The sequence below is a fragment of the Panicum virgatum genome, chromosome 9K (genome assembly GCF_016808335.1).
Source record: "Panicum virgatum strain AP13 chromosome 9K, P.virgatum_v5, whole genome shotgun sequence".
Taxonomy (NCBI): domain Eukaryota; kingdom Viridiplantae; phylum Streptophyta; class Magnoliopsida; order Poales; family Poaceae; genus Panicum; species Panicum virgatum.
Window position 1 is genome coordinate 42,497,698 of NC_053144.1, and position 72,089 is coordinate 42,569,786.

At 46.9% G+C, this 72,089-nt stretch overlaps 3 protein-coding genes and 1 pseudogene across 6 annotated transcripts; 1 reads left to right on the top strand and 3 right to left on the bottom strand.

Annotated features, from left to right (window-relative positions):
* Window positions 1-17,959: 17,959 nt before the first annotated feature.
* LOC120651480 (cationic amino acid transporter 5-like) lies at window positions 17,960-25,358 on the top strand. Its single transcript, XM_039928958.1, has 2 exons — window positions 17,960-19,254; window positions 24,489-25,358. The coding sequence occupies exons 1-2, from the start codon at window positions 18,065-18,067 to the stop codon at window positions 25,096-25,098; spliced, it is 1,800 nt and encodes a 599-aa protein (XP_039784892.1). The 5' UTR covers window positions 17,960-18,064; the 3' UTR covers window positions 25,099-25,358.
* Window positions 25,359-26,087: 729 nt separating this feature from the next.
* Window positions 26,088-32,455, bottom strand: LOC120648014 (atherin-like). The gene is made up of 2 exons (XM_039924798.1): window positions 32,408-32,455; window positions 26,088-26,606 (listed from the first exon to the last, which is right to left on the bottom strand). Exons 1-2 carry the CDS (start codon window positions 32,453-32,455, stop codon window positions 26,088-26,090), a joined length of 567 nt encoding a protein of 188 aa, XP_039780732.1.
* A 5,641-nt stretch (window positions 32,456-38,096) lies between these two features.
* On the bottom strand, window positions 38,097-38,975 carry LOC120648015 (annotated as a pseudogene).
* Window positions 38,976-39,839: 864 nt separating this feature from the next.
* Window positions 39,840-43,981, bottom strand: LOC120651481 (sialyltransferase-like protein 4). Of its 4 annotated transcripts, none has more exons than XM_039928959.1 (13): window positions 43,723-43,981; window positions 43,416-43,634; window positions 43,239-43,312; window positions 42,484-42,597; window positions 42,183-42,260; window positions 41,832-41,932; window positions 41,548-41,740; window positions 41,382-41,472; window positions 41,233-41,297; window positions 40,982-41,142; window positions 40,817-40,898; window positions 40,576-40,685; window positions 39,840-40,437 (listed from the first exon to the last, which is right to left on the bottom strand). In XM_039928959.1, the coding sequence occupies exons 2-13, from the start codon at window positions 43,522-43,524 to the stop codon at window positions 40,242-40,244; spliced, it is 1,374 nt and encodes a 457-aa protein (XP_039784893.1). In that variant the 5' UTR covers window positions 43,525-43,634; window positions 43,723-43,981; the 3' UTR covers window positions 39,840-40,241. The 4 variants fall into 4 exon arrangements, with proteins under 4 accessions (XP_039784893.1, XP_039784894.1, XP_039784896.1 ...); XM_039928960.1 differs by having other exon boundaries at window positions 42,508-42,597; window positions 43,723-43,979; XM_039928962.1 differs by lacking the exon at window positions 43,723-43,981 and having other exon boundaries at window positions 42,508-42,597; window positions 43,184-43,312; window positions 43,416-43,564.
* Between the last annotated feature and the right edge of the window lie 28,108 nt (window positions 43,982-72,089).

Below are 72,089 nucleotides of genomic sequence, written 5' to 3' on the forward strand. Positions count from 1 at the left end.
CAGCAGCAATGGCGCATGCTGGAACTCTCTCTTCCTCGCGCTGCTTTGACTCACGCACGCTGTAGCAGAACCGCCCAAATTAAACCGACTTAAGTGCGCTAACTATCATCTTAAGGGTTAATCAAGTTACTGTGCACTTAAAACGGTGTAATCCGGACGTCTGTCGGTTTAAGGATCGAAAAACACTGGAAGTCTCGCACGAAGACGAGCACAGATGATTACAAGCAAACAAAAGTTCTCAAAGTTAAATTTACAAGCAGAACTTACAAACAAGTTTATGCAAAATATCAGAGTTCAAAATGCAGCGGAAATTAAAGAGAAGTTTAGTTTAGAAAAACAACGATAACTACGCTGACGTGAGGACGTCACATCGAGCCCACCGATGTGAACCCTGGTTAGCTCCAAACCCTGAGTATACTAATACTCAGTAAGGCTTACCCGACTATGGTATATACTTAGCCGACTCCTAGACATGCAGGTTTTTGGCTCTGGGTTTATTTTGCTGAAAAGCTACTAATAGTGGATCCTTACTTTCAATATTTTAGCTCAAATTTATCATACAAATACCAGCTAGGTTTGTCTGAATATCTAGAGCACGCATGTTTGATCATATTATCTTTTTAGAGTACCACAGTCATATCTCACAATCTCAACTTTCCAATCTCATTTCAATCTTTTACTACGATGTGACGTAGTGACCAAGGTTCTCTTAACCGAGAGAGACAGCGAATCGATCCGATTTAACCTTGCAAGGTGGACCTAACTCACACGACACATGCAAACCACACTGGGCCACACGCGTCAACTGTTCCCATCATTACCCCGACGTCCGAACCACGCCTGCCAAAACCCGGGTGAAGGGTCCCTCACAGCGAACTCCCAGAGAACTAGGAGGCGACATACACTCCAACACCCGCCATCATCCCACTCCCAGAGTAGCAGGTCGCGATTCAAAGTATCGTTGCAAATCAGGTAATTAGCTTACCGGTTTCGACTACCTCCTACTTCCGGCATGTGGTTAGTAGTGTTCAAACTCGGTCAGCAGGGCCAACAACGGTATGGTCCTCAATCGACACAGGCGGAGGCTTACTTTTCATCCATTCCATATCCGTAATTCAATTCCTCTCCGCAAGGTCTCCATTTTTCTTTCCTCACAGATTCATTCTCAAGCCATTTTTCCATAAGTAACAAAAACCTATAGCTCGCGAGTGACAGCAATCACTCGACTTCTACCGGATCCTAGTTAAGCATGGCAATACTAACGACACCTGTATACTAGTATAGACTCATAGGTACCTAGGGAGAAACATGCATACTAGGGTTCCATACACTCCGAAAAACATAAATGCACAAATACTTAAATAAACATTGAATACTCAAATTAGGGGTTATGCTCCGGGGCTTGTCTGGGTTTGACACAAAGTCAGTTAGTTAACTTGTAGTCTTGCACCGGCTTGACATCATCCCAGTCCAAGCATGCACTCCAGTCGGTCCTTCCGTCTTCTGGATTGGTCCACCCGTGCACCATCTTCTGGCTCGGCTTCAACATTGCCCTCCGGTTCCACGTGTCGCACATCTAGTGTACCTAAATGAGATGGAATAATGTTGAGGTATGAATGCATTGAAGTGTCACAAATAATGCATCAGAAAGGGCAGGCAAGGCAGGCACAATTCCATGGTTGCATGGGCATGAGCATGGTGCAATGAAATGCAAATGAAAAGGTAATATGACTGCACAATCATTTATTGAGCAAACACAACTAATAAGTTCAAGGAAAACGGTTTGGAACTACCACATGAGAGTTCATTCAACTTATTTAGCTTTAAGTGTTTCCTTCCGAAAGCATTACTAAATTCATTTAGAAAAGCCAAGCAACATGTAAAGCAAGAAGGGTTAGATTAGAACTTTATTTAACTAGCAAGTAAAAATAAGCATGAGAGCACACCAAGACCATTTAAATTAACAAGCCAACATAAGCAAGCTAACAAAATTAACCAATAAACTGGTTCTCAAATGTTAACAAGATCTACACAGGAGTAACACAATAGCAAGATAAACTAACCAATTAAAGATCTACAACATGTACACCTCTTCTGATCATGAAACTTTTATGGTGGATTACACATGCAAAGACTAGGATACTGAAACAGTTTTAGCTCATGAAACAAAGTTAAGCAGCATGTACAAACAAAACTGATTAACGAGGCATAAAGCAAGTTTTAATGAAACTGATAGCTAGGCATGTCAAATGTCCATGAAACTTTTACGCAAGCCTAATAATCTAGCGTGCAACACACTGACCAAAAATGGCAGCCATGCAGTGTATAGAACTAGAGATCTAATTAAAGCTCTAATAAACTTGCATATAAAATAGAACAAAAACTAATGCTCAAATAAGAAAGTGCATGTAATGAAACTTGTAGATTTTGTTACAAGGAATCCAAAACAATTGAGTTTGCATTTTTCTGATTTTTCTATGAATTATTACGAATTTTCAAAGTTCACATGAAATATAACAAATTCACATCACAAAACCACAGTAGCAGCACGGGCAGCACAGCCACGCCATGGCCACCAGGGCCATGGCCGACGGCGTGGCGTGCCTGGTTCACCGGCGATGGGCCAAGGCGGCGGCGGGGCAGGGCAGCACGGCAGCCAGGGGAGCCTTGCGGCCCCGAGGCGCGCGGCGGGGGGCGCCTGGGCCCGCGCGGGAGCAGCCCTCGGCGTCCAGCAGCTTGGCGGTGGCGACGGCGCGACAAACAAGCGCGGAAACTCGTGGAACGCGATGGAACGAGGGAAGCACGAGCATCAGTGCAACTCCTACCTTCGATTTGAGCTGCTGGACGAAGAAGATGATGGCCGGAGCTAGGAGTTCGACGGTGAGGGCAGAGGTGCTATCCATGGTGGTCTGATGGTCGGGGAATCCTCGATTCCCGGCCGTGCGACGGCCGGAGCTCGGTTCTGAGGGGCGGGGAAGGGAACTAGGGAGGTGGTGAATGGGCCTGGGGTTTTGGTGGAGCTCGGGGAGAGCTCGGACGGCGGCTCGGCGTGGGGCGTCGAGCGGCAGCCATGGCTCAGCCCTGCTTGCTCACGCTCGAGCTGGAGGAGGAAGAAGGGGAACGGGGCGCCGGGAACTCGAGGAGGATTAGGCACACGGGTTGTGCTTGGGGAGGATAAGGCTGAGAACGGCCTTCATGGGCGGCACAGGGCGATGGCGCGGCGACGCGTGGCTCGGCACCGACGTCGAGACGGCGAACGACGTGAGCGGAGGACGGCGGGGCACGCGTCGCACGTAGGAGAACCCAGGTTGGCTGGTTTCAATGAAACCAGGGGCGCCGGGGATGGGTTTGGCAGGGGGCACGGCGCGTGGCCGACCAGGAGGCCGCGCCGGCGCACGGACGCCGTCACGGCGAGAAACAGAGAGGGAGGAGAGAGGGAGATGGTGGTGAGGGTAGTTCTATAAATAAAACGAAGTTCAAAACTCCAGTTTGTAAACTCAAATTTTTATTCCTATTCGAAGGGTCAAATGAAAAACTTTTGAATACCAAACTTGCTTAAAATTTCGAGATCTACAACTTTTGTTTCAAGCACTTTTTCATTTGAAGCCTACTTTAAAAATAAATTTTAAACTCTTACAAACTCAAAATATGGTCCTTTTCAAAATTCAAATTCTTCTCAAGTTTTTGCGTGGCAACTTGAAAAACCACCAACATGAAAGTTGTTCACCGTTTAAAACTCTACAACTTTGTTTTTAGGCAAAAGTTCATTTGAGCAAGAATTTAGAAGTTATTTTCAAAGCATTTTTTTTGAATTTGAAAACTAGTCATCATTTCATGTGTTAACAACTAGCAAAAATGTAATTAAATGATTTCATGCATGCAAGGTTAGTGTCAATGATGATATCAAACACACGATTAACCAAAACTATAGGTGATTAACACCTGGGGTGTTACAACCCTACCCCCTTAAAAGAATCTCGTCCCGAGATTCAGAACGGAAGACTCTTAAGGGAAGAGGAGTAGATCGACCATCAACAGCAGCAGGAAGCATTCACATTAGAGAAGACCGATGTTGACGATATGATCCTTTGCAGATAAAGACTGAGAACTTAGAGAAAGTTTAAGAAGCAAGGTATAAGACGATATCTCCCACGATTTTGTCCAACGGTTAGCTTGTCCAACTTTGCATGTTTTATGCCCGCTCGTGCCAACCATAACGGCACAGATTGCTTGATCATCGGGGTAAGGTTCCTTGTCTGCCACCTCTTGCAGTCTTCTAATATGTTCGTCCAGTAGCCGTTCTTTCAAAGTAACTTCGGTAGAAAGGCCCACTAGATTTAGGTCCAACATAGAGATCTCTAGGCAGAACAGCGAAAGGATAGATGCGGGAAATGTCCACGAGGAGATAGCACACCAACATAGTTGTATAAGGAATCATAATTAGCAATCTCAATACCAGCGTGTGTCGAGAAGTACAAGCATATGTTGAGTGCTCAGCGTAGGCTCTTTGTTTCCTTGCGACACCGTCAAGCATACTTCCAATGAGAAATCCCTTGTAGCACAGATAGATCGTGCATGGATAAGCATTACAAGATGGAGGGATAGCAAGGAGGTGATCCAAAAACGGAGGCATAACATGAGAGCAACAGGGGTTAGCGGCCACAGTCTGCAGGAATAAGATTCTTGCTTAAGCTTCACATACTGCTTGCATCCACCGATGAGATTACCTGATTACCGATCAACAGGGGATTCGGTCCGGTTGGACAGTAACATGACATCAAGACCGCTAACCATTCAAGAATCTACGGGAACTATAAACGAAACAAGCAGAACACCTGGAACAAAACCGATGTACCCTCCAGAGACTTACCTGATAAAGCAAGGACATGATTTACAAATGAACAATTTTGATGCTAAGGTAGAAAAGGAGATTAGCATTACACAAGATCATTCTTTACATGTAGTCAGGGACGCCTCCTGATGACGACGATGATTTTAAGAAACATCTGAACTCAATTCTTGCAAGACTCTTCGAGTAGAATGGATAATTGAATGATGTAAGATTTTCCGTTCACGAAGAAGAGGTCCAACAAAGCAAGGAATGATGCTGAGACAAGGTAATCAAGTCCTCGCAGCGCAGAGATCGCAACACGAAGAAAGCAAAGGTCATTGAGATTCATCACAAGGCTCATGAATAACAAGTGAGGGTAAAACAGAGAGATGGTTTAGGAGGAGTTTTCGGAATATCCTTGCTCAGGATTATATTATCTGATGAATTGCACAAAACATGCTTCTTTATGCCAATACAATGCCACCATGCCAAGGAATAAAGATAAAATGTTTCACCCATAGTGAAAATGCTTGATGGCTCGGATAATGATGCACTCTTAGAATGCATGATTGCAATGCTGGCGCAACATGATGATACAATGTTCCATGCACAATGGAATGCTGCATATGACTCAATGCATTAGTTATGATGCTGGCTCAATGATGCATACACCATGGTGCAAAGATGATAATGCCCATGTTTTATGCATATATGAGGTGCATAAAATATGATGCATACACGCATGAGTTTGCGATGCACACAATGCAACATGCGTCTTAGGACCGTTCTCTTACTCGAGACTAACCTCTTGTTAACCCTATACCCTTGAGAGGGATTAGAAATTAGGACACTAGTAAGGGTTGCACAAGAAGAGATTGAGGTGAGTTATGTCACATATACCGAGGCACCAGCGCGCTCCTAGTGGCTCAATCATGTGGCTGCAGCGCACATGAGGCCCTAGGTTCCGTCGCGGCATCAGGGTCATGTGATTAAACACCACCACATGAAATCAAGACTAGCAACCCAACAGGCCAGAAGAGGCAAGATAGGTTAGAGGGAACCCAAGACAACCCACGATGTTACACTCGAACACATTCTCATTAGTCAATCTATGGATTCTCGATGATGATGCAACACCATGCACTGACCAATGACGTGATGCATGATTGTTGCAATGACTATATTCAAAAAGTTATTTTGTCATGAACCTTTTTAATTTATCCAAAACTACCGAGCAAGAATGGAATGTACAAGGTTCCGGTGTTAGAATCAAAATAGCCAACAATATAGATTACGACATCAATGATAGGCCGGTCATTGAACGATGGATTGAAGGACTTTGTTGGCAAAATCAAGGCTTAGCCATGAAAAGTAATAGTGGTTTTGTTGGAATAGGTCCGAGACATGGATCAAGAGGTTGATTTGAATGATAAGCTAAGATTTACTGGAAAGGTTCTCACATGATCCAAAGCCGCTGAGAAAGATCTTCTCAACCAAGGTCAGACTAACAGATTTTATAGGTCTCACTACTAATGACACAAAATCTAGGTGGAGAATTAGGTACAAGCAACACATTTCGATAAACAGACACAACAAGCATGACACTCACACAAACCCAAGATATGTTATGATGCATGCACGTTCTATCATTCCTCACGAAACAATTGCCAATAACTAGGCATACGGGGACAACCGGTGGCACAATACGTACTCTCCCTATATATACTAGTCGTTCTTACGTTCAAAGCTTATGTAACGTGGTTAGCGCACCTGCAGACAAACACAAGATATAAAGAGATATAAATAACCATTTCTGGACCCTTCGTACCAGCACACACGAACGGCTCCCATGTGTCCTACGCCACACGGGTAACGCATATGCAGTTTCCCACATATTCACACATACATTACCATCTACTATAGAGATGGCACCCAGACGTTCGACGCTGAATGGACAGCGCTTCATACGTTACCGAGGCAACGTATTCACTTCCCGTACAAATCGCCTTACGGGACACCCAAGGGTACACGTGTCCCAAGGTACATGGTTATGTCTAACCACATAACAGGTCTTCACCTCGTAACATTGCCTTACGAGATGGCCGTGAGTACAATCACACGGTGGGAAATCCGCACTCCATATCAGGCGGCAGATAGCGACAGGCTCGTTTGAATTGAACCTTATCACCTCCTCATATGCTCAACATACGGGACCCGCACACATATAAAACACGTGAGCTATTCTAAAGGACTATCAGAACACTCACCTTGCTTACCTCAGCGTAGGTACGTCGTTACAGAATAACAGTTGTGCACAAAAGTAAGGTTTAACAAAAAGTAAATGCTGGAAGTGCTGGAATAAAAATAGATACTTAGATGTCACCATAACTAATAAAACCTAGATCGGGCATACGAGCTATCTATCTTATTCCTTAGCGCAACTAGCGTCAAACTATCGAAACCGAACATTTTGCAAGCCAAAAAGTTAGTTTTAGACTTAATTAAGTATAAAAGTAATCATCCCCAGTGCGTTTCGGCTCTTATACCAGCTGTCGCAGACCCGCCCAAATTAAACCGACTTAAGTGCGCTAACTATCATCTTAAGGGTTAATCATGTTACTGTGCACTTAAAATAGTGTAATCCAGACGTTTGTCGGTTTAAGGATCGAAAAACACTGGAAGTCTCGCACGAAGACGAGCACAGATGATTACAAGCAGACAAAAGTTCTCAAAGTTAAATTTACAAGCAGAACTTACAAACAAGTTTATGTAAAATATCAGAGTTCAAAATGCAGTGGAAATTAAAGAGAAGTTTAGTTTAGAAAAACAACGATAACTACGCTGACGTGAAGACGTCACATCGAGCCCACCGATGTGAACCCTGGTTAGCTCCAACCACCAGCAGCTACCTGAAAATAGGGTAACAACAAATCCTGAGTATACTAATACTCAGCAAGGCTTACCCGACTATGGTATATACTTAGCCGACTCCTAGACATGCAGCCTTTTGGCTCTGGGTTTGTTTTGCTGAAAAGCTACTAATAGTGGATCCTTACTTTCAATATTTTAGCTCAAATTTATCATACAAATACCAGCTAGGTTTGTCTGAATATCTAGAGCACGCATGTTTGATCATATTATCTTTTTAGAGTACCACAGTCATATCTCACAATCTCAACTTTCCAATCTCATTTCAATCTTTTACTACGATGTGACGTAGTGACCAAGGTTCTCTTAATCGAGAGAGACGGCGAATCGATCCGATTTAACCTTGCAAGGTGGACCTAACTCACACGACACATGCAAACCGCGCTGGGCCACACGCGTCAACTGTTCCCATCATTACCCCGACGTCTGAATCACGCCTGCCAAAACCCGGGTGAAGGGTCCCTCACAGCGAACTCCTAGAGAATTAGGAGGCGACATACACTCCAACACCCGCCATCATCCCACTCCCAGAGTAGCAGGTCGCGATTCAAAGTATCGTTGCAAATCAGGTAATTAGCTTACCGGTTTCGACTACCTCCTACTTCCGGCATGTGGTTAGTACTGTTCAAACTCGGTCAGCAGGGCCAACAATGGTACGGTCCTCAATCGACATAGGCGGAGGATTACTTTCCATCCATTCCATATCCGTAATCCAATTCCTCTCCGCCCGGTCTCCATTTTTCTTTCCTCACAAATTCATTCTCAAGCCATTTTTCCATAAGTAACAAAAACCTATAGCTCGCGAGTGACAGCAATCACTCGACTTCTACCGGATCCTAGTTAAGCATGGCAATACTAACGACACATGTATACTAGTATAGACTCATAGGTACCTAGGGAGAAACATGCATACTAGGGTTCCATACACTCCGAAAAACGTAAATGCACAAATACTTAAATAAACATTGAATACTCAAATTAGGGGTTATGCTCCGGGGCTTGCCTGGGTTTGACACAAAGTCAGTTAGTTAGCTTGTAGTCTTGCACCGGCTTGACATCATCCCAATCCAAGCATGCACTCCAGTCGGTCCTTCCGTCTTCTGGATTATTGGTCCACCCGTGCACCATCTTCTGGCTCGGCTTCAACATTGCCCTCCGGTTCGACGTGTCGCACATCTAGTGTACCTAAATGAGATGGAATAATGCTGAGGTATGAATGCATTGAAGTGTCACAAACAATGCATCAGAAAGGGCAGGCAAGGCATGCACAATTCCACGGTTCCATGGGCATGAGCATGGTGCAATGAAATGCAAATGAAAAGGTAATATGACTGCACAATCATTTATTGAGCAAACACAACTAATAAGTTCAAGGAAAACGGTTTGGAACTACCACATGAGAGTTCATTCAACTTATTTAGCCTGAAGTGTTTCCTTCCGAAAAGCATTACTAAATTCATTTAGAAAAGCCAAGCAACATGTAAAGCAAGAAGGGTTAGATTAGAACTTTATTTAACTAGCAATTAAAAATAAGCATGAGAGCACACCAAGACCATTTAAATTAACAAGCCAACATAAGCAAGCTAACAAAATTAACCAATAAACTGGTTCTCAAATGTTAACAAGATCTACACAGGAGTAACACAATAGCAAGATAAACTAACCAATTAAAGATCTACAACATGTACACCTCTTCTGATCATGAAACTTTTATGGTGGATTACACATGCAAAGACTAGGATACTGTAACAGTTTTAGCTCATGAAACAAAGTTAAGCAGCATGTACAAACAAAACTGATTAAACGAGGCATAAAGCAAGTTTTAACGAAACTGATAGCTAGGCATGTCAAATGTCCATGAAACTTTTACGCAAGCCTAATAATCTAGTGTGCAACACACTGACCAAAAATGGCAGCCATGCAGTGTATAGAACTAGAGATCTAATTAAAGCTCTAATAAACTTGCATATAAAATAGAACAAAAACTAATTCTCAAATAAGAAAGTGCATGTAATGAAACTTGTAGATTTTGTTACAAGGAATCCAAAACAATTGAGTTTGCATTTTTCTGATTTTTCTATGAATTATTACGAATTTTTAAAGTTCACATGAAATGAAACAAATTCACATCACAAAACCACAGTAACAGCACGGGCAGCACAGCCACGCCATGGCCACCAGGGCCATGGCCGACGGCGTGGCGTGCCTGGTTCGCCGGTGATGGGCCAAGGCGGCGGCGGGGCGGGGCAGCACGGTAGCCAGGGGAGCCTTGCGGCCTCGATGCGCGCGGCGGGGGCGCCTGGGCCCGCGCGGGAGCAGCCCGCGGCGTGCAACAGCTTGGCGGCGGCGACGGCGCGACGAACAAGCGCGGAAACTCGTGGAACGCGATGGAACGAGGGAAGCAGGAGCATCAGTGCAACTCCTACCTTCGATTTGAGCTGCTGGACGAAGAGGATGATGGCCGGAGCTAGGAGTTCGACGGTGAGGGCAGAGGTGCTGTCCATGGTGGTCTGATGGTCGGGGAATCCTCGATTCCCGGCCGTGCGACGGCCGGAGCTCGGTTCTGAGGGGCGGGGAAGGGAACTAGGGAGGTGGTGAATGGGCCTGGGGTTTTGGTGGAGCTCGGGGAGAGCTCGGACGGCGGCTCGGTGTGGGGCGTCGAACGGCATCCATGGCTCAGCCCTGCTTGCTCACGCTCGAGCTGGAGGAGGAAGAAGGGGAACGGGATGCCGGGAACTCGAGGAGGATAAGGCACACGGGTTGTGCTTGGGGAGGATAAGGCCGAGAACGGCTTTCATGGGCGGCACAGGGCGATGGCGCGGCGATGCGTGGCTCGGCACCGACGTCGAGACGGCGAACGACGTGAGTGGAGGACGGCGGGGCACGCGTCGCACGTAGGAGAACCCAGGTTGGCTGGTTTCGACGAAACCAGGGGCGCCGGGGATGGGTTTGGCAGGGGGCACGGCGTGTGGCCGACCAGGAGGCCGCGCCGGCGCACGGACGCCGTCACGGTGAGAAACAGAGAGGGAGGAGAGAGGGAGATGGTGGTGAGGGTAGTTCTGTAAATAAAACGAAGTTCAAAACTCCAGTTTGTAAACTCAAATTTTTATTCCTATTCCAAGGGTCAAATGAAAAACTTTTGAATACCAAACTTGCTTAAAATTTCGAGATCTACAACTTTCGTTTCAAGCACTTTTTCATTTGAAGCCTACTTTAAAAATAAATTTTAAACTCTTGCAAACTCAAAATATGGTCCTTTTCAAAATTCAAATTCTTCACAAGTTTTTGCGTGGAAACTTGAAAAAACACCAACATGAAAGTTGTTCACCGTTTAAAACTCTACAACTTTGTTTTTAGCCAAAAGTTCATTTGAGCAAGAATTTAGAAGTTATTTTCAAAGCATTTTTTTAATTTGAAAACTAGTCATCATTTCATGTGTTAACAACTAGCAAAAATGTAATTAAATGATTTCATGCATGCAAGGTTAGTGTCAATGATGATATCAAACACACGATTAACCAAAACTACAGGTGATTAACACCTGGGGTGTTACACACGCCGTGTAGCCAGTCGCTGGACGACGAGACGCTCGGCGGCAATGGCAGGCAAGCGTGTGATGCCGTTGATGTCGTCCTCTAGCAGCCGTTGATGCAAGATGTGGTGGGCGGCGGTGACGGCGTGGCGGGGTATTGGTGACCGGGAAGGCAGGCGGTGACAGCGTGGCGGGGACCGGTGGTCCGGAGACAGGCGGCGCCGTCGGACTGGATCTGAATCGGGGAAATTTCCAAGTGCTTGAGTTTAACCAACCATATTTTTAAGATATCTAAGCCAAACTTCTAACAAAACTAGACTTGTAGTGCAGTGGTAATGCAGCTGCCTCCCAACCTCCAGGTCGTGGGTTCCGAGCACATCCCAACGTGTGGTGCAGTGGTAGGTCACTTTATTGACGGGGCTCAAAATCTGGGTTCAAACTCCTCATGTTGCCATTTTATTTTTAATTTTTTTCATGATAATTTTTTATTTATGTTTGCGACGGATTTATGTAAACGTTACAGTTTACTGGGCCCGATCGTGACAGAATTGATAAAACATTACAGTTTTTTGGGCTTAATATCCATGAGAGCAAGTTGCTAACATTTTTTGAAACCGTCGCTAAAATAATGTCACAAAATAAATAGTATGTTGTAGTGTCCAGAACAAAATCCTCAATCGCATTAAGTCAGTAGAAGAAAATGTTCAGGTCAAATAAAGAGTAACTCAATTTCAATCACAATAAGGTCAAGGAATGTGAACCCATTGCGGCCTTCAATGACAGTCTTGCCAAGCAAATTAATCTTAGTTCTATATTGCTTCAGGGGATGGCGTCTCAGAGGTACGGTGAAATAACATCTCAAGGATCATATATAGAAGTTACAGGTAAAAATCCTCACTAAAATAACAACATATAAAAAAGTTACATGTAACTTTTTGGGCTGACAACAAAGTTACAGATAAAATTAATTTCTCCTTGCCCATCGTAATTTATTTTCGAAAAGATAGTAGGAGCACTGCTCTGTCATTTAAGTAGAAAAAGTAAAGATATATCACGCGCCGAAGCGAACACCATCCCCACATAGACAAGCAAAAAAACGCACACCACATAACACTACATGTCGTGGTGTGCAATCCCACAGCCGGGTGAAGTAATGCACCCGCCTAAGCCCAGAGGGTGAGTACTCGGGGGTTAGCTAGGACTAGTTCGATCTCGCTGGAAGAACACGATAAACACCGCAAGTTTAGAGTGGTTTGGGCTGCCGGAGCGTAATACCCTACGTCCACTGTGTGTTGTATTGCCTGTGTTCCCTTTGTCCCGAGAGAGTCTCCGAGAGCCTTCGAGAGTCTAGAGTGTGCAGCGAGCGCCTCCCTTTTATATCTCAAGGGAGGCGCGTACATGGCCGTTGAGTCCCCGACAGGTGAGCCCAACAATGTTTTATAAATAACATACTGTACAGACATTATGACGTTGCAGGTGACGGAGATCTTACTCCTGGATTTTCTTGTTTTGCCCGTGGGAATCTTCCGTCCGACATAGCCATGCCCTGTCTTGTCGAAATGGCGCCAGGGCGTAGCATGCGGCGTAGCCTGCCGCGTAGCTGAACGGGCCGTGTAGCTTGCGGCGTTGGCGGTATGATGAAAGGGTGCCGTGCCGTCGTATCCATTTAATGCGGCAGACGGGCTCTGCGCGGATGCGGCGCATGCGGCTGCACTGTGTACCTCGGTAATATGCGGTCTATAGTGAGGCCTGACAAAAGCTGGCCCGCGTGCCGCGGCGGCAGAGCACGCCTCAACCACCCGCATTGAATGCGGTGGGTGGGCGAGCTTCCAGCGGAAGGTTTGCGCCCGCGTCTGCGTCTGCGTGACACGTGGCAGCCCCGGACCCCTCCCAAGCAGCTAGCTGAGCCGAGAGCTCACGGGGGTCCGGATAGTCACATGGAGGTCCCGGACCCACCTGCGGGGATTCGGGTCCGCGGCCACAAGTGCTGAGCATTTCCACCTCTGGGACACGTGGTGACACCGGACCCGTCCCCGAGCGGGAAGCGGGTCCGGGACCATTGGTCCGGTGAGATGGACTCGTACCCCAGGGGTCCGGCTGCACAGCTCCTTAGGGCGTAGTTACGGATAACTACGCGAGTCTTGGGACAGTAGGAGTGGGTACCCCAGCTGCAGGGTACCGACACTACACCACCACAACCTGGGAGAGTAGCTGAAAAGTAAGCCACCGCGAACTGCGCCGTCATCACCAATGTTGTGCCATGCCAAATGCCGCCACCTGCTGCAATTCTGAGCGACAATTCAAACTCCTCCACCACGGGGTGGTCATCCTCAATCCGCACACACACAACAGTCGATCCCCCAGCTCCAGCCTTGCTTCGGCAGAACACTCCCGTCGTGGCATCAATGCAGACATCTTGAACGCTCAATGCGTGGGGGCCTCTCCTCATCCACCACCTCATACTCCTCAGAAACAACCACCTTAAAGTACACGGGGACCTCACCGCCCGCCACACTGGACACTGCTCCGAGGATTCTTGACACCGAAGCCACAAAAAGAGCAACACATGCCACGTCGTCACCAGGGTCACCACCGCCCCATGCGCACCAGCCCAAGGCTACCAACACCCATGGGCCCTCTGGATCTCCCGCCAACACGGACTGTGTGCACCTCCTCTGCCGCTACGCACGGACAACACCACCAACCAACCACCAACACTGCCACAAGCCGAGCCGGGTCTCCACTATGGCGCCTCCAAGGAGGGCGCGACGCCAATGGTGCCGTCGCCGCACGTCCACATAAGGACAAGGTTTTCACCCTGAGACCCCATACTACAGGGACATGGTGACTCACAATGATGCCCCCAGCAGGAAAAGCGACGCCCCAAGGGCGCCGCCACCATCGCCACTGACAAAGTGTCAGTGGAGGCTTTCGCCCGGCTCAACACCATGCCTACCGCACGCTCTCGGCCATGCCAGTAGCCCGCTCCCCGCCACATCCGCAACGCCTCTACTGGAAGAAGCCCGGCCCCGCCCGAAGTACCACCTCGGCACCACCACCATGGCGGCGCCATACCAGTGTCGCCGTCGAGAAGAAGAAGGGGACTAACAGCCAACTTGTCGCAGCACCCATCGCCCGAGCGCAGAATGCCCCTACGCCCACCATCTCCAGACCACCATGGCCCGGAATAGGCAGAGCCGGCAGCCTCCGGCCGCAGCCACCGCCGTTAGCACACCGGCCACCGCCGCTGCCAACCCACGCCGGCTGTAGCTGCCGCCGATGCTGTCCCCGCCGGCCATGGCCGCCGCTGCCACCGCCCTGCTCCGACCGATGTCCCCCCACGCGCCCCCACCATGTAGCCATCAGATCCGGCCGGGACGGCACCGGATCTGGGAGCAGCTGCCTCCACTGCCACGAGGGGCGACCCATGCCGATGAGCAGGCTCCGGTAGCCCTGACGGTCGCGCCGAAAGTAGGAGAGAAGCCATGCCGCCGCCCTCCCTACGGGCCGCACGAGATGCCGGCGACCCGTTCAGGCGGCGGCGTGGCTGGAGGGAGCGGTAGGGAGGGCGGAGGCGGCTGGGTTCAGTCGGTCGCCCGCGCCGCCCACGCGAGAGCAACGCGACAGACCAAGCCGCGTTTTTTTGCCCATCGTAATAATAAGCAGAAGCCCATGATGCATATCATTAACTAGTAAGGAGCAATGCAATTAAATAGAATTAGTTGAGACAAGATGGTAGATCAAATAGAACACACAAACACCAAACAAAAATCCTTGATGCTAATTGAACTGAAAGCATAGTTTCTGACACCCTTCACTAGAGAGCATTTCTCTGCGATTTGGTGACAATATACTATTGACAAAAATATGATGAACACTCTGCACGCTGAGTGGACCACACATATACTGCAACCTGCTTACGCTTTTGTCCTCGCTTCGCGTAAAAGGGTTAACCCGAGATTGCAATGCTTCCTAGAGTTGGCTATTTAAATTAGCTCATCTCACTTTCAACTCCCATTTGGGACCATTTTTGAGCTACCAAGCCTCATGCATGGTACTCCAATCTGGCCCAACCGGCCCATAGGCTGGAGGTTATAATCACCCACCCTTAACGACTAGGCGTTCTCGTCGAAAGCTGAGCTAACTCGCCACATGGGGGAGCGGTTAGGCATCGCTTGAGGTGATGGTTTGCCGAAGCGCAATTGCTTTTCTCCTCAGGGTCAACATTTGGACCGAATCTCAATTTTAGACCCACTAGTACATGCATGCAGGTGAAGACAATTTGATGACATCACCCACATGCAAAAGGACAGTTCATACTAAAAAAATCTTTAAATAAAAAACCGTGCATCCAAATTAAATTTTGATTACACCATCATCTATCTTATTGCAAGATCTTCAAAACAAAATCACGTTTCCCTATGTTTGCTCGAATTTTTTAATTTTTTTAATATTAAATAATTATTTTCGGCTACTGGGAACAAATATTTTAACAACACAAATAAATAATTATTTTCAACGAACAAAAAATAAAACATGACGAAAAAATAATAATGTGCTACGAACTAAATATTAAGCATCATGAAAATTTAATTATATAAAATAAATAATAAAAATGGATATCACAAACAAACGAGTCAGCCTCAGAACAAATAATACTACCTCCGTCCCAAAATTAACAACTTTTTGACTTTTCGAAGTCAAATATTTTCATCTTTGATAATAGATGTTAAAAAGGATATAAAGATGGACAATATAAAAGTGATACTAGTTTATTCGTAATGAAACCAACTATCATAAAATGTAATTTTTTATAAAAGTAATTATTTTTTGAAATATTATTGGTCAAAGATGATAATGTTTGACTTTAGGTTCTGAGTTGTTGGGGTTCCAATGGCTACCGAACTTAAAAGGGGGGCGGGGGCGCCGGTGGCCTAGCGGTGGAGGCGGGTTGGCCGGTGGAGGGCGAGGCCGATGGTGGGGATGTGTGATGCGTACGCACCGCCCCGCAGATCCGACGAATAGACGCCCCCCACCCAAAAAAAAGAACAGACGCCCCCCTCCCAAAAAAAAGAACATCAGTATCAATGAAGACGAGGAGAGTGCCCTTCATCTCACAAAGACGAGGACCCCACCCCAGACCTCAAAGGCCAGTCCCCTCCTTTCTGTCGAGCGCTGGGGAAGACGCTCGCAGCGACGGGCTGGCCAGATGCACGATCGAGCCTTGATTCACCCAAAAATCATCTCTCAGGTAGACTTGGTTTGGTCTCGGGGAGAAATGGAGAAACACCATGTACATGCTAAACGAGCCAGCACAAACAAAAATACAAAGGCCAGCGTGGATTTGCTAAGCATAGCGGGAGCCAGCCCTGACCCGCCACCATGCCTGCCACCGCCCACCAACTGTCCCACCCCGCCCTCGCCCACGCAGCCAGACAAACCGCCACCGCCACTGGGCTTGCCGCCGTAGCACCCTTCTCCTGTAAAGCCCGTCGGACCATGGCTCCCCCTGAAACCCGAACTTCCGAAGCTCCGCCACCTCCCTCCACCACCCTGGCCACCGGCGATCTTGCTCTCCGGCGATCGCCCCCCTCCCCCCCCCCCCCACCACCACCAACCACCCCTGGACGGCGGCGGCAACGCGGATTTATTGTGGCTGGGTAGCTCCCGCTACGATCATCTGAATGTTCGGCGCCCAAAGGCAGATCCAAAATGGGCGCGTTGTTGGTGCGGACCTGGTACATTGTTTACGCACGAGTCATCTGGATCATCGATTTCCGATCCAATGTTTAAAAGCATCGATCAATTGACGGATAAGAAAAATATCAATCGGTTGACAATTGCAAATCTGCAAAACTTAAGACATGAAAATGTAAAATCAGAAGCAGGGGTACAATTTGAGCTAATCTCGGAGTCGGAGGTAGCAGGAGCACCATCAGCTGAAAATGTGATGGCTTTTGGCTGTCAAGGATGGCGTCTCCGTCGAAGGGTACGGCGCGACCATCCCACGACGACCATCATCATCTCCGGCGACGGCAGAATTGAAGTCGAGTGGAATGATCCGGCTGTGCGGCCATTCCGGTCAGGACGCACACGGCGGCATCAGCATCAACATTGTGGTTGGGGCCATCAACAGCAGCGTGATGGTCCAAAGCGAACCGGAACGCTGGACCCAAGCGTGGACTCTCGGCTCGTGCCGACGCACGCGCGCGCACGCCACCAAAGTCTTTTTCGAACACCGAAGTCCGCAGTTAACACTTCGGGGGTGTTCAGAAATAGGGACTTCAAAAAAGTCCCAAGAACTTTTTAGTATTTAGAAGTATTAAATAAATATTAATTATAAAACTAACTGCAGAACCCTGGGGCTAAACTGAGAGACGAATCTAATGATGTATCTTAATCTATGATTAGCGAATGGTTACTGTAGCATCACTGTAGCAAATTATGAATTAATTAGACTCATTAGATTCGTCTCGCGAAAAAGCACTCAGCTGTCAAAAAACATTTATAAACAAATTTTATTTAGTAATATAAAATAATAAGATTCCTTTTAATATGATAGGGATTTTTGGAAAAAATGCTGGAGCCAAACAGGCCCGAAGGAGCCATCGGGTCACTGTTTCTGGCAAGATCGGCGTCACTCAATCGGAATCTGAGGTGCGCTAGAGTCCAAGCGAAAGCGAACCCGTGACACTGGCTGGGCTGACTGACTGAACAAGTAACCAGTCGGCACTGCACACTCCTAATCTATCTCCACAGCGCACTCTGCGGCCATGGCGCCCGAGGAGACGCCACCACCGGAGGAGCCCGCGGGAGCGAGGGGCTACTGGCGGTGGCGCAAGGACGACTTCTTCCCGGAGCCGTCGTTCGCGAGCTGGGCCGCCTACCGCGCGGCGCTGGGGGCCACCCCGGCGCGCCTCCGCGACCGCTTCGCCGGCCGCTCCACCGACGCCGCCGAGCTCGGCGCGCTCCGCCGGCGCAGCGAGAACGAGATGCGCCGCTGCCTCACCTGGTGGGACCTCACGTGGTTCGGCTTCGGCTCCGTCATCGGCGCCGGCATCTTCGTGCTCACTGGCCAGGAGGCGCGCGACCACGCCGGCCCCGCCATCGTGCTCTCCTACGTCGCCTCCGGCCTCTCCGCCATGCTCTCCGTCTTCTGCTACACCGAATTCGCCGTCGAGATCCCCGTGGCCGGCGGCTCCTTCGCCTACATCCGCGTCGAGCTCGGCGACGTCGCGGCCTTCGTCGCCGCCGCGAACCTCATCCTTGAGAGCGTCATCGGCAAGGCGGCCGTGGCGCGCGCCTGGACGTCGTACCTGGCGTCGCTCATCAACAAGCCGGCAAGCGCGCTGCGGATCCACGCGTCTTCCCTCGCGGAGGGGTACAACGAGCTGGACCCCATCGCGGTGGCGGTGATCGCGGTCACCGCGGCCCTGGCCATGCTCAGCTCCAAGGGCACCTCCCGCGTCAACTGGGTCGCCTCCGCCGTCCACGTGCTCGTCATCGCGTTCGTCATCGTCGCCGGGTTCCTCCACGCGAAGCCGGGCAACCTGACCCCGTTCCTGCCGTACGGCGTGCCGGGAGTGTTCCGGGCGGCGGCGATCGTCTACTTCGCGTACGGCGGGTTCGACAACATCGCCACCATGGCGGAGGAGACGAGGAACCCGTCGCGGGACATCCCGCTGGGGCTGCTGGGCTCCATGTCCGCGATCACGACCATCTACTGCCTAATGGCGCTGGCGCTGAGCATGATGCAGCCGTACACGGCCATCGACCGGAGCGCGGCGTACTCGGCGGCGTTCGGCAGCGTGGGGATGCGGTGGGCGCAGTACGTGGTGGCGCTGGGCGCGCTCAAGGGGATAACCACCGTCCTGCTCGTGGGGGTGCTGGGCAAGGCGCGGTACACGACGCACATCGCGCGGAGCCACATCATCCCGTCCGTGTTCGCGCTCGTGCACCCCAGGACCTGTTGATTGTAATCCCGTGCATGCTCGGAACATGATGTAAATAAGTTAGTTGCATTGGCATGTTTACGTTTCATCATAGCTAGCTGTTGGTTGCATGTCTGTAACGGTGTTAGCATCAGACTCGTGCTGCGTTCACGGGATGGTGACCAGGTCCTCCGCCACACACGCTTGAAAACGTCCCCGCGCTTTAGGTGGGCACGTCCCAGCGTGCGCGGGCGTGGCGGGGAAGTCGGATCGGGAAATCGTGTAAACACCGATGAATAAAGAGAGGAAAATGCCACAGAAAAGGCCGTGACTTTCGTACGGCGGAAAACTAACTCTCTCGTGTTCCCTTTCGTGTTCCAGAGCGACGTCGTGAGCGAGAGCGAGTTCGCCGGCGCAAGTGCCGATCGCCGTCGGCGCAGCCACTCCGGCAGCCGGCGCCAACAACTGGCATCAGAGCCACTAGTGTATGTTCTACGGTGGTTCCATAAGCCCACCGCGTGAGCCGCCGAAGAAGAAGTTCGGGATTCCGCGGAGAACACCGGCAGCGGCGCAGATGACCGGCGAAGACTCATCGTCGAGCTCTATGGCGGGCGGCTCGTCAAGCACCTTGGCGGGCGGCGTTCGTGAGAGTTCTCTCATGTGGCCAATGCTAACACGATCGAATTACTCCGAATGGGTAATGTTGATGCAGTGTAATTTCGAAGCAATGGAGATTTGGGAAGCCATTGAGCCAGGCGGTGCCGGCGTCAAGCGCTCCCAAGATCGCCAAGCCATGGGGGCGCTCCTGCGTTCTGTGCCCAGGGAGATGTGGGCGACGCGGGGTCCAAGAAGACGGTGAAGGAGGCGTGGGGGGCCGTGAAGAGCATGAGGCAAGGCGCAGATCGGGTCAAGGAGGCCCACGCACAGCGCCTGCTGCAGGAGTTCGAGAACTTCGCCTGCAAGGATGGCGAGCTGGTGGATGATTTCGCGATGCGGATCAACACGCTCGCGGCGGAGCTTCGGGTGCTCGGTGAAACCATGCCCGAGAACAAGGTCGTGAGGAAGCTGCTGAGATCACTCCCTAGGCGCTTCAGCCAGATCGGTGTTTCGATCGAGACATTGTTGGATGTCAACACCATGACGATCGAAGATCTGGTGGGGCGTCTGAAGGCTGCTGAAGATCGGCTCGACGTCAACTCTGTCACGGAGCGAGCCGGTCAGCTTCTGCTATCTGAAGAAGAGTGGCTGTCAAAGTATCGCCATCGCCTGACTCCAGAGGGGTCATCATCTGGCTCTGGCGAGAAGAAGACTGGAGGATCCGGGAAGCAGAAAGGAGGTGCTCGCGGCGACAAGAAGGAGCCGGTCGTTAAGTTCACGTCCGAGGGGACTCCAAGGCGGAAGGGGCGGTGCAGGAACTGTGGCATCTATGGCCACTGGAAGGAGGACTGCAAGCGACCACCAAGAAAGGAACGCAAGGAGGAGGCCCATCACGCGCAGGCTGACACCGATCAAGCCACACTGCTCCTGGCAACGGTGAACGCCGTGCATGTTCAACCGCGTGACGTCGAGCCGCCGGCCAGGTGCATGACACGTCAGGTCGTGCATCTCAACGAGAAGAAGGTACTTCCCGGCGACCACGACGAAGATCGTGATGTCTGGGTCCTCGATACGGGGGCCAGCAATCACATGACGGGGGTGTCGTGAGGCGCTCGTGTCGCTGGACACGTCGGTGCGAGGCACGGTGCGTTTCGGCGACGGATCACTCGTCGAGATCGAGGGCATCGGATCAGTGATGCTCCAAGCCAAGAATCATGGGCACAAGGTACTCACAGAAGTTTATTTCATTCCTAAACTGAAAAGTAACATTGTTAGTTTGGGTCAACTTGAAGAAGGTGGCTGCAAAGTAGTGATCGAGGATGGTTTTTGCAATGTGTTTGATGTTGAGCAGCCTCTGCTAGCTAGAGCACCGCGGGTCAAAAACAGACTGTATTTGCTTAAAACCCAATTGGCAGCACTCGTTTGTTTAGTGGCAAAAGCTGATGATGTGGCCTGGCTTTGGCATGGGAGATATGGCCATCTGAATTTTCGTGCTCTTCGGGAGCTGGGTGCAAAGGGGATGGTAAATGGCATGCCATTGATTGACAGGGTTGAGAAATTCTGTGATGGATGTGCTCTGGGCAAACAGACTCGCCACTCATTTCCACAGGTGGCTAGTTACAGAGCTGAGAAGCAGCTTGATCTGTTTCATGCAGACTTATGTGGCCAGATCAGACCAAAGACACCTGGAGGTAAGAGTTATTTTCTGCTCATAGTTGATGATTACAGTCGATACATGTGGGTTGAGCTCCTGGCAACAAAAGATGAAGCTTTCAGATGCTTTAAAAGAGTGAAGGCATTGGCTGAAACCGAGCATGGGAGTAAGCTGCGTGCTTTTCGCAGTGATCGCGGTGGAGAGTTCAACTCCATCGAATTCAAAGAGTACTGTGATGAGCACGGGGTCAAGCACTTCACAACCACGCCATACACCCCACAGCAAAACGGGGTCGTCGAGAGAAGAAACCGGACCGTGGTGGAAATGGCAATATGCTTACTGAAAAGCAAGAATGTGCCAGGACAGTTTTGGGGTGAAGCAGTGTCCACTGCTGTGTACCTGTTGAACCGTGCTCCAACCAAGAGCCTGCAAGGTAGAACACCATATGAAGCGTGGCACAACCAGAAGCCTAAGGTGCATCACCTACGTACCTTCGGTTGTGTTGCACACGTGAAGAAAGTAGGGCCTGGGATCAATAAGCTGTCGGACAGGTCGACAAAGACGGTGTTTATCGGCTATGAGGCCGGGACAAAAGGCTATAGAGTCTATGATCCTGTGGCCAAGAAACTACATATCTCCAGGGATGTAGTGTTTGAGGAAAATTGAGCTTGGCCATGGAAAGAAGAAGCTCGAGGTGAATCAGCTGTTCCTACATTTGAAGTTGAGTTTTTCACAGTTGTCGGACAAGGAACAGTAGAAGAAGATTCAGAAGTTGCAGCAGCCGATTCTGAGAATCCAGATCAAGGGTCGCCCTCCCAAGACCAGTGGGTCGTCAACGACAACTCAAGTGCTGGATCAAACCACTCAACGCCCCCAGGTAGTCCAGCTGTGCAAGGGATTGAATTTGCAACTCCACTTTCTGGAGAGTCAGCTGATTCAGAGGGAGTGCCACTGAGATACAGAACAATAGACAATATAAATGACACAACCGATGAAGTTACTGATTTTGAGTACAATGGAGTGTGCTATCTTGCAGCAGAAGAGCCTAGGAGTGTTGAGGCAGCATTGGGTGAGCAATGTTGGAGAAAAGCCATGGAGGCCGAGATGGAATCAATTTTGGCAAACAAAACTTGGGAGCTGTCAATATTACCTGTAGGCCACCGAGCTATAGGACTTAAGTGGGTGTTCAAAGTCAAGAAGGACCCTGAAGGAAATGTGGTAAAGCACAAGGCTCGGTTGGTGGCAAAGGGGTATGCTCAGCGTGAGGGGGTGGACTTTGATGAGGTTTTTGCTCCTGTGGCAAGAATTGAAACTGTGAGGCTGTTAATTGCTTTGGCTGCACAAAAAGGTTGGCAGGTGCATCACATGGATGTTAAGTTGGCGTTCTTAAATGGTGATCTGAGGGAGGAGGTATATGTGCAACAACCTCCTGGATTTGTTGTCAAGGGTGGCAGTGAAAAGGTACTAAAGCTGAAGAAAGCCTTGTATGGGCTGTGTCAGGCTCCAAGAGCTTGGAATGCCAGGTTAGACAGTGAGCTGCTGAAACTTGGTTTTGTCAGGAACGCCCTGGAACATGCTGTTTACAGGAGGTCAGATCAAGATGGTTTTCTCCTTGTTGGGGTTTATGTTGATGATCTGATAATCACTGGTTCAAGCCAAACAAGTATTGATCAGTTCAAGAAGGAGATGATGAGCAACTTCAGCATGAGTGATCTTGGACTGCTAAGCTACTACTTGGGAATTCAAGTTGATCAGCAGGTGGGTGTGACCAAATTATGTCAAAGCTCATACACTATGAAGATTTTGGAACAGGCAGGGATGCAAGGATGTAACTCTTGTGCTGTACCAATGGAAAGTAGACTCAAGCTCAGTAAGAATGATAAGACACCACCTGTTGACAAAACCAAGTACAGGAGCATAATTGGGAGCCTTCGATATTTGGTTAACACGAGACCAGATATAGCATATGCCGTGGGGATTGTGAGCAGGTTCATGGAGGAACCTAGAGCAAGTCATTGGGCAGCTGTAAAACAAATCTTGAGATACCTGTCTGGTACAGTACACTATGGGTGTATATATCACAGGCAGGGTTCAGTTAGCCTAGTTGGTTTCAGTGACAGTGATCTGGCCGGTGATGTTGATGACAGGAAAAGCACCAGTGGGTGTGTGTTTCTGTTAGGGTCGAGTCTTGTGACATGGGCATCTCAGAAGCAGCGGGTGGTAGCATTATCATCCTGTGAAGCCGAGTATATTGCAAGTGCAAGTGCAGCATGTCAGGGAATTTGGCTGAGCCGGCTGCTAGGTGGACTGCTTGACATTCAGGCCCCAACAGTGAAGCTCCTTGTAGACAACAAATCAGCAATTGCTCTAAGCAAGAATCCAGTACACCATGATAGAAGTAAGCACATCGACACAAGATTTCATTTTATCAGAGATTGTGTTGATAGAGGTGAAGTCAACATTGATCATGTGAGCACGACTGGACAACTAGCTGATATCCTGACAAAGGCACTCGGGCGTGTCAGGTTTGTTGAACTTCGTCAGCAGCTGGGAGTTATCGAGGTGCAGCGGGATTAGGGGGTGATCTGTTGATTGTAATCCCGTGCATGCTCGGAACATGATGTAAATAAGTTAGTTGCATTGGCATGTTTACGTTTCATCATAGCTAGCTGTTGGTTGCATGTCTGTAACGGTGTTAGCATCAGACTCGTGCTGCGTTCACGGGATGGTGACCAGGTCCTCCGCCACGCACGCTTGAAAACGTCCCCGCGCTTTAGGTGGGCACGTCGCAGCGTGCGCGGGCATGGCGGGGAAGTCAGATCGGGAGATCGTGTAAACACCGATGAATAAAGAGAGGAAAACGCCACAGAAAAGGCCGTGACTTTCGTACGGCGGAAAACTAACTCTCTCGTGTTCCCTTTCGTGTTCCAGAGCGACGTCGTGAGCGAGAGCGAGTTCGCCGGCGCAAGTGCCGATCGCCGTCGGCGCAGCCACTCCGGCAGCCGGCGCCAACAGGACCGGCACCCCCGTGCACGCCACCGCGCTAGTCGCCGCCGCCAGCGCCGGCGTCGCCTTCTTCTCCAGCCTCAAGGTGCTCTCCAGCCTACTCTCCGCCAGCACGCTCTTCATCTTCGTGATGATGGCCACCGCGCTGCTGGTGCGGAGGTACTACGCGCGGGGCGTGACGACGCGGGCGCACGCGCTGCGGCTCGCGGCGTCGCTGCTGCTCATCATCGGCTCGTCGGTCGGCATCGCGGTGTGCTGGGGCACGTCGTCTCCCGGGCGGTGGCACTGGCAGGGCTACGCCGTGCTGGTGCCGGCGTGGGCGGCCGGCACGCTCTGCATCCAGCTTCTGGTGCCGATGGCTCGGACGCCCAAGGTGTGGGGCGTGCCGCTGGTTCCGTGGCTGCCGTCTCTCTCCATCGCCACGAACGTCTTCCTCATGGGCTCGCTCGGCAAGGAAGCCTTCGTCCGCTTCGGCATCTGCACCGCCGTCATGCTGGTCTACTACGTGCTCGTCGGCCTGCACGCCACCTACGACGTCGCGCATGGCGCGTGCGCCGGGGAGGAGGACGATATCGATATGGGGGCCGCAGCGGATGTACAGCAGAAGGCTGGTGCATGAAGTGAATATAAATATCCTACGAATATGACTGATGTGTTGTATCTCTTTCCAGAGTAACAATATCTCTTTTCGGAGTAATTTATAAAGTACGTAGCAAATTATAAGCATAGTACGAATGAACAGTTCCCACAGAAAAGTGAATGGCTTATCCGTCCACTCTATAGGGTGTTATGTACACTAAAAGTATCTCAAGATAGGAGAGGCTTTATATCGTATTTATCTGTATTGAAACATCTATGATTTTTTTTCAAAAAATGCTAGATACCATTGTACTAGCCAATTAGACATAAAATTTAATATGCCATGCCATTATGACTAAATTTTTCACATGCATCTATGTGTTTTAACGTTTTCAAGCACTACTCACTACTACAACATCTAATTAACCGAGCCGATTTAAAATAGGCTCGGAGGCGGGCACGATTTCTAACGGCCTCAGTTAATGCATGCGATTAACCGATGCGGTTATTTTTTATTAACCGATATAGTTAAGAAAATCACCTCGCAAAACCGATTAACTGAAACATCATAACTTAACCGCCTCGGTAAACATCATAACTTAACCGCCTCGGTAAATATATTAACGGAGGGCGGGCAATGAAACACAACCACCTCAGTTAATATAGAGGCCAAGAATGCCTAACCAGCCCCACCACCACATCACCGATCCGTGCCACCGCTCCTCCACCAATCAGCACCTCCACTCCACCTCCCACGAATTGTGCTTCCTCCATCTCTCAATCCTCTCTCACCTCCCTCACTCCTCTCTCTCATTCCAGCGCCCCTCCCTCTCTCCTCTCTCACCTTCGGCATGGGAGTGGGATACGTACGGTCCCTCCAGTGGCGGTCCTCGGCGGGGTGGCGGCCCTCGGGCGCGGTGGGCCTCGCACGCGGCGGTGCGGCATGCGCCGGCGGCGGCGCGGCTAGCCTGGCCCGCGGAGGCGGGGCGCGCGCGTGCGGCACGGACACGGCGGCGCAGCAGGGCAGGCTCACGACGCGGTGGTGGGGCACGCGCAGGCGGCGGAGCGGCGGGCCTCGCCCGCGGACATGGCCGCGTGGTGGGGCGGGGGGACATGGCGGCGTGGCGGTCCATCCGACTCGAGCAGTGAGCAGGGGCCGCATCCGACCTCCCCGGCGGCAGCGACCAGGGGCCTCGCATGCGGCGGTGCGGCGTGCGCCGGCGGCGGCGCGGCTAGCCTCGCCCGCGGATGCGGGGCGCGCGCGTGCGGCACGGACACGGCGGCGCAGCAGGGCAGGCTCACGACGCGGTGGTGGGGCACGCGCAGCGGCGGAGCGGCGGGCCTCGCCCGCGGACCCGGCCGCGTGGTGGGGCGGGGGGACATGGCGGCGTGGCGGTCCATCCGACTCGAGCAGTGAGCAGGGGCCGCATCCGACCTCCCCGGCGGCAGCGACCAGGGGCCAGATCTAACCTCACCGGCGGCGACGGCCTCCCCGTGGATGGGCTCGATGGGCCTCTGGGTGGGATTGGTGGGCCTGTCCAGGGGCACCTATTTTTTTAATTTTTTTATAACCGAGGTGGTTGAATTATAAAAAACGGCTTGATTAAAGCATTAACCGGCAACTGCCTCGGTAAATACCACTATTAACTGAGGCCTTAAGACAGAGGCTGTTGCAAAAACTGTCTCGGTTAAGTCTTTTTCTCACCTCGGTTAAGAAATTTGTAGTAGTGACTACATAAATGATTTATAGAAACGCTCCAATTTTTGTTAAGGGCGGATTAAAATGTAACCCGTTACTACAAATCGACTGCTATAGCAACGAACTTATATTTTTTTTGGGCCGGTGATGCGCTCATCCGCCCCTAAAAATAATATTTAAATTTATTCTAAAAAATAATTTAATTGAAAAAACAATAAAATACATAAAAAATGTGAAATTTGTAGCATAAGCCTATTGTAATCTATGGAACTAGACAAAAATTAAAAAGTATATTTTGGCGTATATTGATTGTGAGTGTGGAAACCACAAAGTGAGCATTGACTTGTATGAAATAATAATTGTGGGTGAGTTATACATTATGGTTTCACATTATGAACCATTGTTTATGCTGAGATATGGTTTCAATTTTTTTTAAAAAAAAAATCTACAAGCCACAAAAGGCTTATTACAAAAATGTCACCTTTTTTTTATGTGTTTTGCTAGGTGACCGAGGGGAGTGAGGCCAGGGTGCTCGGCGCCTGGTAGCGGCGTGGGGGCGGGCTCGGGGTGGCGGCGATCGGCAAAGGCAGAGGCCACAGAGCGATGCTGAGGCGCGCGGAGGCAGCGCGAGGCCGGGGCGCCGTGGGGGCGGGCGCGCGGGGCCACAACGCGAGGCCGCGTCGCACGGCGCCCGACGATAGTACGGAGCGGTAGCGCGGTGCAGCGGCAGCTCGGAGCAGCTGTTGGCATTTTTTTGCTTTTTTATTTGATCTGCATGGGCGGGTGAAGCCGTGACTTTTCTTTAAAAATCTATTTTTAGGTGCGGGTCATGCCCTCACCCGCCCCTCTAAATCTATTTCTAAGGGTGGTTGAGGACATGACCCGCCCCCTAGAAATGGATTTTCAGAAGCGGACACGTTACCCGCTCCTGCAAACACCACTTTTAGCTGCGAAAAACAGGGGCGGGTGCGGCGCCCCTAAAATTTTATTTTTACCCGTACAAACACTATGTGTAGTAGTGAAGTCCACCTATCTAAGTGGTCATATCCAAGTGGTCACAGAGTGGATTTATGACTACCACTCATTCAAATTTCATAATAAGAACGTTACACATGCTAATATTCTCTTGTGTACAAGAAACAATACCTTAAAACAATCCATGCGCACAAAAAATGTACTTTCATCTCGTGTTTTTTTCCTAATAATATATGTACCATTGAGCTCAAATGCCTGTACTGCCACCTAAACTATATCTCACCTTTTATTAACATTGCAAGTTTCATCAGCTGCAAAAACAATTCCCAATGTTAGCACAATACATGTCTTGCACATACATCCATATCAATTAAACGGCTAATAATTTGTTCTCTTAGTACCCACGCTCTTGAATATTAGATTCGACAGATGTATATATTCTTTATATACACATTGGACACATTTTAATTCACGTGAGGCAATAGGTGAACTTCATGTTACAGGAAACTCAACGTGATTAAAAAAGTTATAAAACAGTACGAATGTGTAATAATAATTAATTTATAAAATAATATGAATGTGTACCAACTCAACACATACAAATGAAGAATATGACATGTGATTCATATGTACAACCATGCACCCACGGCTAATTTGTAGCTCATGCCGGTGAAGATATAAGTACAATAATAGGTGTTTAAAATTTAATTGGTAGGGAATGAGGTACAAATGTATGACATGTATTGTTTTTTTATCCGATTCGAGTTTTACTGCTGAATCAGAATGGATGTGAAACTGCAAAACAAATAATCAGATGCAGGAGTCAAACAAATCCCGAACGTGCAACAGTGGCGCAGCTGCATTGTTCGGTTGCTCATCTCCAACTTGCTCCTCACATCCTGTACAAAGCTGGTGGCCCCCATGCTGCAGCCGCAGTTGACATCCTTCCATACGAAGGAAGGCTGTGGAAACTTCAAAGTATGACTTGAGTTATATGAGATACCATATAGTTGCAGCTATTAGAAAACTTATAATAAATTTTTTGGCCATTAGATGACCTTCAATGAAAAAGTTATCAACTAAAAAGTTTTGGATCTCATGATTCTCTGCAATTTTGATATAAAGTTTGACTTCATCTGAGATTATATAAAAAAAGTTATAATTTTTTTTGTGTGGAACCATTTGTAGGGCGGGTCATGCCATCATCCACTCCTAAAAATGCATTTGTAGGAACGGGTGAGGCCATGACCCACCCCTACAAATTCCACCATTTTTAGAGACGGTTCGTGGCATCACCCGCCCCTAGACATGCTCTTTTTAGGGGCGGGTGACGCTATTAACCGCCCCTGAAAATGGTGCTCATTTTTAGGGGCGGGTGAGAGGTGACATGCCCCTAAAAATGCTTTTCCAGTGGCAAATCGGATGCTACAGTAACCCCGCTCCATTTGTAGCAACGAGTAAAATTTTAGTCCCCCTGAAAAAATTGGGGCATTTCTACAAATTGTTTTTGTAGTAATGAAACTTATTAGTCCCATTGATTATGTTGTCACACAATTAGCAAAATCACAAACAATGGTTTAATGGGGCCATGTTTCTTACAGGGATGAGCTTCAAGCTTTGCTCTAGAACTTGGATATATCAGTCCTGGTCCATGGTGAGTTGGTGACTGGTTTTATATATGGAGATCACCTATTTATACTAGTAAAAAAGACCTACAAAGCCTTGTCTGGAAGTATCTCTGCCTCTCCATTGTATAAATGGATTTGAGCCTTTGTGCACAATAAGCAAAAGCTCTTCTTGCTTTTCTTCGGTATAGATTAAATACGAGGAACTTATTGAGGAGGAAAAACATGTTCCTAGTTACTTATAACTGCCTGGTGTGTATTGAAAATGAGGAAGAAATTTTATCACACCTCTTCTTTAGTTGCCCTTTTCGTCAGGCCTGAACGATTTTCTTGGGAATTATTTGGGATACCTTGCTGCTTTAGCTGGAAATGTTTGTTGGAGCAAGGGAGGCCTTTGGATTGGTTGTTTTCCGAGAAGTGGTTATCGAAGTATGTTGGTCCCTTTGGAAGCATATAAATGACATTGAGTTTGATGGTGCCTCTGTGTCTTTCTCCACATGGAAAGCCTTGTTTCTACAAGATTTAAAATTGGTCATGTCACACCCGATTTTAAGAACAAAATCGAATGCATCTCATATATGCGCCAGGATCAAGTTTACATATATGATAGATGTCATAAGTGAATATATCAAAAACAGTGTCCAAAATATAGATAAGAGAGAGTAAATAACTTTATACACTCCGATAAATTATAAGTGTTCCACCGATAACCTAAACGAGTGCTGCAGCAGCGTCTTCTTCCACAGGCAGTCGGCTGGTGAACGCACGCCTAGAACTCCTTGAAGTCGTCGTAGTTCTCCACTTCTGTGTTCACTTCTGAGCAGCAAGTAGGCAAGGGTTAGTACACTTATAATTGGTACTCAGCAAGCAGGGAAAGAATGCAAAGCTTTCAAGGAAAGGCCGAGGTTTATAGCAATTAGCATTGTAGTTGGTCAATTTTTATTAGCAGGCACCTAATTACTAGGTATAAGTTTATAACAACCCACTTAAGCATAAAGGATATATCAACATAACAAAACCATAGAAACCATGAATTAAATTATTCTTCAAGTTTGATTATCATGTGAGGGTCCAGGACGCTCTTAACTGTGAGCACGACTGATATATTAGTTTTAAACACTCTGCAGATGTTGTACACTTTACCCACAAGTCGCGTAAAAGTTCAAAAGAACTTTGGACCCAACCACGCTGTGCTGATCAGGCACAATACTACACTTCCAAAGTGTGGCTGCATAAGGACGCTACGAGGCCTTTACAAAGATTCTCTAACAAGTGACAGACCGCTAAGGTTTCAAGTCAAAGCAGAGCATAAACCTCCCTAATGGTCAGCACCTTAGCAAAGGCTGCTACCCCAAGAGGAGCGAGCTATACCCCATCGATGCTTCCCCTCTTGCCCTTTCGGTAAAACTGTCACAGGTTAGAGTTTCTAATTAATCAGTCAAGACCAGAGCCATGTGGTCCTTGTGGTTGTACTATTTTCCTGAATGGTTCTCCATGTTCCAATTAAAGTCATATGATCTTGTAACATTAACCAAGATAACAACATAAAGCATGTTTAATATTTCTCAAGAGTTCATTATTTTACCAACCCAAGATAAAGCAACTAAGTATTTCTATTCAGCAAGATTTATTAAACCCGGTGTTCAAGGTTTTGTGGTAAAAGACTAGGTAAATCCTTAATAGGTGTCCCCTTCAAGTTTATGCAAAACAACAATAAAGTAAAGTGAATTATCATGTCATTATTGGGACAAAATAGAATATGCAGGGGGAGAAGTCCACTTGCCTTTCTTGCCAAACTGCTGATTCTCTTCCTCGTATACTTGTTCTTGATTTCCTTCAAACGACGTGTTGTCTACACGTTCACACAAGCAAAATAAACAACAAATAAGAACCAACACAACAAATAGTAAAAATAGAGAAAGATAGGCTGCCAAAGATGTTGTACGCGTTGCAAGGATCGTGTGAGCACAAGAATCGCTGAAAACGGAGTTAGAACGAGAAAGATATGACTAAAACAAGGTTTTAGGAGTTTGTTTGTGAAGAAACAGAACTTCCAAGGGCTAAACTTGAAGAAACTGTGACATCTCAAGTTTTTAGTTTGGCTAACCATAGATTAGCAACCAACGTTATGCACAAAGAATCAAGAAAAAATTAATAAAAGCATCAAAATTCATTTTTGCAAGCAAATGTATATATGTATATGCATATGTATGTGTGTACATTTTTGAAGTATTTAAATAACTCTTAAACCATTGTTCAAATGAAAAAGGTGCCTGAAACAAAAATTGTAGATCTTGAAATTTTGAACAATTTAGGTATTCAAAAGATTTTCATTTGAAGCCTGCAAGAGGGAGGAAAATTCATTTTTCAGTGGAACCCTGGACTTCCATCTATTTACAGAAATGCCCTCCACTCTATCTCCCTCCTCTCTGTCCCTGCACCTTGCCTACGGCGGTGCCGTACGCCGGCGAGCCGGCCACCTGGCCGCCCACGCATCGCGCCCCCGACCCAAACCGCCTCGGCGCACCTAGTTCCGCCGAAACCACGCACACCTGGCACCTGGAGGATGCACCACGCTCCCAGGCCGCCTTCCCTGTCCGCCACGCCACACGAGGATGGCTGTCGCCGTGCCTCCCTGTCGCCTGACCGAATGGCCCTCCCCCAGCGCCACCTGCTTGCCCAGATTGCCCTCCCCCTCGCCCTTGGCCTATAAAGGCCAACTCATCCCCTTCCTCGCGCGAGAGCCAGAGCGGAGCCCACCCTTGCCCAGAACTGACACCGTTCCCGCCATTGCCGATCTCCACTGAGCTCCCCCGCGGAACCCTACCTCCGGCCTCCCTCCGCTTGGTCTGAGCCTCTGAATCGGTTTCCCACATCACCCCAGTGCTCCCTGACCATCTCCGTCGCCCGTCCCTCACCGGACCATCACCGGCGCGCCACCACCATCACCCGCGAGCTGCTGCTCCGTCGGCGACCACCCTCCCACCGCTCCTAGTCCCAACCAAGACCACGGAAAGGTAGCCCTCGCCCTCATCTTGCTCCTCCCCTACCTGGCCCTCGATGCCGGCGAGCTTCTCGCCTGAATTCTGGCCGGCCATTGCCGTTCCCCTCCTCTGATTTCCGCCAAGGACCTGTTCGAACTTTGAAAATATGATTTCAGGGTCCAGAACAGAAAAGGTGCATGAACTATGAATCAGTGAAATTGTAAAATCAATAACAATTCGTAAACAAGTGCTAAAAATGCAAACTCAAATGTTATGGAATCCTTGCAACAAACTCTACAACTTTTGTTACACTCACATGTTCAGTTTCTGCTTCTATTTTAATCTAGGTTAAAGATTAGAATAAATAGCATATAATGGTTCTAGGAGTTCCACACATGAACTAAGGATGATTTTTATATGGTAGGCTTAAATCACTAAGTAGAGTATTACATAAAAGTTTCATGACCAGAAACCCATTGTTACTATATGTTTCACTAGCTCTTGGTTTAATCCATGAATAATAGCACTAATTCAAGATAAATAGTTATTGCACTCAGAAAATTCTGAAATTTTTACTGAAGCATTCCCATGTTTAGAATCGATTCTGGTAAAATTTTGGAACTCACAAATATCATGGAACACTCTGGATAATTAGATCTTGTTAAATATAGCTTTAGTTTGTATAATCTATAGCCTCTGGAATTTGCATAGAACAAATGTGAATAATTTACATCATGATAGATATCATATTAGGATTACTCAAAAAAAATTGAGAACCAATAATGGCATGGTTAATTCTGTATAAATGGATCTTTGTTCTAGTAGTAGCTGTTTAATTTATTTTTCATGTTTAATATGTTGCATCAAATTGGCTGAAATTTTTACAGTAAGTCTTTTATTTAGATTGTTCTCCACATAAAATTTGCAACACCAGAAACAATTCCTAGTAACGATAGTAAATAAACTAAGTTTTTATGTGAAAAATGACAAATGAAAAATATCACAAACCCAATTTGCTTAATGAGTTTAAGTCAAGTTAATTACTACTCGATAAACGATTGCCCAAGAAAATGTAATGAAGAAATTTCATAATAAAACTTGTGCTACAACTTTATAATGAAGAAAAGGATATGTAATTTGTTGTCATCTAAGTAACATGAACACTTTACATTCATATAGACGCAACTACTCTCATCGACGGAACGAACGAGTTGGTGCCAAGTTCGAGAATGAACTACCTGAAGCTCAAGCTAATCTAACTAGATTGCTGAAGACCCGGACCAATGTTCGGAAGAGCCCAAGGCTAAATTTTTGCTTAGGAAGACAAGCCCCGGTGCATCTAATTCTTATTATTTTCAATATATGCAATCTATGTCGTACTATTATCTATTTCTGCATTTAAGTTTTCAGGAGTTGATTGAAACCATAGATGCATGATCCTAGGTACTCAAGTTTTGAATACTAGAGGTTAAGCTCGACTAGATGCTCTACTAATTAGGACCGGTAAAAGTCGAGTGGTTTCCTACCACTCGCGAGATTATAGGTTTTCACTGGTTTACCACATACTGCAATCATAAGGTTTATGGGCGGGGTCATGGGATGGTATTTATGGTTGAGACCCCATCCGTTTAGTGAAAATGTACTAAGGCCGCAGTGTGTGGTACAAGTTGTTAAGCGTTTGAACGTACTAACCACATGCCGAGAAATATGGTAATCAGTAAGTAGAGTACCTGATTGGACCGGGGAGTGGACATACCTTCCACCCTCATTGAACATTTCACATCGTTCTTATGCGGCCAACATGCGGGTGCAGAGTAGCCGTACTCTGTAGTCGAGGGGGGGGGGGCTGATCTACGAGCTGAAAAGAAAGGGAAAATGTTGTGTGGGTGACTTCGCTTCCCATGCGTGTGTGTTAGGTTTGCCTGCAAGGTTAAGAACTCGATTCGAATCGGCCGCCGCTCATGATCAATGAGATTGCTTAACACTTCTGCTACATAGAGTAACAAGTGGAAGATGATGATGATAATATGAATGTATTTGAATGCTTATTCCAACATGCTTGTTTAGAGATAGATGTTTACTTAGAATGGTTAATTGAACTAGAATTATGAAAGCTAAAATCTAAAAATAAGGACATACTCTTAGTTGCTTTTTGGCAAAACAAACTCCTCCAGTCAAAAAGTCTTGCATGTCTAGTTAAGTGGACTAAGTTATATCCGTTGACGGGTAAGTCTTGCTGAGTATTAGTATACTCAGCCTTGCTTGTGGCTTTGTTTTTAGGTGTTATCTTCGGGGTTATGGTTGATGTCACGTACGGACTTCATCATGACGTCTTGATTCATCGATAGACTATCGTTTACTTTTCCACTGTAATAAAGAACTCTGATGATCTCTTTTATCATTCAAAAGCATTTTTTGATTTTAAACTCAGTTTGTAATAAATTTATGATGTACTCTGTGATGTAAGAAATGATAAAATATTGTAATCTCTGGACTCGCCTTCGTGTGAGTTTTATGCAAGCTTTGGGTTCGATCGAAGCGTAGGTGGTTTCATCGGGACTTTACCCGACAGCGCTGCCGGATTACTCCGTTTGAAGTGCGTGTTAACTCATATGGCATTTAAGGTAATGGTTAGCACACATGAGCCAGATTAATTCGGACGGTTCTGCCACAGCTGGAACCAGAGCCGAACAAAGCGACGCACCAGAGAAAGCAACAAGTTTTCAAATTGTTCCTTAAAACTTGACCCCAAAACTATGTAAAATGCGTAGGTTCGTTAAAGATTGCACTTAGTTCATAAAGCCCTAGGGATTATGGGAATTATTTAGGTGGCTATTAAGGATGTTATGGTACTAACTTAATGCATATATATACTAATGATCTTCTGCAGTAACGCCGTTTTCGATAGGTTAAGACTGAATAGTCATTCAGCTAGTTAATAGGGAGAGACGATTTTTAGTAAAGCCACCGAGTTAATTGTGTAAGCCAAGTATCGGCAAATGGTGAGGACGAATAGGTCGTGCACATATCATGATTTTATTTTGTAACTGAATAAAAATGGATGACCATTATACATTCACGCTCCACATTAAGTGTAGTCACTCGAATCTCGGGGACGAGATTCTTTTTAAAGGGGTAAGCTGTGACATCCCAAGTTTTTAATTTGGCTAAACATAAATTAGCAACCAATGTTATGCACAAAGAATCAAGAAAAATTTAATAAAACCATCAAAATTCATTTTTGCAAGCAAATGTATATATGTATATGCATAGGTATGTGTGTACATTTTTGAAGTATTTAAATAACTCTTAAACCATTGTTTAAATGAAAAGGTGCTTGAAACAAAGATTGTAGATCTTAAAATTTTGAACAATTTTAGTATTCAAAAGTTTTTCATTTGAAACCTGCAAGAGGGAGGAAAATTCATTTTTCAGTGGAACCCTGGACTTCCATCTATTTACAGAAATGTCCTCCACTCTATCTCCCTCCTCTCTGTCCCTTCACCTTGCCTACGGCGGCGCCATACGCCGGCGAGACAGACACCTGGCCGCCCACGCGTCGCGCCCCCGACCCAAACCGCCCCGGCGCCCCTGGTTCCGCCGAAACCACGCATCCCTGGCACCTCCCTGGCACCTGGAGGACGCGCCACGCGCCCAGGCCGCCTTCCCTGTCCGCCACGCCACACGAGGATGGCCGCGATTAGCTATCGCTTCAGGTGACGGTCCCACCAACCATCACCCGAAGGCGTCGACAATTATTTCTACGCGGTCATCATCAAACCTCCACCAATCTACTTCGGCCCAATCAAATTTTAGCCCAATCAAAACTCAACATGCAAAAAACATCTATATACAGTGAGCACATGGACATGCACATGCAGAAGAGACAAATTTCTTTACATCATCTGCATGCAAATATGTTGAAGATTTAAAAATTAATAAGTCTTAAACCGTCTATCTAAATAAAATTCTGATTGTACTAGTATCTTTCTTATGATAAAATCTTTAAAACAAGACCACACTTGACTATATTTGCATGATATTTTAAAAAACATTTTTTAACACTAAATAATTATTTTCGAATACTGGGAACAAATACTTTAACAACACGAACAAATAATTATTTTTAACGAACAAAAAATTAAACATGACGAACAAATAATAATGTATTACGAACAAAATATTGAACATCGTAAACATTTGATTGTATAGAATAAATGATGGAAAATGAATATTGATTACAAATGAGTCAATATCACCGAATAAATTAGTTTAAAAATAAATAAACAATTTTATATCACAAACAAAATTAATTCTAACACTTTTAAAAAGTATTGGAAGAACGGGCTAAAGGATATGGAAGAAAATAAAACAAGTAAGTGATGAATAGCAACGCAAGCCAAAAAAAATGTAAATAAATAAACGGGAGAACCAGACTTGGATTCTGCAGAATCCAAACATCAAGCGTACAGCAGCTCCCCCGGCCGTGAAAGCTATTTCGTCTTCTCTCGTCAAAATCAATATTACTGTAAATACATTTATATGATAGAGAAACAGGCCACACCCACTGTTGGGCCAAATACAGAAAAGAAAAAGTCCAAACTCTAACCAATCACTCTTCAGGTGATGGATCTCTGCTTTGCAGCCCGCGCGATGCATAGTCCTGGGGGCGCGATTATGCATCACTTCGGGTGATGGCAGTGCCAACCATCACCTGAAGCAGGCCAATCATAGTAATGAGGCAGACTGTGCCCGCAAACCAAATGGAGATTATATGCATGCAAAAAAGAATAGAAATGATAACATCATTCACATGCATGCAAATTTAAAATTTAAAAAGCTATAAGTATTAAACTCAGCATCCAAATTAAATTTAGATTATACCATTATCTTTCTTATGAGATGATCTTCGAAACAAGACCACACTTGCCTATGTTTATATGATATTTAAAAAATATTTTTTAAATTTTTTAGTAATTAATTTCGGCTACAGGGAACAAATAGTTTAACAACAAGAAGAAATAATTATTTTCTTCGAACAAAAAGTTAAACATAATGAACAAATAAGAATGTACAACGAACAAAATATTACACATCGCGAATATTTGATAGTATAGGATAATATGAAAAAAGAAACATCACGAACAAATGACTCAACATTAAGGAACAATTTAATCTATAAAGCGAACAAATAATTTGGCGTTATAAACAAATCAGTTATATGCAGACAAATAATTTTACATGAAGACAAATGCATTTATAGGCATACATACACTTTTGGGAACAAGAAGAAAATAATAAAAAGAGAAAGAAATATAAATAGAAAGACCTCCGGTGATACATTTTGGGATACCAAAGGAGAAGCATCATCGTCATCAATAGGTCCGTGCATTCAGGTAATGCGAGCCCCTTCCATTGCAAGAGATCCCAAACTCTTCTGTCTTCTCAATGATTAACCTGCAATGACTTAATTGAAGCACAAAGCAAAAAAATGCAGGTCATTTCGCTTGCACTTAATTACACATGACGATGAAGATTATTCAGTTACTTCAGCAGAAGGTTTATTCATGGATTCCGACATGCATGCCCGGCTAGCAGATCTAGTTGGTAAATCATCAGTGGTGCAAAGGGTTGACGACATGGCCCGCGAATACCACCGCGCCACTGACATCCTCCATGAGGAAGAAGGCGAAGGGGTGATCCGCCACGAAGTCCACAGGGCGGCTGATAGGCCTGGCCGAACCCGCCATCATCATCATCGCGGTGCCTGCGGCGGCAAGGGTGCACGCCGATCTCCTCGAGCCCGACGCTGCTCCCCCTCATGAAACGGCACGCGGACGGCGTGGTCCGGCGAGGCGTCGAGGTAGAACGGGCCTTCCTCGGTGAAGTCCGGCAGGAATGAGGAGCGCCAGCGGCCGCTAAAGTAGACCGAGTGCCTAGGACGAGCGCCGTGGAGTCGTCGCCCTCGAACTCTGACTCTGAGAGGATGTTCCTGACGAGGCCGCGGGTGTTGCGCTCGAACCACGCGTTGATCTCCGCCGCCGCCTCCCTGGGCTTCTCCCAAGCTCACCGATCGCGCCTCGGCCTTGTAGACAGCGGCGGCCGTGTCGGCGAAGGCGGGGCTGAGGCGCAGCGAGGCGTCGGCCCAAACGGCGGTGGCAGACCGGATCTCGGCCTCCAGGTCGTCCCGGCCGCCGGCGAGGACGACGGACGCGACCCTCGATGCGAGCGCGGCGTGCGCCGCAGCGCCCACGGGGCCGAGGAAGGTGACGATCTGATCGCGCGTGGCGCCCGAGGCGGCAGCGGCGAGGAGGGAGAATGCGGAGTGGAAGGAGATCGGCGAGAAGGCGAGGTTGGTGGTGGGCATTCCCTGGTCGAGGCCTCAGAAGTGGCTGAGGAGAAGCAGGCAGAGCGCGACCTGGTCTCTCACAGCGCCGGCGACGGCCTGGCCCTGCAGCGCGGCGAGCGCGGCCAAGTCCGACTCCGAGAGTCGAGCGCTGTCATCAGTAGGCACGCACCCAACCCCGCGTGGGCGGGTGGGCGCATTACATGAGGAGAGGCCGGAGAGGTAGATGAGGATGGCGGCCACCCCGGAGAAGATGGTCGCGGTGAGTGCGAGGGGGAGCACCCGCATGGCCGGCGCAACCCTAGGGGCCATGTGCTTGCGCCCCTCGCCGGAGCCAGAGGGGGAGAAGGGCGGCGCGCCTCGCTTTGCTAATTTCGAGGAGTAGGAGGGGTCACTCGCATAACTCCCATGTTTAGTTCTGAGGCCCACTACGCTAGTGATGTTAAGATTGTGGGCCTCTCTTCTACCTTAAGTGGGCCCTGTAGAGGAGTAGAATTTATTTAGTTTCTTCTATGAAACCTTAACACACTCATAAGTAAAAGAATTCCCCCTAAAAAAAAGTAAAAGAATTTGTTTTGCTAAATACCAAAACCGTCCTGCATTGTTTGTGGGATAAATGTCAAAACTGCCGCCAACCTTTTAACTTCACAGGTAAGGTTCTCCTGGCTAAATACCAAAACTGTCAAGCGTAGTCCGCGGGCCAAATGCCAAAACTGCCACTATAAGACTAATGCTACAGCTGCAATTTGTTTCTTTGCCAGACATTATCCCTTAACCAAGCCATTTTTAGTATGCAAGACTTCAAGTCTCGTTGCACTTGTCAAATCCATGCTTTTCTTCTTCTTTGTTCATGGGCAAGGAGATGGGATCTACAATTCCACATCTACTTCTTTGCAAGACCTTCAACACTTGTCACATCTTGGCATCCGCTATCATCCATCTTGAAGGTCGGCATCATACAAGACACTTGTTCCAAGTCACATCACGTTTAATGCCATTGTTATTTGCAAACATTGATATCAGCATCAAGAATCTAAGAGAGTAGGAGAGGTGAAGACTATCCTACTGGCTGCAGTGGTATCACAATCAGAAACAACTGTTCAATAAATATATCCCAACAAGGAATGGGCACGAGATAACTCATAGAGAACATCGGACAAACAATGGATTTTACTCTCCCATAGCAGAATTCAATTCCAGTAAAAAAAATTGATTAACGCATTACAAATTCTAGACATGCGCATTTCTTCTAGTTACAGTGCTGACAAGCTCAGCATTCAGCTCTTAAGATCTGTTCATTCCGCTACAAACACAAACATGATCTGAAACCGTTTGACACACGTTTGAAACCATGCTCGTTACTCATACTGCCCATACACCAAAACTGCATCACACCTATCCGCTCTGAAATTCCTTCAAAACTGTCCCACCACATCAACTGACACCAAATAGCTCATCTGATCTTGCTGCTTAATGGTGTCGTGACTTCTGTTATGTTTTGTGCAGTCTCCTTGTCCATCTTCTACATCTAATGGACTTTGAACCACTGTGGTCCTATGTATCGTTAATCATGCAGAGGTAGCCACCCTCGGCACTTCGCTCCAAGGGATACCTGGTGGCACCTTTCATGTACTCAAGGTGCTTCATGGCAGCATCTCGCAGACCGGATCTGTTTGGTGCCTTTCCTTTGTTACGCTTCTTTATCATGGTGCAAGTCTCCAGAGGGCCATCGCTTCCAGCTCCAGGTCTCCTGCAGCGAATTTCACAATGAATGAGCTTCCAATTTATATAAGTGTCAACTACGACAATAACCCAAGTAAAATTCCTATTGATAATCCTGATGGACCAAATAAAGCATCTTGCTTTAGAGCAGAGTTGCAAAACTTGCCTCAACAATTTCTCAGAGGCAACTCTAGCAGCTTCAATGATATCCTTGGTAGGCAGCCATTTCACTGCCCTGCCAGGATCACCTCGCATCGGTGAGTGGATTTTTACCAGCTGCACAGAATTTTTCTTACATCAATACATCATCTCATCATGAATAACAAACTAACAGACAAAAATATTTGCTAACATGCCATGGCTTAAAACTTTTTGTTAGCTAGCTTTAGGGCAAGAAAGAAACTCACACCGAGACATTCCATCATTTGATAATATGCTCTACCATGAAGTGGCGTGTGACCCTTTCTGGCCTCAGAAAAGTACCTTGTCCTGGAAGAAAATAACATCAACTGTAAGCAAAACTGCAGGTCAACAGTATTTACAGTCATTATGTAAGATCGACAGTCACCAACCATTCCTTGTAACCTGGGTCTACTGTGAAGCCATACATGTCAACACTGTCACAGATGGAGAGAGCAAATTCAATAGCTTTAACCCCAGTTCCTTTAGCGGACGAACCAAACGATGATGATGTGCCTAGCATGAGGTATACTGGATTGGTTATTGGAACTTCCTACATAACAAGAGTGTAGCAGCCAGGTAAGCAAACATAGAACATGTATCCAATGTGATTTTAGTTTCTAAAACACGACACAGAAATTACCCGAATCATTTGGTTCATGATATCATGTATTGTCGTCTTAACGATCAATACCTCCTTTTTTGTTTCTGCAACCATAAAAGTAGTATGCCTTTTCACCTTGATATCTCATTGGACTGATAGAGGTTTAAAAAGGTCGATGGTAGACTTACCATCTAACTCAACAACTTTGTCCAGTGCCTTTGCAGATCCTCTGTTCAGAAGGCGAAATGTACTCTTTGTACCGACATACTCAGTGTAATTCTGCAATATGGACAGGAGTTGGGGCATATCCAAATGCAGGGGGAACTGTCCATCTAACACATCAACTTAACAAACCTGGATGGGTGCACCATTTTCTCTGAAGACGACATCATAAGAATCAATTTCATCCCCAAATTTAGTTTTAAGAAGATCGCCAGAGTTTCCAACAACAGCACATCTTCCAAATTGGCGAGGCACATATGGTGATGTCTCAGGTAGAACTAGCGAGAGCTTCTCCATGCACAGAGTTCTGTTCTGGCACTTATTCCTGCAAATTCAGAACAAATATGCTTAGTAGTCTATTGGAGTTAGCCACAGTTAATGTCTAGGAGAAATGGCAAATATTTGTATCTACCCACAGAAGATTTCCTTTGTTGATCCTGCGCCATGCATACTCCTCCCAGCCATTTGGCAAAGCATCAATGTACTCTTTTGTGAGTACCGTTGTGCTGTTTCGGACCTAGGAGTAACAAACAATTGAGTGACCATATCAATAGCTAATCATGCAACTGTGAAAAACTTTAGACCGACATTGCAGTATAGCTTTTGTTACGGTGTTTATTAATGCATGTGGGGCCTACTACAACTTGGTGGACATTGCTAATGTGCCCTTGCACTCATCATATGACCTTTTAAAGCAGCAACATATGATGTTGTGATTCATTGATCTCATTAAACTGCATAGACTTATCAACAGAAAGCATCGTCACCTGCTCCCATGAGGCCACAGCTTCGCACAGATTGAACTCAAACGACAAACCTTCAACCTTTCCAGTACTCGGATCCGTCTGAAAATTTCAATCCACAAGAGGTATGAAAATGAGCATAAATATTAGACAAGAAAGCTTTGTTATGAAGGGTGTTCAACAGCGTACTATATTTGCTAGTTGAACATGCAGTAGAGTTTCAAAACCATAAACTGCCAGGTAAGTGCAAAACAAAATGTATGATGCAAGCTATTTCTTAAAGCTGAAATTGTGAAGTAAGGTCTGCATCAAGTAAAAACTTTGCCTGACACAAGAAGCAAGTACTTACCCACTTGGAAACTGTGTTGCTTGGGTATTGTATCACAACTCGACAGTAGTCCTTTCCACTCACCGCTTTCAGTCCTAGCCCATTTGCATCCTGCAGTTTTTTTAAGCAAGTTGGGTTTATACAAACCAAGACAGTAAAGTAGATCCTCAAGGTGCTAACACTTGAGATAAGCAACAATTGCCACTAAATTTCAAATATGGTTAACCCTCAAACATTTGTATTCAGCCCAATACACAAAAGATTCACTCTCACTATGCTTTTTTTTAGCGACCATGCCTGAGTTTACATGATCACGAGCTGGAGCACAGAGTCTGCAAGACAAACAAGTAAAAACAAAAAACTAGATGGACAATGGACATACTCTAAACAGTGAATCTCAGGCCAATGAACAATAAGAATTCAAGATTTTTTTAGGCAACACCCAGGTATGCACTAGATGGACCCAATATAAATATGGGTAATAATTTCCAGACATCTGTGTTCATGCCGATACAAAAGAAAACTTCACTCTTTTAAGCTATCTCGTACAGTAAACAGTGAGCATCAGAAGAATTGTTGTCCCACTGGAATCGAGAATTCTGAGGCAATTACCCTGCCAATCTACAACAGTTCGAAGATTTAAGAAGCTAGTGATAAAGAAGTCTCAATGCGGCATCAGATGGGCAGAAAATCGAACCATAAACAGATGAGAGGAATCAACAGACGAGGCAGATGAGCGAGCGAGGCCGTACCACGCACTTGCTGAAGCGGCCCTGCAGCGCGGTGAGCGCGGCCAAGTCCGACTCCGAAAGCCGAGCGCTGCCATCTGCACGCTCGCACCCCATCTCGTGTCAGGATCTCCCACACCACACGCAAAACCGAAACACGAAAAGGGGAGGGAGCTCGTGGGGAGCGGGTGGGCGCATTACATGAGGAGAGGCCGGAGAGGTAGATGAGGATGGCGGTCACCCCGGAGAAGATGGCCGCGGCGAGCGCGAGGGGGAGCACCCGCATGGCCGGCGCAACCCTAGGGGCCATGCGCTTGCGCCTGTCGCTGGAGCCGGAGGGGGAGAAGGGCGGGGCTGTCCAATGTTGATGTCGTGGATGTTCAGAAATTTCCCAATTTCTTATGATATGGTCACCAGGTCCTTTACCCAAAGAAGAGCTAATTCAGTTTGTAACAAAAGCCAATCTTTGCATCATTAATAAGACAGTAGCTAAAGTAGGATATTTTACCTTCACCTTCAGTGAGCCAGTAAAGCAGCGAGGAGGTAGCTGTGGAAAGAAAATACCCAGTTATGATACTAATTGTCGACAATATGCAGCAAGTAAAATCAACAAAATAGTTAAGTGTCCTCCCCTTTCCAGTTCATCCAATACGCAGCAAGTAAAATCAACAAAATAGCAAAGTGTCCTCTAGTTTTCTGCTGGCGGGCGGGGGCGTCGGGCGCGCGGACGAAATTGGGAGGGGGCGATTTGGTCTCGGAGGGAGGCGCGCGGAGGAAATTGGGCAGAGGGCGCGCTCGGGGTGGCGGGGCTGGCGGCGGGGCACGGCAAATGAAAACAGGGAAAGTTAGGGTTAGGCCAAACTGACTCGTGGGCCTTCGATAGAATTTTTTCCCGCGAGGCGCGCGTGGTCCATGTATACGGTTGGATGCAATTATTAGGGTGTGCCGACCGACCGTTCAACGGTACATTCAATTTGATATACCGACTGATAGTTGCTTGGCCGTTAGTTAGCTATACCGACAAATAGTTAGTCAGTAATTTACTACTAATAACGACCAACATCTGACAGTATAGAAGGGCTGTCGTATAGTGGTGGAGGCGAAGGGGCCACAAGGCACGAGCTCTCCAAGAGCAACCCATGGCGCTTGACTGGCTCTGCTGGTTGCATTGCCCCTCGAAGCCGTTGTTTTGGTACCCTCCAAAATCTCACTCTCACTCTCTTAGCAGCTAGCCTCTCCCTCTCCATCCTCATCAGAAGCATGCTCTCAGCCTTTCGTATGCATCGATGCACGCAGCAATGCGCATGGTCATATATATCCATTATCCTCTCTCTCCAAACTCTCACTGCTGCAGTCTCTGTCTCAGCAGCTAGCCTCTCCCTCTCCATCCTCATTATCAGCATGCATGGATCGTTGATGCACGCAGCATGGTTATATATATACGTTGAGCCGGCCATCAGAAATGAATGATCCTTTTGCATTGCAGTTAGGTAGGGGGTGCGGCACGTACTGGCTGCACCCCTGAAGCTTTTCTTTCCTTTCCCTTTTATTTTGTGGAGCTTGCCGCCTGCAGCTAGCTGGATCATCACCACCGCACGGTGGAGACGAAGAAGAACCACGGCTCAAATCATTCACATCACCCCTGGTTTGCAATGTCAGCTGCGGCCCAGCCTGCAACATGTACAGCCAATTTGGTAACACCATACAGGCTTTTAACATATTATCCACATATACAGATAGACTACTTCGGGATCAAATTCAAGAAAAGAAACACATGTTTATGCAATCGCATCCCTCAGTCGGCAAAACATCAACCGATGGATCGAACAAGGACAAAGAGAAACAGCATGCATGCTGACAATTTTATGGAGGAAAAAAGAAATGATTGACACACTCTTTGAGTAAACCAATCACTATTCACTGGACATGTCAAGTGCAGAGTAGGAATACCTGCAAGAATCAGTTGATTTTAGGGCTTAGGTACTAGTACTGGGGATCCCTGAAGAATCAGTTGATTTGAGAAAAACAGCTGTTAGTTGCAACACCCTGGTCTGAGTCGTTTCAGATGTTTAGTGGAGGAATCATGCACAACTATGCAATCTTTTTTCTTTATCAAATATGCAAGAGAATTGTGATTCTTTGTAGAAACAAGTTTGCTGAATACAACACGGCACCATGGTGTACCATGGGCACGTGAATAGACGCGGTGTTCTTAGAGAGGCGAGGTGCAATCTACAACGTTGATGGAAACTGCTACCGGTGTGCAGAGGCGGGCGAGTGGGCGAGGACGCACGCCGGCACGTCTACCCGACAGTGTGGTTCACTGCAGAAGTAGCGAGTGACTGGTTCTCATTCCTCGGATCGCTCCAGACTCCACAGTCCAGGCTCCCTTTCATTCCTTGCCGTATTGCCTTGTTTTGGTCCCCTCCAAAATCTCACTGCTCTCTCTCTCAGCCAGGCAGCTAGTAGCCTCTCCCTCTCCATCCATCTCCATCCTCAGAGGCATGCTCTTTTAGAAAAATCGATCGTTGATGCACGCAGCAGCAATGCGCATGGTCGTGTATATATATACGTTGAGTTGAGCCGGCCATCAGGCACGCATGCGCCGGAAATGAATGCTCCATCTGCATTGCAATTAGGTATGGGGCATGGCAAGTATTTGCCTGCATGCACGGCACCTGACGATTTTTCTTTCCTTTTCTTGGTTGGAGCAATGAAGTTGATGAAAGAGCCAGACCAATGCAGAAAGATGCACGCTGGGTCTTCGAAACAGTTGGAATGGTTTTCAGTCATAATATCGAGTGATCCGTTTGGTTTCTTCCAAGACCTCACTAGCTCCTCTCCGGCGAGTCAGTCTCCCCCATCCGTACGTCTCGATCCCAGAGTACAGGGATGCATGCTGATCGTCGAGCGAGATGAATGTTACAGTATGAGTGGAGCGTGGACGTCGTATACTATCTGGTACAAGTACATCCTGTTCTCTGGGAGTGCTCGGTGGCTAAATTTCATAAAAAATGAATTCATTCACCCGTCAAGCAACTGAATCCCGCCGGTCAAAAATTTCGATTTTCCCCCAAATTTTCCCATTTCGATGGCATCCAAAATATTTAGTGCATCATGCATGGCATGCTGTGCTGGTTGGAACACGGATCATGTGATCCATCCTAATTGTCATTTGGTCTCCTTTAGCAAAGCCCATTTGGAGCACACATTCAGGGCCGCGCCGGTATAAATCGGGCCCTGTACAAAACTCTAAAGTGAGGCCTATTAGACTAGCGAAATAAAATGATCAAATATTAAATATAATATAATATATAGGAATGAAATATGTCAAGAATAATACCTATTTAATCTTAGTTGTATAATCTTTACTTAAATAGCTTTATTCTTGTCATGTTCCTTGAAACAAAATCTTCAATGATACGTAATCATAATTAATCCTCTAACATGTCACTCTCAAGTGCTATCATGAGTCTATCATGGCCAAATCATTAAGTGCAATTTGCCGGAATCATATTTTCTAGATTGATTCGCAGAAGATATAATTTCAATCGATCTTTATGGCACAAAAGATGAAACAAACAAAAATTAAACTATTGAAGATTCAAAGAATACCAAGTAGATCAGTACAGTTGGAGAATAAAAATTACCAATTGAGCCGGTGTCTCTTTAGCCTAATTGACGATTGTTTGCAGTTGCAGAATGCCCCTCATAATATCGCCTGCCTACCCTGGTACTTGCCCTGGTGTTGTGATCGTCGTCGCTTGCCGCCGCCGCTGCCGCCGCTGCTTTGTAGGCTTCGAGCGCATGAGTCGTTATGGTGTTGCGTAGAGATGAATTCGCAACTGGAAAGACTGGAGAGCTACCGTGCAAGCTAGTAGGCGGTCAGCCTTTTGAACAGAGGCGTACCTCCAGCATCCATCAGTTACATTTGGACTAGCCGGTTAGGAAGAACATAGGAGCTAGTTAGTAATTGTTGGGTTAAGAAGCTTGATCGTGATAGATTGCGGAAAAAGTTTGGGACCCCAAAATAGCCAAATAGGGGCCCTGTGCGGCCGCAACCCCTTCCGGCCGGGCCACACTCACGCTCAAAATCACCACGGCAACTATACGTCGCGCGTTACAAAATCACAACCCATCCCCTAAAGCACATCAAACGGATAGAAAATCAGCCCAATAAATTTCTGACAACCCAGCTTGCAGGTCCCCTTAAAATCATATGTTGTAGTCTGGTTACGTTGTCGACGCATGATGCGTGTTAAGCTTTAGTTTTTTTTCTCTTTTCTTTTTTCTTTTTTCTTTTTTCTTCTCTATATTTTGTGTTTCTTTCCAGTTTCTTTCTTCCTTCTTTACTTTATCTTCACCTCTTAGCTTATTTTTCTCTCTATTCTTTTTCTTATATCTACTCTTTTCTTTACAAGTTTGTGGATATTTTTCTTGTACATAAAATTCAAGTAGCAAAAATTACTAAAATTTTTTATACTTTAAATTAGTTTACCAGACATATATAGTTATTGCTGATGATTTATTTATTCACTATGATGATTCATTTATTCACTATTCATTTTTTGTTCATGTAAAATTATTTATCGGTGTGTAACTAATTTGTTAATGTTAAATTATTTGTTCATTTTGTAAATTAAATTGTTTGATGATGTTAACCCTTTTGTTCGTAATATTTATTTTTCATTATTTATCCCATGTTCATGGTGTTTAATACTTTGTTCGTAGTACATTATTATTTGTGCATTATGTTTATTTTTTGTTCGTAACAATAATGAATTGTTCGTGTTGTTAAAAAATTTGTTCCCAGTACCCGTAATTAATTATTTAGTATTAAAAAATACTTTTAAAAATATCGTGCAAATATAGGCAAGTGTGATCTTGTTTCGAATATTTGTCATAAGAAATATAATGATGCAATTCAAATTTAATCTTGATGTTCTGTTTAATATGTATAATTTTTTTTAGTTTCGAATTGATATGCATGTGAGTGACGTCCTCACGGTTGTCCTATTTTGCATGGAAGGGGACAGGAGGTTGGAGGGAATTTCTCTCAGCTTTAACCTTTTTTCTTTTTAGATAAAGGAATATTGAAAAATATCTCAGCCTCTACATCAAAGAGATATATCCGGTTTAACCTTTTTTTAGGGGGTTCTCAGCTTTAACTGGTCATCATTGTTACATTGGTGGGCTTACGGCCCATTAAATTGCAAATTGACTAACCTCTTCAGGTGATGATTCGTTGGATTATTGCTTGCAGCGATGTATAACTTCACCCCAAAATCATCTCTATTTCTGTGTTGATTGGTGGATCGAATTAAGCATTGGTAAACCTGTACGCACGGTCTCCTTTTGAAATTTCAAACATGAGAAACGAAAAAAAGGCAAAATATAGATGGACCATACACGGTGAACTTTAGAGTGAAAAACAGGAGAGCGACGGAGATGAAAAGAAATTAAGACTGCAATAATTAATTAAGATAACTTAGAATCAACACGGGCAGGCAGGAGCATAGTCAACGGGAACGTGGAACGAGGGTGCGTTCCGCGTTCCGAGAACGCCGTTCCGGGGACGGGAACGGGGAACATTTTCGTTCCCGTAGTGTAAAAATCCATCCCAAATGTCGTTCCTCGTTCCCTGTTCCTCGTTCCTCGATCCGTCATTGCTGGAACTTCGGTGAGTATGGGCATGAGTCAACATCACAATACAGTACATAATGGACAACATAGGTACTAGAAAACACTTTAATGTGAACTAGAAATGACGCCACGCTCTCTTAAAATTCTGAGTGCCAAATAAATTACCATACTAAACATAATGCATAAAAATGGTCTTGTAAGCCCAGCCCTGGAACTGTTCAGAACACTGATGAGATGGTACCATTGCTGCTATTAGGCTTGTAACATCTAGATTTGTGATTTGAAAATTTGAGTTCCACTCTTCCACTGCCCTTACTGGCATTGGCATTGGCATTGCTACCCTGTGCATGCAGCGCCACCTCCACACCGGTCAGGACAGCAAGATTGTGGTCAATTAATTCATCACTGATGTCACCCTTGGTAGTCGTAGTGCGCAAGAACCTCGCGACGCAGAACTTGCCAGACCCCAGATTGATAAGTTGAGACCCCTTGCATTCCTTCCATTCCTCTGGCAGGTCAAGCTCCTTCCACCTACCCAGTAGCTGTGGCTGGGAGTCCATTGCAGAGAGGTCGGCAGCAGCCAAGGTCTGGTCCCTGGCAGAAATGCCAAACCAGAGCTTCAGCTCAGGTACATACTCAGCCTTGCCATTGAAGGGCAGCGTCCACTTGCCGACTTCAGTCCATGTGTGGCTTGTCGTGTTAAGGCAATAGGTCCCAAGACCTTGGACGGATACGCAAATCTCAGAGCCACCGTTGAGCACATCATAGGAGCTGATGATCTGTGGGAAGCTGTGCCACTGCTTGGTGGTATGGGCACATGGCAGCGACGGGAGGAGTTGGCACTGCCAGGACTTGCTGAAGAAGGTTGAGCCAGGCCTGCGGTGGACAAAGGCTTCGAACTGATGCGTCTGCTCCATGCCGCTTGGCTCTGGTCTGAGAATCCTCTCCATGACAAAAAGGCCGCTGCTGCGGATGCCACCATCAAGATCATGGTCACCAAAATCAGGGCTGGGAACAGAGAGGGAGATGGGCATCAACTTGAACTTGTGGAGAGGGGGCATCATCACCACATTCCCTGTGTCCGCCTCCAAGAGGATGCCACGCCCCGACTGGTCCACACAAACCACTCTGCGATCCGCCATCGGGAAGAAGTGCATCAGATCGGAAGTAGAGCCACACATGCTGAAGCTTGGGCTGGGAAGTGTTGGCACTCTTTAGCCTAAACGAATTACTTTGCAAGCGCACAGAGACCGATTGTAGCTTTCACCAGGGAGTATACCTAGGATATCGAATCCAAGGAACGGTAAGACTTCGACTAGACTTAGATCTATTCAACCGGACACACCAAGAGAGAAAAGGTAGAAGGGATAAACGGCCTAACTCCAAATAACCGACTACTCTACCCAGGTACAGGATAACTACTAACTTGATCTGCTTTGGCGGCCTCAGGGAAGGACTCAGACTAGGGTGGGAAGGGAGTCCAACGGCAGTCGGCAACTACTGCTATGAAAACACCCGAACGTGGTGGACTACGAGGGACGGACAGGGCTATTACCACCTGCCGCCTACCACAACGGTACCGTAGGGTGGAACACAACCTGAGATAGCTAACCAAGCCTGGGCACCTCGCCCACAGCTATCGAGTTACTTGCTCCTACCATGTACTTAGATAGAAAGCAACCTCAAATAAGTAGAACTTGTTACTTACGCAGACTCAGGATCCCGCAGATCAAAGAAAGTAACTAAACAAATAAATAAAGCAGAAAGTAAAGCTAGCGAGAAACTGAAGTTGAGACGAGAAACTTACTCAAGAATATATTCCTTCGAGGTGGATACAAAATATGGAGTAAGACCGAGATAACTTGAGTCCACTCCTTTAGCTTGGTTTTCATCAAAGCTCTCACCCCACACTCTCTCTATTCTAATACAAGAGTACAAGTGACCTCTTCTCTCAAATGGATGGTGTGTGTTACAAGTGAGGAGTGGAGCTCTATTTATAGTGCTTCATGGTCGGTATGGAGCTTGGCGTCAGTTGTAAGCAGGTAAGGCAGTTGTGCTTAGCTTCCACACCAAGGAAGATCACCAGAGGATGACAAGTGGGGCCAGCCAGCCTCCCCTAGGGCGGCTAGCTTGGGGTTGCCGTGGATCTTCCACCGCCTTCTCGTGGATGCTCCTGATCTTCTCCTGAAGTCGGTGACAGTTGCTTGGCTTCAACGCAGACAGTCAGGGGCCGGCTGGCCTCACCTAGGCCGGTCGGCCTGTCTCTGGTCCATCTCAGACCTCCGTTGCTCTGTCACGTTGATTGATGATTGTATGTTGCTCCTCAAGTCGGTTTGGGTGTTGGTTGATTTGTTTTTGTCACTGCAAGTGGACCCAATGTGACTTGATTCAAGCCTTTCGATCTCAACTTGTGATTCTTGTTTGAGACACCCTTGGATTGGCTTGCTCTTGTACTCTAGACCGTGAATTGTAAAGTTGCACGACGAAATTCCACGGGAGGTAGGCCGGCCGGCCTGGGATTGTCCCCATTTTGGCCAAATTTTGGATATCTTGTTCCTGAATTCAAATATTCACCAAAATTCGTGGAACTTATTAATGTTAGTAAAAATCATAGTATTACGGTCCTAAAAGTATGAAATTCGAAGGAATGTTGGCGGTAAAATCTATCGGAAATGACCGCCAACACACCCCCACACCTAGACTTTGCTCGTCCCGAGCAAAAAGAGTCGACAAAGATCCTGAGGATCATGCAAAGCCCAGGGTTCATAAGATCAGGTATGCACAAGAGTTATTTCAAAGCTTTCCCTTCATACCTTGGATTCCAGGTGGCTAACGATGTCACGTTCACTTATTGATCTCCAGAATAAATCGATGAAGCTTGTGACAAGCTCCTGCTTTGTAGTATTTGGAAGATTTTCGTAATTTTTAATAAATTCAAGGCTTACTCTTTGCTCAGGTCACTCATTCGCTCATTTTATTCAAACATTTCCTAACTTTTCCAAGAACTCTTCCTATTCTAGGAATATGTGGAGCTCAGTTAAGGGTGATTGCATATCTTCAACATTTTTATTGCAAATTCAAACCTTGTGTCTCCTAGCAGTCAAGTTGTTAATAATCTTGGGTCAAGTGCACATGTGAATGGTGATACATGCCCTTGGTGGTTTTGAGTCAAGCATCTTTCATCTTTCCCTTCTCTCTCTCTCCTAAACTAGCACGTATGCCGTTCATATCTTTCTTTCTTTTTCAGGGGGATGAAGAGTTGTTTTGCAGCCACAGTTGAAGGACTTTGATATGATGATCGTGTACGTGTATGACCCTAGAAGATGAGCAATCAAACTTGCTTCAAAGGCACCGACATTTGAACAAGCTCAAAATGTTTAAGACAGCCATAGGTTGAATTTGTATCTATGTGTATATGGCTCTGGAATAGGTACTGGAATAGTTGAGCACAAGACTTTGCTCCTGGCCGCTCCTGGCCGCTTGATATGCTCTCTGAACGATGCCAAGGTCAATGCACCGATGCCTCTTCATGACCCGTCGGTTTAACCGGTGCTACTGAGTTTTTCTCACTTGGCTCAGTATAGCACGTCCAATTGCACCGATGCCCAAACATCGGTTCATCCGAGACCCATCGGTTAGACCGATGTCTCAGCGTCGGTTTAACCGGTGCAGCTAATTCTGTCTTGACGGTGAATTGAACATGGCACTTTGACGTTGAATTGGACTTTTCGCCTCAACGGTGAATTGGATACGGTGTCTTTACGGCGAATTGGACATATTTGATTTCATCTATGGGACCTAAAAATTCTATAAATGTGATCTCACAAACTTGTTAGTCCTATTGATTTTATTGTCACTCAATCACCAAAATCACAAATAATGGTCTAATGGGGCCATGTTCCTTACACTACAATTCATTTCTCTCATATATTACGCAGGTCTCGTGACCGGAGATAGAGTCGCTTGCTCACTCCTCGTCGTTGTGACACTGCCACGATCCAAGTTGACTGGGGCAGCTACCTGTGCACGGAGCTACACGTCCCCGGACTCGCCGCGATGCTGGCCGGGGCAAGTGCCGTACCCGCACGATGGTCATGGCATGGCGCGTCGAGGGACATGATGCTCCGCCTGTAGCCCGTGATCTGCGCCGCAAGTTTCGCAGCTGCCAAAATAACAGGCTCGCTGCTTGTACAATCGCTGCCTTGGACAGGCTCGGAGCTGCCAATTTTGCCTTTCGTATACGAGTTGGAATATAATACGGCCGCAGGTGAGGCTTCTTCAGAAGTCCGTCCCTCTGCAGCAACTGATGTGAGATGAAACAGAATTCGTCTCAACTCTGATCGTTGCTGTAGCAGCGCCACCAGCTGATGATGTGCTGCACCAAGAACCCTGATCGATCGATGCGTGCACGGTGGCGTCGGGGTACGTTGTCACGACACAGACAGAGTTCCATCAATGTGATGAAGTACCTGAATGCTCAACGGATGATCTATCTATCGTAATAAATAAAATATAATAATCAGCTCATGCTTCACTTTTAGTAATTAACAAGTTGATCCTCCCCCCCCCCCCCTTGGTTGGCTCATAAGCATGTCCAAATCTCTGCTTAGTTCTGTCAATTTCTTTTCATCTCTGTCGCTCTCGTGTGTTTTTCACTCTAAAGTTCACCGTGTATGATTCATCTATATTTTGTCTTTTTGGTTTCTCATGTTTGAGATTTCAAAAGGAAACCGATGCGTACAGTTTTACCAATGCTTAACTGGATCCCTCAATCGACACAGAATAAAGAGGTGATTTTGAGTGCGAATGTGTTGTGTTACGTTCCAATGGGCCTCGATAGCTAAAGATGACCAAATGACAATTTCGGATGGATCACGTGATCCGCGTTGCAACCACTGGCCGGGAGCATGCCATGCATGATGCACCGTGTCATTCAAAACGCGAAAAAAAATTTGGATATCATTTCTGGGCAAATTTGGGGAAAAAATCGGAAACTTTTTAATCGGGATTCATCAGTTGTTTGACTGGTGAATGAATTCATTTCTAAATGAAATTTGGCTAGATTTTGATGGAAATTTAGCCACCGAGCACTCCCGGAGAACAGGATGCATACTAGACTACTAGTGTAGTAGGACGTCCACCCTCCTCTCATAGCGTCCCAGACGTACGGATGGGGGAGACTGACTGACCGGAGAGGAGTGAGGTCTTGGAGGAAACCAAACGGATTATTATGACTGAAAATCATTCAAACTGTTTCAAAGACCGGATTACATGCATCTTTCTGCATTGGTCTCTCTCATCAACTGCAAACGAGAAATGGAAAGAAAAACTTGAGGCCTTCAGGGTGCAGGCAATACGTGCCATGCCGCCTACCTAACTGCAACGAAAATGGATCGCTCATTTCCGGCGCATGCGTGCCTGACAACGTGTGTGTGTATATATTGCGTGCATCAACAATCGATGAGAGCATTGCTTGTGATGAGGATGGAGATCGATGGAGAGGGACAGCCGGACAGGCTAGCTGCTGAGAGCAGTGAGAGCAGTGAGATTTTGGAGGGGACCAAAACAAGGCGGCTTTTGGGGGCAATGCAACCACCACAGGCAGCACAGGGTCATGAATTGCGGTTGGAGCTCGAGTCCTTGTGGCCCTTCGCCTCCGCGCCGGCGGTGAGCAGCCAGGCCTCCGGCTCGCGCCCAAGCAAGCCAAGAGGCGACTAGGGTCTAGGGGAAGGGCAGCCCAAAGCTTATGGTAGGGTGTGACAGAACTGCCAAATTAAAACTCAAAATTAAACTAAATAGTCATCATTTGAACACATCAGGCACATTTGGCTTAACGGTTTAATTTGACAGTCCTTTCGAAACTGACATTCCGATCGAAACAAACACCAGTAGTCCCACGCGAAGGTGAGCGCAGGCAGTATAAACATGACAAGTACATATAAATACGATTACAATACCGAGTAGAGTACATTAAGTTCTACAAACCTGATTTGAGTACATAAACAATATACAAGAGCAACTTTATTTTAAAACAAAGTCCGATATATGAAACCTGACGACTATACTACATGAAGCACAGTATCGAATCACACACTCAGCCCACGGGTGTGTGATTTTGTAACTAGCAAGGACTAAGCATCTGGTCCTGCCACCTCCCAACCATTCGCGCCAAGCTGGATGAATTTAGCACAACAAGGGTAGACGTCTATCTCATCCTGACCTGAAATAGTTTGAGCCACAACCCTGAGTATACTAATACTCCGCAAGACTTACCCGACTATGGGTATACATAGCCCATTATCTAGACATGCACGGCTTTTTGGCTGTGGGTTGTTTTGCGGACATGCATTTAAGAGTGAGTCCTTACTTTCAATATTTTAGCTCACATTCTATATAAATTAATATCCTCTAGACATTTGCAGAACCCCTTTCTAGAACAATCATAATAGAAGATCAATCAGTAATCTTAACATTTCCTTCAATATATACGTTAATATTCCATCACATTACTATGATGCGGTGCTGCAATCAAGGTGCTCATATCCGAGAGCGACTTACGGCGAATCGATCCGATTTAACCTTGCAAAGTGGACCTAACCAACACGGCACGTATTTGCCCCATCGGACAATACAAACCAACCATTCACCTCCCCGCCTCGAACTACAGGAACCAGCCCAACGACATATGGTCAGCCGAGCTCAACGTGAGACCACCAAAAGTAAACACATGCATCCCCATTTCTCCGCGACTACTCAACTACCCCAGGAGTTGGGTGCGGGTTCCTGTACTTTCGAAGCAAGGCAGTACTCGGCTTATCGGTTTCGACTACCTCCTACTCCCGGCATGCAGTTAGTACAATTCAAACTCGATCACAGGGCCAGACAACGAACGGTCCTTAATTGACACAGACGGGCTAGCCTTTCCCCGCCCGGTCTCCATTTTCTTTTCTTTCTCCAACCTATTCCATTATTCCATATACTTAAAATAACGATACATCCTCTATCTCGCGAGTGACCAGAAATCACTCGACTTCTACCGCGGTCTTATTAAGCATAGCATTTCTATCGTCCTATACATACTAGTATAACTACAGGGAACCTAGGGATCATGCAACTAGAGTTCCAAATAATTCCTAAACCTAATGCACAAGTAATAGAAACATATATAGATGTTATAAATTGAAATAATAAGATGTGCACCTGGGCTTGCCTGCGGGCTGCTGCTCAGAGCTAGTGTCCACTGGGCCTTGGGCCGGGTCGTCACGAACCGCCTGCGGGGCTGGCTCCGTCTGCTCCTGCGGCTCCGCGATCACCTCGTACACGACTTCCTCGGTCGCGGTTTCTATATGCATGCATATGAGACAATGAGTAAATGCCATGCATATGAGACAATGAGTAAATGCCATTATGAATTTGCCATTAGAAGATAAACATTAACAATTTAACAATTTACATACAATGACGCAGGTATGGTGATAATTAACTTAAACCCTAAGTGCTAAGAACAACTAATCTACCTAAGTATCAAACTAGAGCACCATTTAATATCAACAGAACATGACTTGCAAAGGCATTTATTAAATGACTTCTCATGATTTCTAAAGAATCTTATATATATAAGGATATTGTTTACCCCTATGCAAATATACTAGCTAGGTACCTTTTATAAACATGTACTAAATACATTATGATCATGAAAATTTTACAGTGAACTACTCATACTTAAAGTAAGCTACTGCAAAAATTTCACAATTTTTAGATTAACAGATCTATAGAAACTAATTAAGCAAGGCTAAACACACTTTAAATTTTTGCAGGGGTAAAAAGGTCATTTCGTCATCATGGATATTTTTCCTCTATAGATCTTACTCTAACAAATCTAACAAAATTTATTTCATATTTTTCACATTTTTCCGTGATTTTATATGGATTTTACAAATCACAGCCGAAATAAATCAAAAAAATAAAATAAATAAAACCCCCTAATTCCCCCCTGACCAGTGGACCCCACTGGCCAGTGGAACAAAACAGAGAGGGTGGCGGTGCGGCCAGGCGCGCCAGGGCGCACGTGGCTCGGGCGCAGGGGAGGAGAGGCCGCGGTGGCGGTACCGGCCAACGGCGAGCATGGCGGCGGCGGGGCCCTTGGCTCGCGCGCCCAGGCCCGCGGTGGCGGCGCGACGTGGGGAGGGGGGGTGGCGCAGAGGTGGTGGCGGCGGTGCGACTGCGCGACAGCGGCAGCGCTAGGGCAGGGGAGCAGCGGCGCGGCGTGTGCCGGCGGTGGTGGGGCCAAGCGGCGGCGGTGCGGCGCGAGGTGAGCACCAGTGTGGCCGTGCGGCGCCGATGCTTGCGCTAGCGTGGTGGGGGCGGGGTTGGCGCGAGCGGGGCGCTCGGCGTACAGCGGCGGCGAGCACGGCGGCCGGTGGCGGCATGACGTGGAACGAGCGTGGAAACCCCGCGAACGCGAAGGAACGTGGAGAGCATGAGCACCAGTGGCTCACCTAGGGACGATTTGAGCCGTCAAGCGAAGAAAATGATGACCGGACGAGGGAGTTCGACGTCGAGGTGGATCTTGAGCTCACTGGTGACCGGCGGCCGCGAAACCAAGGATTCCCGGTGCTCTAGTCGAGGGGGCTCGTGAAGGAGAGGTCGAGGAGGAAGCTAGAGATGTGGAGGAACCTCGGGTACGGTGGATTTGGAAGCTATGGAGAGGAGTTCGCGAATCGGGCCGGCGAGCGCGAGCTGCTCAAACGCCGTCCATGGCGAACTAAGGAAGGAGAAGGAGAGGAGAGCGAGGCGTAAAAGGGAGTGAGGCAGGTGGCCAGCTCGGAAGGCGTCGTGGATGACTTGGCGACGACACCGGCCGGGAAAACGGGATCGTCTTCCACGACGGCAACGCACAGCGGATGAGCTTCGGGAGGCCTCGCCTCTATTACTGCGGACTGTGCGGCACAGGGTGAAACAGGGAGAAGAGAGGGAGATGGACTGACATGTGGGGCCCACGTGTAAGCTCCAAATTTTCATTTGATCTCTAATTTTTGAATTGTTACAATCCTTCCCCCTAAAAGAAATCTCGTCCCGAGATTTAGAATAAATGTGCCGGATTGAAAGGAAATCGGAAAATTATATACCTTGGTATAATTGGAGCAACTCGGGACATTTGGATTGAACAAATTCCTCCGTTTCCCAGGTAGCTTCTCGCTCTGAGTGCTTACTCCATTGTACCTTATAGAAATTGCTGGTTTGATTTCGGGTGACCCGAGTCTTGTGATCAACAATTTTCACTGGATGCTCTGGATAGACAAGATCGGGCTCCACTTGTAACTTCTCTATGTCAATTATTTTGTTTGGAACACGGAGGCATTTCCTGAGCTGGGAGATATGGAATATATTATGAACTGCGGATAATTGGGTAGGAAGTTCCAGGCGACATGCTACTGGCCCACATTGTTCAATGATAGGAAAAGGCCCAACATAGCGAGGGGCGAGCTTTCCCTTCACACCGAACCGTTGGACTCCTCTCATTGGAGATACCCGTAAATAAACATGATCTCCCACTTGGAACGATATCGATTGACGTTTCTTGTCCGCATAGCTTTTCTGCCGGGATTGGGCTATTTTCAAGTTCTCCTGTATAACCCGGACTTGTTCTTCCGCCTCACTGACCATATCAGGGCCGAATACATTTCTCTCACCGGCTTCCGACCAATTCAATGGAGTTCTACACCTTCGCCCATATAATGCCTCAAAGCAGCCATTTTGATGCTTTCCTGATAGCTGTTATTATAGGAGAATTCAGCTAAAGGTAGACACTCATCCCATTTATGACTATACGTGAGTGCACAGCCTCTAAGCATATCTTCGAGAATCTGATTTATTCTCTCCGTCTGACCATCGGTCTGAGGATGATAAGACGAACTGCGAATGAGTTGAGTACCAAGGGCTGCATGGAAGTGTTCCCAAAAATGTGCAACAAATTGGGTACCACGGTCAGAAATGATTGTCCTGGGTACTCCATGCAAACTCAGGATACGACTAATATACAGCTCAGCATAATGTTGTGCCCTATAGATGGTTTTTACGGGAAGGAAATGAGCTGACTTCGTCAGACGGTCTACAATAACCCAAATAGAATCATATCCTTTAGAAGTCTTGGGAAGTCCAACAATGAAATCCAAACTAATATCTTCCCATTTTCCTGATGGAATAGTCAGCGGTTGAAGAAGACCAGCTGATCTCAAGTGGCTCGCTTTAACTCTTTTACAAATGTCACACTCAGACACATACTTGGCAATCTCTCGCTTCATTCTTGTCCACCAAAATCGCTGCTTCAAATCTTGATACATTTTATTGCTGCCCGGGTGGATAGAATACCTAGAGATATGAGCCTCATCAAGTATTTGTTTTCGGAGCTCTAAATCTTTAGGTACCACCAAACGATTCATAAACCATAGAACTCCAGCCTCATCTAAATGAAAACACTTTACCCCCAGGTCATTTTCCGCAAGTCTTTGGCGAATCTTTTCCATCCCGACATTATGTTTTTGAGCAGAAATAATCCGATCTCGAAGAGTAGATGAAAGGACCAAATTATTAAGACTGCCGTGTGTGATGATCCCCAAATTTAATTTTCCCAGTTCGTAACAAAGGGTTTCATTGTAAGGCACAATAGACAGGCAGTTGCATTGAGCCTTGCGGCTTAAAGCATCTACAACCACATTGGCCTTACCCGGGTGATAATGAATTTCCAGATCATAATCTTTAATCAATTCCAACCATCGCCTTTGGCGTAGATTTAGCTCATTCTGGGTGAAAATATACTTAAGACTTTTATGGTCCATATATATATGAACAAGATTACCCAGAAGACAATGACGCCAGATCTTCAAAGCATGAACCACTGCTGCTAGTTCTAAATCATGAGTGGCATAATTTTCCTCATGTCGCCGGAGTGCTCTGGAAGCATAAGCAATTACTCAACGGTCTTGCATGAGGACACAACCTAAACCCATACCTGATGCATCACAATATACATCAAAGGGTCGAGTAATATCAGGTTTGGCTAAAACAGGGGCAGATGTCAAAAGTTTCCGCACGGTCAGAAAAGCCTGATCACATTTATCATTCCAATTAAATTTCACCCCTTTCTTGAGCAACTCAGTCATGGGCTTAGCAATTTTTGAAAAATCCGGAACAAACTGCCGGTAATATCCTGCTAGCCCAAGAAAACTCCGAATTTCCGGAACAGATGGCGCTTCCCAATTCAAAACATCTTGGATTTTACTAGGGTCAACAGAAATTCCATCTTCTGATATGACATGACCCAGGAATGGAACCTCCTTTAGCCAAAACTCACACTTCGTGAATTTGGCATACAACTTGTGTTCCCGAAGACGCTGGAGAACAATGCAAAGATGCTCAGCATGTTCTTCTTCATTTTTGGAATATATAAGAATGTCGTCGATGAAAACCACGACAAACTTATCCAACTCGGGCATAAACACCGAGTTCATGAGATACATGAAATGAGCCGGGGCATTCGTCAATCCAAATGACATAACAAGGTATTCATAAAGCCCATATCGTGTGGAGAAAGTCGTCTTTGGGATATCTTCGAGCCTAATTTTTATTTGATGATAGCCCGATCGAAGATTAATTTTGGAGAATACCTTGGCCCCGACTAACTGATCAAACAAAATATCAATTCGGGGGAGTGGATATTTGTTTTTGATAGTAACAGCATTCAAAGGCCGATAGTCCACGCACAACCTGAGGCTTTGATCTTTCTTCTTAACAAAGAGCGCTGGACAGCCCCAAGGTGAAGTGCTAGGACGGATATAACCCTTATCAAGCAACTCCTGTAATTGCTTCTTTAATTCTGCTAACTAATTGGGTGGCATTCGATAAGGTCTTCTGGCAATTGGTGCCGTTCCCGGTTGCAATTCAATGGCAAACTCTATCTTACGGTCAGGTGGCATGCCTGGTAAGTCATCTGAAAAAACATCCGGATATTCACACACCACTGGTATTTCAGCCAGACTTTTGGCCTCAACCTGATTCACTGTGGATGTCGAAGGTATATGGTCCACCAGATTCAAAGTCATAGAACCATGAATGGAAGATTTAATATGCACAGATCGTGAGGTAGTGTCTAGAAGAACTCCTCGACCATCCATCCAGTTCATGCCCAATATAATATCTACACTCTGAGTTGGTAGAATTATAAGGGCCGTAGGAAAAATTTTCTCTTGCAACTGTAGGGGTACTTGCTTAACAAATTGATTGGTGATTAATTTTCCCCCAGGTGAGTGAATATGGTACGGCTTGGACATGCTCTCTATTTTCAGTCCCAGTCTAATGACACACTCCTTGCTAATAAACGTGTGAGATGCACCCGAATCAAATAATACGGTAACAGGTTGATTATGAACTGAAAACATACCCGCCATCACTTGAGCTCCCTCAGGAACATCCTCTAGCATGGTATAATGCACGTGTCCTGGCTTGAAATGAGCCACTTTCGGCTTCTGATTATGCTGATTAGAACCCTGAGCTTGTTTAGGTGGCATACGGCATTCGCGTGCAAAATGACCAACTTGACCACAGTTGTAGCAGGGAGAAAAATTAGGGCGTACACCCTGTGGCTGCACCCACGTCTTCTACACATTCTGCTGAGGCACCGGAGATCTGGCTACCCCTTGAGGTTGTGGGTACTGGGGTGGTCTATATCCCGTCTGGTGCTGTGTTGGCCTATAACCTGACTACTGTGGCGGAGGCCAATATGTGGTCTGATACTGTACTGGTCGGTACACTGGCCGATGCTGATAAGGTGCACGAGGGGGTCCGGCCTGAATCAGACGAAACCTCTGATTAGCCTGACTAGAAGATCCACCCATTGGTGCCTTCCTCTTTTTCTCTGCTTGGTGAGCTATACGGGCGTCCTCTTGAGTGATAGCCCCATTGACCAGCTCACTAAAAGTGTTGAATTTGAACATAATCAAGCGCTCTTGGAGCTTGCTGCTAAGCCTCTGCCTGAAGCATGCTTGTTTCTTTTCATCTGTTTCCACATGATATCCAGCATATTCAGACAAGGTGTTGAAAGCTTGAGCGTATTGCGTCACAGTATTATTGCCCTGTTTCAGAGTTAAGAACTCATTGAGCTTCCTTCGAATAACCCCTGCAGGGATATGATGTGCCCTGAAAGCTTCCTTGAGCTCATTCCAAGAAAACCGAGTGCCAGCAGGGAACATAGCTACGTGATTATCCCACCACGTACGTGCAGGACCTCTGAGTTGCTGAGCTGCAAATGATGCCTTGTCATTGTCATTATACTGATATAGAGTGATCTTGGACTCGATCGTCCGGAGCCAACTGTCAGCCTCCAGTGGCTCATCAGCCTTATGGAAAAGTGGTGGCTGAGTACCCAAGAACTCCTGATACCTAGGGACAGGCGGCTGGTGATGATTATGATTTCCATGCCGTGGTGCAGCACCCTGATGAACGAGCTGACGGAGCAGTTCTGTCTGTTCATCGCGCCCAGTCAACATGGCCGCGATTGCCTCAACCCTGATGAACGAGCTGACGGAGCAATTCCGTCTGTTCATCGCGCCCAGTCAACATGGCCGCGATTGCCTCAACCAAATTGGGAGGCGGTGGCAGCGCATTAGCACCATTGGGCGCAGAGGAATCACTACCGGTGTTCGGCATTCTGTAATTAATCATGAATCAATTAGTTCCAATATCTGATTAAATTAAATAATCATGATAGCAACTAATATTCAATTCATGAAAAATGCTGAATTTAGAACACCGATTAAATAACTCAATATTTGTATCACCACTTTTATGCCCACAATTGTAACAAGAACAACTAGATCATGCATGAGGGAGGTACAACCATTTTTGCATCAACTAGTGAATACAACATAGGCTCCAACTAACTCTCAAAATCACAAATCTTCGCGGTATAGATTTGACAATATCTCCCAAACTATACGTCCAAAAATTCACAACTTTTGCAAGCGAATGGCTATCAAAATACTCTACAACTTTTGTATAACTCGCTAACCCACTCTTATAATGCAATGAATGGTATTATGCATGATCGTCCTACGTCACCCTTCCAACAAAAATTGCCGACAAATATAGGGCAATATACGTGGTCTTTCGGTGGCAACATACGCTCTCAATTATATAATCAATTTCTACATGCCTTAACTTACGCGTTTGTTTGTTAGTGTACCTGCAGAAAGCACATGATATATAGATATATGCATATATCCACGACTGGACCCTTCGTGCCAGCACACACGAACGGCCCCCATGTGTCCTACGCCACATGGGTAACGCATATGCAGTTGCCCACATATTCACTCATACATCACCATCCACTATAGAGATGGCGCCCATGCGTTCAACGCTGCATGGATAGTGCTGCATACGTTACCGAGGCAACGTATTTACTTCCCGTACAAATCGCCTTACGGGACACCCAAGGGTAAACGTGTCCCAAGGTACACGGTCATAACCAATCGCATGACAGATTTACATCTCGTAACATTGCCTTACGAAATGGCCGTGCTCACAATCACACGGTGGGAAGTCCGCGCTCCATATCAGGCGGCAGATAGCGACAGGCTCATTTGAATGGAGCCTTATCACCTCCTCGTATGCTCACCATACGGGACCCGCGCATGTATGAAACACGTGGGCTATTCTAAGGACTACCAAGAATGCTCACCTTGCTTACCTTAGCGTAGGTGCGTCGTTACAATATTAAGTAAGGGTTGTGCAAGAAATTAAGGTTTAACAGAAAGAAATGTGCTGGAAGTCAGTAAATATAAATATTGCCACCAATTTATAATTAACCAAGTACTATATAGGGCTAAATACGGATTTAATCGTAAAGCGCGACTGAACGATTTTCCTTATACCCCAGAAATTCGTTTTTAATCTTGAAAATCTAGAAAATAGTCACATCCATACCACCTCTGGTGTATTTCGGCTCTGATACCAGCTGTGACAGAACCGCCAAATTAAAACTCAAAATTAAGCTAAATGGCCATCATTTGAACACATCAGGCACATTTGGCTTAACGGTTTAATTTGACAGTCCTTTCGAAACTGACCTTCCGATCGAAACAAACACCAGTAGTCCCATGCGAAGGTGAGCGCAGGCAGTACAAACATGACAAGTACATATAAATATGATTACAATAACGAGTAGAGTACATTAAGTTCTACAAACCTAGTTTGAGTACATAAACAATATACAAGAGCAACTTTATTTTAAAACAAAGTCCGATATAGGAAACCTGACGACTATACTACATGAAGGACAGTATCGAATCACACACTCAGCCCCCGGGTGTGTGATTTTGTAACTAGCAAGGACTAAGCATCTGGTCCTGCCACCTCCCAACCATCCGCGCCAAGCTGGATGAATTTAGCACAACAAGGGCAGACGTCTATCTCATCCTGACCTGAAATAGTTTGACCACAACCCTGAGTATACTAATACTCCGCAAGACTTACCCGACTATGGGTATACATAGCCCATTATCTAGACATGCATGGCTTTTTAGCTGTGGATTGTTTTGCGGACATGCATTTAAGAGTGAGTCCTTACTTTCAATATTTTAGCTCACATTCTATATAAATTAATATCCTCTAGACATTTGCAGAACCCCTTTCTAGAACAATCATAATAGAAGATCAATCAGTAATCTTAACATTTCCTTCAATATATATGTTAATATTCCATCACATTACTACGATGCGGTGCTGCAATCAAGGTGCTCATATCCTAGAGCGACTTACGGCGAATCGATCCGATTTAACCTTGCAAGGTGGACCTAACCAACACGGCACGTATTTGCCCCGCCGGACAATACAAACCAACCATTCCCCTCCCCGCCTCGAACTACAGGAACCAGCCCAACGACATATGGTCAGCCGAGCTCAACGTGAGACCACCAAAAGTAAACACATGCATCCCCATTTCTCCGCGACTACGCAACTACCCCAGGAGTTGGGTGCGGGTTCCTGTACTTTCGAAGCAAGGCAGTACTCGGCTTACCGGTTTCGACTACCTCCTACTCCCGGCATGCAGTTAGTACAATTCAAACTCGATCACAGGGCCAGACAACGAACGGTCCTCAATTGACACAGACGGGCTAGCCTTTCCCCGCCCGGTCTCCATTTTCTTTTCTTTCTCCAACCTATTCCATTATTCCATATACTTAAAATAACGATACATCCTCTATCTCGCGAGTGACCAGAAATCACTCGACTTCTACCGCGGTCTTATTAAGCATAGCATTTCTATCGTCCTATACATACTAGTATAACTACAGGGAACCTAGGGATCATGCAACTAGAGTTCCAAATAATTCCTAAACCTAATGCACAAGTAATAGAAACATATATAGATGTTATAAATTGAAATAATAGGATGTGCACCTGGGCTTGCCTGCGGGCTGCTGCTCAGAGCTAGTGTCCACTGGGCCTTGGGCCGGGTCATCACGAACCGCCTGCGGGGCTCGCTCCGTCTGCTCCTGTGGCTCCGCGATCACCTCGTACACGACTTCCTCGGTCGCGGTTTCTATATGCATGCATATGAGACAATGAGTAAATGCCATGCATATGAGATAATGAGTAAATGCCATTATGAATTTGCCATTAGAAGATAAACATTAACAAATTAACAATTTACATACAATGACACAGGTATGGTGATAATTAAATTAAACCCTAAGTGCTAAGAACAACTAATCTACCTAAGTATCAAACTAGAGCTCCATTTAATATCAACAGAACATGACTTGCAAAGGCATTTATTAAATGACTTCTCATGATTTCTAAAGAATCTTATATATATAAGGATATTGTTTACCCCTATGCAAATATACTAGCTAGGTACCTTTTATAAACATGTACTAAACTATGCATTATGATCATGAAAATTTTACAGTGAACCACTCATACTTAAAGTAAGCTACTGCAAAAATTTCACAATTTTTAGATTAACAGATCTATAGAAACTAATTAAGCAAGGCTAAACACACTTTAAATTTTTGCAGGGGTAAAAAGGTCATTTCGTCATCATGGATATTTTTCCTCTATAGATCTTACTCTAACAAATCTAACAAAATTGATTTCATATTTTTCCTTGATTTTATATGGATTTTACAAATCACAGCCGTAATAAATCAACAAAATAAAATAAACCCCCTAATCCCCCTGACCAGTGGACCCCACTGGTCAGTGGAACAAAACAGAGAGGGGGCGATGCGGCCAGGCGCGCCAGGGCGCGCGCGGCTCAGGCGCAGGGGAGGAGAGGCCGCGGCGGCGGTGCCGGCCAACGGCGAGCAGGGCGGCGGCGGGGCCCTTGGCTCGCGCGCCCAGGCCCGCGGTGGCGGCGCGACGCGGGGGGGGGGGGGAGGGTGGCGCAGAGGTGGTGGCGGCGGTGCGACTGCGCGACGGCGGCGGCGCTAGGGCAGGGGAGCAGCGGCGCGGCGCGTGCCGGCGGCGGTGGGGCCAAGCGGCGGCGGTGCGGGGTGAGCACCAGTGTGGCCGTGCGGCGCCGATCCTTGCGCTAGCGTGGCCGGGGGGGCGCGAGCGGGGCGCTCGGCGTACAGTGGCGGCGAGCACGGCGGCCGGTGGCGGCATGGCGTGGAACGAGCGTGGAAACCTCGCGAACGCGAAGGAACGTGGAGAGCATGAGCACCAGTGGCTCACCTAGGGACGATTTGAGCCGTCAATCGAAGAAAATGATGACCGGACGAGGGAGTTCGACGTCGAGGTGGATCTTGAGCTCACTGGTGACCGGCGGCCGCGAAACCAAGGATTCCCGGTGCTCTGGTCGAGGGGGCTCGTGAAGGAGAGGTCGAGGAGGAAGCTAGAGATGTGGAGGAACCTCGGGTACGGTGGATTTGGAAGCTATGGAGAGGAGCTCGCGAATCGGGCCGGCGAGCGCGAGCTGCTCAAACGCCGTCCATGGCGAACTGAGGAAGGAGAAGGAGAGGAGAGCGAGGCGTAAAAGGGAGTGAGGCAGGTGGCGAGCTCGGAAGGCGTCGTGGACGACTTGGCGACGACACCGGCCGGGAAAACGGGATCGTCTTCCACGACGGCAACGCACAGCGGGTGAGCTTCGGGAGGCCTCGCCTCCATTACTGCGGACTGTGCGGCACAGGGTGAAATAGGGAGAACAGAGGGAGAGGGACTGACACGTGGGGCCCACATGTAAGCTCCAAATTTTCATTTGATCTCTAATTTTTGAATTGTTACATAGGGAGACAGAGGAAGGAAGGGGATTCTGGAGTCTGGAGCGATCCGACTGGGGAGGAAGGCCATGGTTCACTCCTCGTCGCCGTGGCATCGTCCAACGTGATCGGGGCAGCAACTTGTATCCATATTTTGCCTCTTTTGTTCCTCATATTTGAGATTTCAAAAGGAAATATAATGCGTGCGTACAGCTTTACCAATGCTTAATTTGATCCATCAATTGACACGGAATGGAGGTGATTTTGAGCGTGAATGCGTGGATATAGAGATCAGGTTAATCCTTTATCCAAAAAAAAATGACCAAATGACAATTCGGATGATGGATCGCATGATCCACGTCGCTACCACTGGCCAGGAGCACGCCATTGAAAATCTGGATGCCAATGAAATGGGCAAATTTGGAGAATATTCGGAAGTTGTGCACTGTGTGACCGGGTCACTGGATTCAGTTGTTTGACTGGTGAATGAATCCATTTTTCTGCAGTGGTCTCTTTTCATCAACTGCATGCATTTCTCCAAAAAAAAAGAAAACGAAAAGAAAACTGCAGGCGGGCGGCTGCAGCCAGTACGTGCCAACTGCACGCCTCTTACCTAACTGCAATGCAGGTGGATCATTCATTTGCGGCGCAGGCGTGTGCCTCATGCATGGCTCCGCTCAACTCAACCTGTGTGTGTATATATATAGGACCATGCGCATTGCTGCGTGCATCAACGATGAGGGTGGATGGAGAGGCTAGTGGCTTCTGAGATGCGAGCGCGTCGGGCACCCGCGGGGCCGAGGAAGACGGCGACGACCTCACCTGGTCGCGCTGCCTCTACAACCTGTCAAGTCGATCTCCACCGCAGGAGGCTGATCTAACGATCAGGAGAGGCCAAGGGGTGGACTGTATTTCATTTACCGTCCACCCCCGACGGCAAATCAAATACCGTCCTCCCCGGAGTCCGGCAGTGCTCGTCGCGTGCAGCTCGGCGGAGGCGGCCTGGGATCCGCCGCCTCCCGTTCTGCGTGCCCAGCGACCGGAAGCACACGTTCCTGCACTCGCCCGGCCGGTGGCGTCGCTGATGGGAGTCCCTGCCCGCTCAACGGGGCCATGCCGCCCGGCGTGGCGCGGGACGTACGCTCGAGCTCGGCGACGGCGGCAGCAGAGCTTGGATCTTCGACGAAGCCGCCGGAGTGACTGTAGCGCGCGGGTGGGTGCCAAGGAGTGCGTGGCGGTGATACGACGTTCAAGATGCGGGCGGACGTCAATGCCGCCGCCGGCGGCTTGCAGGATGACGATCGGCGGCGACGAGTCTCGTCTGCTGGCTGCTTAGGAATTGAAAACGAGTTCTAGAAACCTCACAATCGCTGCATAACATACACTCTGATCCTCTTCTACACCGTTAGCTGCATACAGTTGCATTGACTGAGAATGTTTATCGCTTGATCGCGTTCAGTTGGTAGAACCCCTTCATATTTGAGGATTTTTTTTTCTTTTGAATAAACATTAGCAGACATGTGTACCATACGAATGCCCTGTTTGGTTCCATCTCTTCTATTCTCTTCTAGAAAAGAATTTTATATGTATGGACTACTAAACAAAATCTATTTGCAAAACCTCTCTGGGAATTGGTGTAACTTTTCGCGACGAATTTGATGACGGTAATTAATTGATGATTAGCTATACATTGATGCTATAGTAACATCCTTTAATCACGCGGTCAAAGGCCTTATTAGATTAGTCAGGGTTTCTAGCGCAGGGTTCTGAAGTTGATTTTGTAAATTGAATTTGTTTGACACCGTAATTAGCGGTCAAAGTCCGCTCTGATCTTGATGCTCGACACACAACACAAAGGCTTTAAGCTGATTATCCATCAGCATGACAAGGTGAACCTGGGCGGAACAAAAATCTTAATTTATTATGATACAACAAAGGAGTGCACAATAACAAAACTGCCGCGTTCCCGCCAAATTCTTTTGCTTAACATGACAGCTGCCAACATTCAGCCATGTTTAGTTCCCAATTTTTTTTAGTATTCATCACATCGAATCTTCGAACATATACATAGAGCACCAAATGCAGTTGAAAAAATAATTAATTACACAGTTTATATAACTGTAAACGACGGGATGAATCTTTTAAACCTAATTAGTCTATAATTATTGGATATTAATTGCCAAATAACAACGAAGGTGCTACAGTAACAAAATCTAAAAAAATTTACGAACTAAACAACGAAAGTGTTACAGTAGCATATGAACCTTCCAGGTACATTTTGTAGAAAGATATTCAGACATGTACAGAAAATATGGATATCCTCCAGTGGTAATAGCGAAATATCACTGGAAAAAAATGAAGGATGTTTTTTTAAATGGAAGAAATAATATAGAAGAGAATAAAACAAATGAGAAGAGAAAAGAATGAAAATGAAAAGGAGAATAGCTGCAAATCACACTGTTTGGCTGTTTGGCTGCTGCTCCAGCCCTCCAGTGTTTTTTTCTCACATCATTCCAGCTCCAGCCTCCAGCTCCAGTCAGGTAACAGTGTTTTTCTCTCACAGCATTCCAGCTCCAGCCTCCAGCTCCAGCCTGCCGAACGCAGTGAATGGCTGTGAACTTGGGACTGGCCTGTGCAGTCATGATTTCCACCGGCCCACTCACCCGTGGGTTCCCTCTCCCACCAGGGGGACAAATCAAATATTGTATGGCCCGTTAGCCTATGCGTAGTGGGCCTTTCGTGTGGGCCAATAGGAGGGCAACATGCCTCATGCGTGGGCGACAAATATAATTTTGCCGCGCGCTTAATGTATATGCGTTCGGCACGAGGATGGCCGTCACCGTGCCTCCGTGTCGCCTGGCCGAATGGCCCGTCCCCAGCGCCACCTGCTCGCTCAGCTCGCCCTCCCCCTTGGCCTTTAAAGGCCAACTCGGCCCCTTGTAGCGAAAATGGCCTCTCATGCCATATTTCAATATAATGTTTTGGCGATTGATGACACACGCAACACTTGAACTAATGTGTTTGCTTAGATGATATACTCAGGCTTTTAGGTTCAAGTGATGACAAAGAGAAGAGAGGCGAAGCTAGGCCCGAAGGGCCGCCCCTACGGGGGTTCCGCTAAAAGAAATCAAGTCACCGGTTGAACCGACGCCAAGCAAATTACACACGTCGGTGCATTGACTTGAGCACGTCTGGGAGTTTTAGTATCACCGGTTAAACCGACGTAAGGCAAAATGTACTCATCGGTGCAATGACAGAGATGGCCTGCGGGCTAGGGTTTGGCACCGGATGAACCGACGATAGGAAGTTTGAATACGTCGGTGCAATGGCAGAAGCAGACCAAGAAAAATGCATACATCGGATGAACCGATGATGCACCGGTTAATGGCGTCGGTGCAGTTGTCCAGAGAGTTTGTTTTTCAAGGATTAGAGGACAGTTGCACTCACCGGTTAAACCGACGCTAATATTACATACACCGGTCGATTGCGTCGGTTGATTGCCCGTACACGTAACGGCTAGTTTTCAGTGGGCAGTTCAGTATCACCGGTTAAACCGACGATGGCGATTTGGGGAGCATCGGATTAACCGGTGTTAAGCACATTTCTGGCAGCTTTTCTCCAACGGCTATATTTGCTTGTGCTGCCTATATATACCCCCAAGGCCGCACCATTTGAGCGTGCTGGAGTTCAAAGAAGTATACTAGAGCTAAAGATCATCTCCAACCACCATAGAGCTTCATTGTACATCATATAGGCTTAAGCACACTTGTTAGAGTGCTTAGTGCTTGATTAGGGATTAGTTCTTGCGAGAGCTCCCTTGAGAGAAGTCTTGCTGCGGCAAGCAAACACTTGTACTCGTCGTGTGACCCTCCGACTTGGTGTGGAGTGGCAACGACACTTTGTGCGGGGAAGGAGGCCCCTACTTGGTGTTAAAGCTCCAAGATAGTGAAGACGGTGCCGTGGTGACGCTTCGAGATAGACGGTGGCGGTGACCTCGTCTTTGTGACTTGGTGTCACTTAGCCTTTGCTTGTCGGGAGCCTTGGAGGCGTGGCAAGACGGTGATCAAGCGAAGAGACTCGGTATCACACTTGTTCTTTGTGAGCAAGTGGCCGTGGACGTAGGGAGGGACTTTGGTGTCCCAACCGAACCACGTTAAATCGTGTGTCTTGGTGTCTTCACGGGAGTTTGCATATCCTCTCCCTTACCGCTTTACTTACCGCATTACGTTTCCGCATTTACTCTTTCTTGCTTACCTTTACTTTCCTAGTTAGTTTGATTAGGATTGACTATAGGTTGCAAGTCTTTTGGGGTAAGTAGAGGGTAGCATAGATAAACCTTAGTCATAACTAGCATGTGTAGGACGTGTTAGGTTTATCTTATGCAATTAGATTGAGCCCTAGGATAGAAAAGCGATTAGCGACCCTATTCACCCCCTCCCCCTCTAGGGTCGGACACCCCGGTGATCCTTACACCCCTTCCTCGCGCGAGAGCCAGAGCGGAGCCCTCCCCTGCCCAGAACGAACACCACCCCTACCATTGCCGACCTCCACCGAGCTCCCCCGCTGAGCCCTACCTCCAGCCTCCCTCCGCTTGGTCTGAGCCTCTGAATCGGTTTCCCACATCACATCGGTGCTCACTGACCATCTCCGTCGCCCCTCCCTCACCGGACCATCGCCGGAGCGCCACCACCATCACCGGCGAGTGGATGCTCCGCCGGCGACCACCCTCCCGCCGCTCCCAGTCCCAACCAAGACCACGGAAAGGTAGCCCTCGGCCTCCTCTTGCTCCTCCCCTACCTGGCCCTCTCCACCGGCGAGCTTCTCGCTAGAATTCCGGCCGGCCATTGCCGTTCCCCTCCTCTGATTTCTGCTAGGGACCTGTTTGAACTTTGAAAATATGATTTCAGGGTCTAGAACAGAAAAGGTGCATGAACTGTGAATCAGTGAACTTGTAAAATCAATAACAATTCAT

Bases quoted from the DNA above. Each gene is read 5' to 3' on its own strand.
- LOC120651481 (XM_039928959.1), bottom strand. From the start codon at position 43,524: ATGGCCCCTAGGGTTGCGCCGGCCATGCGGGTGCTCCCCCTCGCGCTC. The intron at 41,143-41,232 runs GTAATTTCTGTG...CTTGTTATGTAG, and splicing joins TCATGAACCAAATGATTCGG to GAAGTTCCAATAACCAATCC. The intron at 40,438-40,575 runs GCAAGTTTTGCA...AATTCGCTGCAG, and splicing joins GCCTCTGAGAAATTGTTGAG to GAGACCTGGAGCTGGAAGCG.
- LOC120648014 (XM_039924798.1), bottom strand. From the start codon at position 32,455: ATGGCCGGCCAGAATTCAGGCGAGAAGCTCGCCGGCATCGAGGGCCAG. The intron at 26,607-32,407 runs GTAGGGGAGGAG...TTAAAAAAATAG, and splicing joins TCGCCGGCATCGAGGGCCAG to GTGCCCCTGGACAGGCCCAC.
- LOC120651480 (XM_039928958.1), top strand. From the start codon at position 18,065: ATGGCGCCCGAGGAGACGCCACCACCGGAGGAGCCCGCGGGAGCGAGG. The intron at 19,255-24,488 runs GACCTGTTGATT...CGGCGCCAACAG, and splicing joins TTCGCGCTCGTGCACCCCAG to GACCGGCACCCCCGTGCACG.